We start from the raw sequence: 64,060 nt of genomic DNA, 5'->3' as shown, positions 1-64,060 counted from the left end.
GTGCCTTTTAGGAGTTTCTGGTTTGTTTTGCTGAATTACTCATGTTTGGAGTTTCCTGATTATCAGAGTGCTCACAGAGCACTCCTACGCTCTCTGTCTGTGCATGTCAGTGCCGTCTCCCATTCCCCAATGAGAAAGGCATTTTTGACAAATTGATAAGATGGAATTTTCCCATACACTCACTGTCAGGCAATCAGAGCACTGCATGGTATGTTAGAAACGAAAAAATGTGCTCTAACTTGGACTAGCCCTCCAGTTCCTGTCCCTTCCTCCTCTCAGGGTCAGAGCCAGATAGAGAAACATCTCCCAGGCTACAGCACTTTCATTACTGTAGCAAATACCAGATACAGTCATGTGCCCTGGGTTTGGTCCTTTTGCCCACCTACCTTAACTGATGGGGAGTTTCAGTGAAGCAGGAGAAACAGTAGATGAAGGAATGAAAACATAGCCATTGTATACAACACTGGCAACAAGCACACAAAACCCACATGCTGTATCTTACTTGTGTGTTGCCTCATATGCTTCGAGGAGCAATCAGTAAAGCATGATTTCCCTCATACAGACTGAAAATACCTGAAATCTGGGCTTGTAATGCAAACCACACTTACACGCTGGGGTTTGTATGGGAGGGCTTTCCTATGGGAAAGGAACAAGGGGCACAGGGGAATTTCCTGCTTGCTAACATATCATCCCATGAAACACCTAAAATGCCCAAATTGTCGAAGAGGAGATTTAGGTTTGGGCAAGCAGTATGGTCACAGAATGATTTCATGATTAACGGAGGGGTTCCTTTGTTTGACGCCAGCTGCGATGAGCTTTCAGTTCTCCTCGGTGTCAGGAGCAGCCAGGACTTTCCAAGGGCAGGCAGCAGGAGGCAGCAAGCAGCAGGTCACATCTGTCAAAAAGGTGCTGCTATGAGCAGGCAGCGTGGGCCAGCTTAAGGACCTCTCTTCCTGCCATTGTTATCCCTGCAGCCCTGGAATTTCATCCAAATGGATATGACCCCTTGCTAAACAGTCCATGCATACTTCTCTGATTAGGGTATTCCTGTTCAAGGAAAGAAGGGAGTGGCGTGGTGAAGGTGGAAGGAGAGCAGCTTTCTCCAATCCTGCCCAAGCAACAGGAGCATCCTGCCATGCACTGGGCTCCTGGATGGGCACGTGGCTCTACAGAAAAACAGCTTGTCCATTGTCCGATGGGGAGCAGGTCTGTGCACCTTGGTTGTGCCCCACAAGCAGTCACTGCTAAAGGGAGAGAAAACAACACAAAGGATGTAGTTCTTCACCCACCTTGCATTTACTTGTGAAAGAAATTTGTTGGCCATTTAGGACCCAAGCTTTAGGAAAAGTGTGTTATTACTGCAAATTTTCAAGTCTGAAATGCATTGTACTTTTCTACAGTGCAGTTATCAGTCTGCCCTAATGTCTCGCTGTCCTTGCAAATAGCTTTTATTTCTGCACATATTGTATATTGATTTGGCACAGCATTCCCCTGTGCAAGCACTGGCCTTGGTTTCTCCCTTTACAGGAGGGGGGATTATATTTTTTGAATATTTTCTATCAATAGGATGATTTTTGTAACAGTTCACTGCCACTAAACCTTTGAAGTCTCAGACAGTGCTCCAGTTCTGTACCTCAAGAATACGTCTCAGTGGTCTTTGCCTTGCAATTTGTTGTGCATAGGCACCCCAAGGATGACTGTTATTTTCATCTTTTTCTGAGCACCATACTCTTAAAAACTTTGTCTTGTTCTCAAATCTCTCCATCTGTTTTTCCCCTCATTTTTATACCAGCCTATGCGCTGCTAAATTCCCTTTCCCTTACTAGACCTCAAAATTTCATATAACACAGAATAATCACCAGTTAAGTATTACAATCTGCTTCCAGCTGTCCCACTTTGCTGTTCTACATTCTATTTCCCCAACCTTTCTACAAGTGAAACTTCATAATTTCTTCCATGACAAGGCTGCTGATGTCCAAGACAGGCCACTCACTGTTCCTACTTCAACTCTTATCACTCAACCTATATGTCTGCCCATAAATGAAAGCGTTTCTATAAGCCAAATTGGACTGCCCTTAAATAGAAGAGCACATAACCCAAAAACTACTTTTAAAACACCTGAAACTAAAAGGTCTAGACAGAACACTCCAGACTTATCAAAAGAGGATCTGGATCTTCTGGCTCCTGGCACAAGAGCCTCATTTAATTCCCTTTGTTTTTACTGAGCTTTGGATCAATGCATGCAAAAAATGTTTCCACTGGGCTTTCACTTTGGACATCCACTCAGCTATGCATTCCTGTACAGTCATGTGCTCTTATTACGGTTCTAATTATAAAGGTCACAGAGCTCTATTTATTGTCTCAGTAAAGCTTTGGCCACAAAGTTCACATGATCATACTGAGCCGAAAACTGAGGCAATCGAGTAATCAAGCTAAGCACATTTGTTGCAATTACAGCCCTTTATTCGTTTTATTCACACCCACTAACCTTCTTCTCTGCCTTCCCTTCTCCCAAGCCCTGTTGCTGCCACACCAGCTTGGAGCAGTGGTGTTGCTTTGTTGTGATCAGTGACCCTGCATCATGTAGACAGCTGAATTAAGTCCTATCGCTGCACCAATCTAAACTGACATTTTGACAGGAGTGACATAGGTGTGCCTTGGCAAAGACATGGCAGTAAATGATGTTGCAGCAAAGATATACCACTTGAACGGACAAAGCACATTGAGTTAAACCTCAAGCCAGGCTGCTTGCAGCCAGTGGATCCAACTGCTGTAATTGATTGAGGGTTCTTCCTCTGCCAAAACAATAATGAGAGATAAAAAGGGATTTGGACATTGTTCCCCTTTCACTCTCATCCAGAATCTGAAGAAACAAACATCACACATGCACACAATCAGGTATTTTGAAACAAAAGTGCACACAAAAGATTGAAATTGCGGAACAAATTCTGTTCTTAGTATCATTGGCAGTAGTAGTGTAAACTACATCAAAATTTTGGTCCCTGCAATTCAACAGAGCTTTCATCTTCTACTTATCAAAAAGTTTATGTCTGATAACTTACAAGAAGTAATTATTATCTGATACATCTCTCTATATGGCTGTTTTCTTATCTACATTTCACCCATCTTGGACTGTATGATTGAGTGAGACCATTTTACTTTTATATTCAGCCTGTCATTTTGTTTTGTTTTAGGAATTAGCATGGTAGTTGTGCTTGGATCACAGTGATGAATGCTGATATTCAAAATTTGCAATAGGTTAGCTGAAAATGGCTTATTAATCAAATTAATACCTGGGAATTATTATATGGATAGTATTCCCTGTTTAAGCCTTGCTTGGTTTAGTTTAATTACGACTCTTAGAGATTCAGGTTACTGATAAGCCTGCTTTGCCACTGCACTCTGCTCTTCACTGCCTTTAAATGCCATGTTGAAAAACTGTGACACTAAGAGTACTTCAACTGGAGTTGTTTCTGTTTGTATTCTGCCCAGCGACCCATTAAGCCCTAAGCTTTTCTCAGAAGCAAAATGAAGCCTAGAACCTCTTTTTCTGCCTTTTGTGCTCTGTTTATGAAAAATCAGAATTCGTGTCAATGAAGTGACAAAAGAGCAGTAGAGTCTAAACCAAGATGCAACCCAATTCACAGAAATAAAATTAGGGGCTTGCAACATGGCTATTGTACTCCATAAAAACAGTCTGGTACACAGCCTGTTCTCAGCTCTTATGCTTGCACTGTCAAGGATGAGTAAGCCCACATTTGACCTGAGTTTAGTGGCAGCCTAAGACTGCACACATGATGAGGAACTCAGGTGACAGAGGCCAGTTGCTAAAGTCCTTGAGCATGTCTGAGAGGGAATCAAACCAGGCGACCCAAAGGTACTACGCAGAGACCTGGTGTCTTCCTAGAAGCAACAGCCTCTTTTAAGATACCAACTTTTGTTCTTTAACTTCCCCCACTAGTTTATTCCTCAACAGCTTCTCTATATAGAGGAGCCTTAAATAACTCTCCTTGAGCTCTCTTTAGCTTGAGAGAAAAGGTTGCCAGCTATCCTCAAATATGGCAGTGATCCCTCCATCAAAACCTGTTTAAAACACCATTTATTTGTTGGCCCACAGGCCTATTGTTAGTCAAATACTTTGTGCCTGTAGTGGAGTGGTTACCTTCTTTCTCACAAATGCAACCACAGAAAAACCACATTCAGTTTAATTAAATGGTAAGATTTATCTTTTTCTCAAGAATTAAAGGTGTTTCAAATATTGTGACGAAAACAGACTTTTCTAGATCTCAAAGCAAATGAAGCCAAGTCCTTGGAGATAACTATTCTTGGAATCCCCAAAAAAGAACATTAAGGAAAAAGATGCAGGCAATTTTTCAATCAGAGGTCAGATCTGATAGAGCAAAAGGACAATTTTTGTTCTTTCTCAAAAAAATAAGGGTGACAATCTGGTCAGGATTCCTCAAAAAATTTGTGCAAGAACTAAGTTACTTTGGAACCAGAATGGTAGTTAGTATCCCTCTTTCAAATATCTGTTTTGCTTTCCCATTTTTAAGCACAGTATTGATTAGCTTTGATTTAATGTACGTTCTCTTGTGACTACCCATAACAATGAAGACATTTCCTGCCTAAATGCAAATAAGAAGCGATAACATTTTAGAGCAGTAGCTATCAAACCATATGGTGGCTTGTACCTGGAATTTAACAGTTCAGAAATTAAAAGAAAAAATATTGTTCATTCTTAATAAAACCAAGTTTAAATACTCCCTTTATTAATTCATTATTTATTTATTACTTTTTTAGTTCTCTCCCTGACTTTCACACCAATAAAGGCTGTAGCTATAATAAAGTCTGGGAAACTAACGGAGGCAAAAATTACCTTCAGAACCAAGTTACAGTAGTAAATATCAATGATATTTCATTTGACTTTGAGTAAGAGAAACACCTAGTTTGCCTTTCCCAAGCAACTTTTTGTGGGTCTTTAGGAATACAGAACAGTTCACATTTTGTTAAAACTAGTGTCACTAACGGAAAGAAACAAGAGCTACTCACCAAGCATGATTTCTAATACAATTCATCTGTCCCCACATCAAATTCATATCACAATAAAAACTGAGTGGCATAGATCAGTTTTGTCCTGGAGGCCTTTTTGCTAGCTATTTCATTCCCGTGCTCTGATTATGCTTGCAATTAAATCTGGGAAGTGCAAAAAATTACTTAACATTAGACTCGCACAGCACAGAGCTCCCGAGAAAGGCCAGAACAGCAGATACTGCCATTTCAGACTTTTGTTTCTCAAGGAACAGTAGCAAGAACACGTCATTGCACAACAACAATTTGTTTAATGAATCCAGACTCTGGTTTAGCCTGTCCTCATGTGAAGCATCCAGACATTGGAAGGCTGTGGAGCACAGAGAACAGGTGACATGGGAGGCAGGATGCTATTGCTGTACCAGCTAGTTAGTGCAAGGGCACTCTACCACCAATAAACAGTGCACATTTTGCCCCTTCTGGCAATGACCCTAGGTCCTGTTCATCTTCTGTTCAACTGATTTGCTGTTACACACTTAGAAAGCAGAAGAAAGGAACATTAATGTAAAGCTTTGGTTGGCATTTTGGAAAGGTCTTTACTTGAGTTTGTTCCCCCTCCCTCACCCAGGAATAGCATCTCTAATTCTGCCTCTGCCATTTCTCAATCTCTAATGGCATCTTTCATGTCAGACCCAGAGTAAGAAAGGAGTATAAGACAGAGAGATTTGGAAGTTCCTACAAAACACTTTTGCTAAATCTGTCTCTGCATTCCCAATTTCTATGAGTATTGTTGAGACCAACATGAGATCGAAGAGGCATCTAAAAGCCCTATGCTACTTCACAGCCTTTGGGTCAGATTTTCAATTATCTTCTTTCTTTTTGTGCAAAAAAATTAAATGAATCTAAAAGAGAATTTTTTCTTAGAAATTTTAAGAAGTACTTAAAAAAACCCAGTGGTGCAAGGACAGGAGTTAGAACTCTTTGCAAAAATGCAGCTGTACAAGAGAGAGGCAGACAATGAATTTCTACCAAATAATTATTTACTGAAATTTCCTCAGGCAATGTATCTAGGTTATCCACTGTTGCCACAGGTTCAAAGGATCATGGGCTAACCCAGGTTGGAAGCAACTTAAGGAGATATCCAGTCCAGCCTCCTGATAAAGCAGAGGCAGCTGTGAACATGTGGGTTTTAAAAAACAAAACACCCAATTATTTTTGTTTATATATTAACCACCACTTAGAATTAGAAAGCAGCCTCCTTCTCATCAAGTTATTGAAAACAATTACATGGGAATTTCTTTTTCTTCTTTAAATACAAGGGTATGCATTTTAAGTTGATGGAACATGAAGCTTTTCCATCACACAGATAACAAGGCAGGGAAAGAAAAACCTGTCTTGGTAAATAAATACATCAGCACATACAAGCAAAGATATGTGGGAACAATGGTAATGTGGACATCTGACTTGTGCCAGTTAATTCAGGGGAAAACAGGTAAAAAACACTACTGCCTTCAACATAGCTATGGCTTTGCTATATGGAATTACAGTGATGTAAGCCCAGACTAAGTTAGCTCATAATCAAGCTTTTTGATCTAGTCAAAAGTGTTGGGGAGAGGTAGTGTTAACACGTAATTGTAGTATAACTGAGACAGAATTGTGAACAAGAAGTAGCAGAAGAACTCAGAGGAAAACATTGTTCTCATTCCACAAACCTCCCACAAACCAAAATTTTTACTTTCAGGTCTGACTTCATTTGACGCTGTTGTTCATGTACCAAACTTGACTTTAAGCCCAGGACAGCCTAAGAGTTCTCAGGAAACACAGTGGCCCAACAACAGAGTAATAAAAAGCTAAGGAAGTCTGCATCATGTGCTGAGCTCTGAACCAAATTACTCAAGGAGTGAGCTAATGCACAGTGTGATGAACTAGGAAGCTGCTAATGACAGACAAGCTCCAAACTGGATTGTTTCTGGGGATTCCCAGGTGCCTATCAGATGAAAAAACAATTGCAGCAAGGAAATACAAGAAAATATTAAAAAAACCCAAACAACCATGCTTCTGGTCTATTGGATGTGCAACAGTCTCCACAGAGAAGAACATTTGCCTCATCTTGAGTCATTTTTCTAAAGCTTTGTCAAATCAATTGTAAATACACCTAAAGAAACAAAATTGCACTGGCAGTGAGAAAAATGTGGTGACCCAAAGGGTCTTTTCTATCTCTAATTACTATGACCTCAGCTGGATATGCCCAAGAACTTCTAGAGAAGAATGTGTGTTAACACTTCCATGAGGACATGGGCCCCTGGGGAGACAGAATGTGTAATTGCTCCAGCAAAGAAACATCATCTAACTAGTCAGGAATGAAAAGTTATTGTACGCTGAGCCAGTATTAGTCCAGTTGGGCAATTTCTTGCTTTTCATTTTTTCTTTATTGTCATCATCAGTCTCCCAATGTAATCCATTTCAACTAGGTTATCTATCCCAGTTAGCTATGAATCTCCCAGATTTCAAATATTTTTAAAATTCAGATGAATAGTTTAATTCATCAGTATTTTACAGATTGAGAGTACTGGAAGAGCATGTACATGGGGACATAAGTCTCTGGCTCTTGGTATCAGCTTTCTCAGTGCTGAAGACAAATATTTGAAGAGGAAAAATTTACATTTTTTTGTTTTTTTTTTTCTGGTGTTAAAACAATAAAGTAAAAAGGCCCTTCTTGGCACTCCAGTGACGTGACATTTGTTTGGTCATCAACAGCATTCAAATTGCCTTAAAGGCTATGATGGGGAAAGGCTACATTTAAAAGAAATCAGGGTATGAACTTCTACCTAATCTCTCAGGGAGGTGGTTTTGGGTTGTTTTTTTTTAATTATCATCATCATCTTTACTTTATTATTGTCTTGAGATTAGCCTTAACAACAAGAGCTATTTTTGAAACCAAAACATTGGTGAAAAATGCTTGGGTAGTGAGCCAAGGTTTTTCAGGGCACTCTTCCTTAGCTGTGTGTTTAAACATTGTAGAAAACACTTTAAAAATTAATTGTTTTTAACTTTTTTTTTTAAGTAACATACACTGTTAGTTCCAGTACAACACCCCTTGATAAGGCTGAACCACACGTGAAAGGAGATGCACATTTGCAGCTGAAGGCAGGCAGGGCATCCCCAGCTCCAGCACTGGAGCTGCACACCTTTGGCACCCTCAGAGGAGACACAGCCATGCCAGAGGCACCATGTCTCTGTGCCTCAGGACACCCTTTGTCCTCCAGGTGGGTGAAAGGGCTGTGGTCAGAGATCTATCCAATCATGCTCTTTCAGGGTCACTAACTACCTAGCAGGGCCTCTAACTCCAGATCTAGAGCCCAACTAGGACTGCAATTGGTGGAATAAATTGCTCCTTTCCTCCCTACAGACTGGCTTAGCTCTTTTAAAATGTAGCCAGGCTGTGTTTCTTAAAAATATCAAACTGGGTGGACTGCACAAGATAGATGCATATCAGCAAGGAACTTACGTGCGTACCCCACCTTTAACTCATTGAAAACAGCATGCATGCACCTGAATATGCATTTACCCATCTTGCTAAAGTAGAAACAGTACGATTTACAAGGAACTGCTACAAAATAAATCAGGAACTTATCACTCCATTTTCTCAATTGTGAATGCATTGTTAAAGTTTGGAGTGACAGTTTAATGAATGTAAGATGAAAGAAATATTCTTCTGGGTTATTATGAAAATTCTCATTGATTAGAAAAATATTACAGTTGACATTTTTTCTGAGATCATTAAGGAAAGAAGAGTTTTTCCTATTGGCAAAATGTGGGGTTTAGAGTGTCATTCCTTAGTGTCGAGGAAATAGTGGGCACCTGTTTCCAAAAATGTAGCAGTTTTACTTGTGTCCTCAGCTAAGATAATTGATCAAGTGCTTATTGGATTAAAAATGTTGTTCTAGGGGGATACTGCCAAGCCTACAAATGTTTTAACGCCTACAGTATAACAAAGATCAGTGTTTACAGAGCCATCGTACTGTCTACTCTTTTATATGGGTCCAAATCATGGGTCATTTACTGCCACCACCTGCGACTCCTAGAACACTTCCATCAACGCTGCCTCCAAACAATCCCAAACATCCGCTGGTCAGATTATGTGACTAACATGTCTGTTCTAGAGCAAGCAGCAGTTACGAGTATTGAGGCCAGGCTGCTGAGAACTCAGCTGTGTTGGGCAGGACACGTCTCAAGGATGAAGGATCACCGCCTCCCTAAGATTGTGCTCTATGGTGAACTTGCCACTGGCTGCCGCAAGAGAGGAGCCCCGAAGAAAAGATACAAGGATTCCCTGAAACAACACCTCAGCCTTGGCCATATTGCTCAACATAACTGGTCTACTCTGGCCTCCAATCGGGAGGTCTGGAGACACACCATCTATAACGCTGCTGCTTCCTTTGAGAACGCACACAGGATCACTCTCGAGGAGAAAAGACAACGTAGAAAGAACCGTGTCTTGTCAATACCACCTAAGGAGTCTTTCTACTGTGCCTTTTGCAACCAGACTTGTCTATCTTGCATTGGCCTCTTTAGCCACCAGCATACTTGTAGCAAATGCGGGTAGAGTCCTTCCCAAATCTTCGTTCACGAAGCCTGGCCATGATGATGATAACAATTTGAGAGCTGCAAGATTGTTTAGCAATGAAGCCTTAAAAAGGGATTATTTATTTTTTATCTCTCAAAACTGAATTCCTTAAAAAATACAATAAAAAGGCAGAAACACAGAGAACCTGGCATCTGCCTAACTGTATGTTGGAAATAAATTATGAATTTGCACTTTGCAAAGTGCAAAGTGCTTTGGAAGTTGGGGTTTTCTGTGTTGCCCTTGTTTGTCACTGGGCTCCTCTGCACCTGTTTTATACTGTACATATTTGGAATTTTTCTGCATTCTTTATCATTTCAAAGACAGGAACATAAACAGCTCAGCTTTTCCTGAAATGACTGGCTGTGTGTGTGTATGCATCACTGAAACTTCCTAGACTCAAATGCTGTTTTCTCTTGCCAGACACCCCTGTGTGTCTTCCTGAACAGCAGGCACTTTTTTAATAGCAACTTTGAGATACTGAGGGAGAATAGAAGGTCATTTTCTAAGACAGGATGCCAAGAGGACAGGAATTGAATGGTGCTGGCTGGCCACTAGACGCCATGCAAATCAAGAATGCAGTGTGGTCCCCAGGGATATAATTCATGAGCCTGGAGCATATGATAAACCTGTAACCAAAGCCTTCTTGGGCAAGTGCGATAACAATGTGTCACATTCCAAAAGAGTCAAAAACAAAGGTTGCAAAAGTCCTTGCAAAGCAGCACTCCCTCAGACAACTGTGCTTTCAAGGAAAAGGAAAGAATTGGCAAGTGTTGTCACTTCTGGCTATTTTCTGAATACAACACAGAACAGTTTAGGGTTAGTGTTAGTCCATCTTCAAATCTCCATGCAAGTGACAGTGGAAAATAGTTCTAAGAATCTTTAACCTTTAAGAGGCTAAAAAATTAAATATGCGTATGCACCCACAACATACTGAAAATAAAACAAATGCCACAATAAGGAGGTGGTAAACAGATATATCCACAGCACATTACAAATAGCTACCTGTTTGTATGTAGTGTTAGCCACCAGTTTGATTAAACCCATCCTTTTAACTGCTGTCTTAAGTTTTTCATTTGTACATTGTACTACTTTCATAAATAAATAGTCACTTCATTGATGCTTATAAACTGAACATAAACAGTTCAAGATATGTACTTCTTCTATTTGCCATTGTTCAGTGACTAGTCTGTGCAAACAGATCATGAAATAACTGCAGTGAGTATCTGTTATTCACAATTAATTATTGATGTTGGCTGACTGGCCAAGTCTCTTAGTCTGCAAGAAAGGGGTACAAGCAATGGAAGGCTAAACAAAGCACCCTTGCTAACATGACAGACAAAATTCTGCATGTGTGTATGAAGCACAAGATTCCACATGTGAAGCTTAACTCATGATATCCTGAGAATCAAGGAAGGAAAGATCAAGCATGCTCCAGAATTCAAAAGGTAAGTAAACTGTACTTTCATGAATCAGATCAAGCTTACTACCTCACTCTGCTTTCCACTTTGAGGTTTGCTGCTCCTCTTTCAGATCTGATGCACCCAAGAGCTCATCTGCTTCTTTGTTCCACATATTCCTGCCAATAGCAGTACAAACAACACAGATCTTTGTGGTGTTGCTTTGTAAAAATTCTTTGATATTGTCAAAGATCTCTTCTCCATATCAGAGTATCACAGGGCACCTCACAACACACCACTTCAACAGCAGGATAAAGGCCTTTGTGCCAAGATCTAGAGCAACTGATGATTAGCTGAATTGCAACAAACAACTAAGGAGAAGAAAAAAAAAAAAGGAGGAAATTTGGAAAAAAACCCCAAAAGCCCAGAACTGAAGTGCTGGAAAAACTGCCAAGACTACAGCTGAGCTGTATCAAGTCTGTATCAAGGCCATGTCTTTCACAGGGCTGCTGAGTCAGGCTAAGGTAGGCAGTGCATCCTTATTTCTCAAAAGCAGCCAGAATTTATGCATAGGTGAGTACAAAACACATATTCATATCAGAAAACAGCTACAAAGAGAGCCTCTAGAATAGGATCTGCTGTGCAAGGGTGTAACACCATACGAGGTTCAAATACAGCTGGATGTCCTGTACAATAACTTCAATTTCTGACACTGTTTCTTATAGCATATTTTTGCCTGTATTACTATTTACATAGTGCTCTGTTTCTAACTACTGTTACATGACAACCTCTCACAGCTCTCGGAAGCCCAGTTGTTTGGACCACCACATTTTAAAATATTAATTAAAGGTTTACAAGTTACTAGTCACATTCATCTTGCAAGTACCGAAAATCATCCTCAGACACTCCAACAGCTTCTAATTAAGAATAGAGAAAGTATCAATCAGATCAGAGAAAGTGCTAATAAGCAATTTAAGAAGTGCAATTTGCCTGCATAACTGTCTCCCAAAGAAAAACCAAAAGGTTGCTACTAATCTTACTTTCTGTTTTCAGAAGTGCACTTAAGACAATCAGCCCTTTGCTTCACTGGCAATCCACATACTGACAAGGCTTTCCCCTTCTCTGCCCTTATCCTGCTTCTGAGGAAACATAGAGCCATAGAAATAAAGAAAAGTTGTAATGTCACTCATTCACTTCCATAGACCTTCCCTTCCACCCAAATGATGTCTGTCAGCAGTAGTGTGCCCGCTCTGGATAGACAGAGAAAGCTGTCCCTCCGTTGGGCAGTTAAAAGCATTTAATGGTTTGGGAAGTCAGAACATTTTTTTGTTTCCATAACTAGAGAAAATTCAGCCCTTGTGAGTACTGTGTAAGAATCACAGGTCTCCCTTTCTCCATCCCATGCCTACTCCACAACTCCTGAACAGTCATCCGGTTTTCCACCACCAAAGCTCAAATCTCCAGAGAATTGTATCTCTCAGAGTCTGACACACACCAGAGATGAGTATGAATCCTGGCTGAAATATGTAGCCCGAACTTTCCCTATCATTCTGAATTGCTCACATTTACTCTTTCAGTTTAGACTCACCTGCAGGGATTAATACATTTGGGAAAAACAAGAATTGCAAATTAGAACACTGATACAAAGTCTGCAAACAAAAAATAGATCAATTTTCTATGCAAATATAACTTATAGCTTAACGTATATATTCATCACAAACCTATATAGTCCTGGTTCTTATTTTTCACTTCCTCGTACTTAAAGATCTCCTACACAATTATTTCCTATATGATTCTTTCCTTCCTACCCACCCCAGTCACTGCCCTTCCTGGTAATGCGCCAGTTTTGTTATTGTTCAAAGGTGAAAAACAAGATCTATCCCAGGAACTCACTCTGGCAAAGCTTAACCTAAAATGATTAATTTAGGAAGAGTGAAACAGCCCAGCACAGGGGCCTCCAAGCAGGGCTGGTAGCTCTGATACAGCACAGAAAACCACGTGCATTGCTCCTCTTTCCACTTGATTTACAGCGACAGAGTTGACAGTCCTGCAAGGACAGAAAGCTGATCACAGTCAAGGAGGTTAAAAGTTACACTTCAGAGTAACTTCCAGGCAAGTAATAAGGAGGCTGCCACGAGGATGCTTCGGGGTTCGAGAACAAAATGGAAGGTGAGACATTCAGTCCCGAACAGAAGCAATGCTTCCCTCCCACATAGCCTCAACACACAGCTAACAATTTTATCCATTTTTATAATTTGAGAAACAATTTGACTAGGCATCTGGGCTACCCAAGGGCAACCTACGGGTTCTGTAAAGCCATCTACAAAATGAAGCCGAATAATGAAGTTCTGACTATTTGTACCAACTGCTCCCCCAAGGATTATTGGCACTCTCTAAAAATTTCACTGTTGAAATTTCCCTTTCCAGTTTACAAGATCAATGCCCCGGTGCTTTGTTTTATTAAATCCTTTTTTTCTAAGAAAACAAGTGGACACTATATGGAAGTGAATTAGCCTTCTCTCAAAACATGTTTTGCACTTAATCTTGTTCAGTGCCAATCAGAAAACATATCGTGATCTTATTTATGAGGGCTGGATCTATTGTCCAGGTTTAATTAGCTGATTATTACACTTCCCATTTCTGTTATTGCAGATCCTTAATTCTTTTTGTAACATGATGTCCTTTAACAAGTGTTTTCCAGAGAAAGCAAAAGACATTTCTATTTGTCCTAATTGTTCAGGAAATTAAAACATGCCAATATTTTTTTAGCTAATTAGCTTGAAATACCTTGTTTATTACTCTCAGAACTGACCTGTAACATCTTTCTTGTGCTCTCTCTAAATCACCAACTGCTCATTTGCTCCCTTTCACTGTCCTACATCACTCAGCAACTTTTTCCACAGGACATTTCCTCTCATCAGTTGTTTCATTTGCCCATAAGAAAACATATCCTAATGGACACATAGAGCTTTTTCTCTCCAGATATTGACACAGCATACTGCTGTTGACAGCAGAAGTCACTTCTGCAGGAATAGAAGGTGCTGCTTCATGTAGGAGAGGGGGAGTAGGGGTGTGCAACCACTCTGCAAGCAAAGGTAGGTAGGATGCTGAACAACTACTGCTTCATTTTCACTGTATTCTTTAAATATTGTGACTGTAGGGGAAAAAGAAAAAAAGTGAAAAATGTTAGGACTTTGTCATTGCTGCATAAGACAGCAATTAATGTAATCTCTTTTTGTAAGTCATATGGGTCTTCAGACATCTCTGTCAACACCATATTAAGTCTTCCACATGCAGACCTTTGACACATCAATTTTAGAGGCCCATTTAACCACTTGTTTACACTCAATCTAGTTTAACCATTCCCATCTAACTGTGTATGTGGACCCTCTTACTTCAGAATTAACTACTTTTTCACCTTAACTTGATATTACGGAAAACACCCATTGGAAGCCAGGCCCCACACATCTTACCTTGCAAGCCTCTATGTCTTTTGAAGTGTTTGAGATTGTGCCTGTCCATATGCAATTTGTTTCTGGAGCCAATGCACCTGGCATGTCCTATCCTTCTTCAGATCCTGAACTGTTATCACAAGGATTTAAAACTAAATTGACCCCTTCTTTTGACATTGGATCAATGCCCCCATGAAATGTGCAGCAACAAAGAATTACGGGTGAAATGCAGCAGCTTTTACTGCTGCTTCAGCAAAACATGGAGTGCTTACTTACAAAGGTCAGCAGCATGAAACACCTATCCAAAGTTTTTCTATGAAAATAAATCAGAGCATGCTTAAAATAGCAGTAGTTCTCCTGAAGGGCTTACAAATATTATTCGATACTGACAGGGAACACTCTTTTACATGTAGATCAAGATGCCACAGAAAACAGCAATAGGACGACTTCATGTTCTCCTTACCTACCCCTTCAGCCCTTTTCTCATGATACCACTGCCACAGGAAAATGATGAACACTTACAGGAAGAAGACTGTTCTACTGCCAAGCCTGTTCGATACACATCATCTTTCAGATCACACTAATAGCTTGTTCTGGTAGTATTCGTAATATGAACAGTCAAAGGATGAAATCATCAATATACTTCAAGGTATATTCTGGATCTTTGAAAAGATTTGAAATGGCTTGAAAAGTTTTGAAATGGCATGAGTGTTTGGGGTTTTGGGTTTGTTTGTTTTTGTTTGGTTTGGTTTATTTTTCTTCTTTTTAAGTGTCTTTTGGCTTAGGAAAAATGTACCAGAGATTTTAGGATATGCACCTCATCAAAAGTAAATTTCAAACCCTGTATATTTGGTAACTAATCTTGTGGTAGTGTTCATCCAGGTAAGGAGTATTGTTAACTTAAGCTATTATCCTAGAACTGCTGTTTTCCAAAATAACCCCAGGTCTCAGAATAAAAGATGAAACTACACCAGTACATCTTTCCCCCTTTCTCCACTCTAGTTGCAACATAAAGTCCTCATGGCAGAAAAGCAAATGAATAACAATATCCTGTAGACACCTTTGCAAAAATCTTGCACATCTTCAGCTTGAATTTCCCTCCTGTTCCCTAGCAAATTGCCTTTCTTAGAGTAACAAGGAACAAGATTTTAGTAGTGTACACCCATATGATTCCCACCACTCCTAAAATCCCAGAATCACATTTTCTGTACTGATGACCTTTTGTCTAACATAAGTCAGTTACTGCTTTTCTCTTCTATAGCTAAAAGGAGTCATAAATACATACAGTCAAAAAGGTACTGCATGTCCTTAAAGCATCTGGAAAAAGATTCCCATGGCTAGGGAGCAAACAGTAATTTTGCTTCATAATTTTAATTCATAGTTTTCATAGATTTTAAAAAGTTATTTCTAGGCTGCATAATTTCTGTCTCAAGCTGCATGAAGGAAAAATTCTCTTTTCCATAGCCTTTTTAAGGAATCCAAACAACAGCAAATCTTGGAGAAGAGGAATATTTGACAGTAGTTGTGCATAACATCATATTTGTAATATCAACCATCCCAGGCAGCTCAAGACAAATAATTTTGGATATCCTGAGGCAACATCTATTGGAACTGGGGAAGAAGGAAAGAATTATGCAAAAGTGGCTGTAATTTCATATCAGAACATAAATTAAAACATTGAAAAGCATCATCTTAAATAACAAGTGAGAAATCAGAAAGAAACCTCCAGAAGGAATTAAAAGCTATTTGAAAGAAAATTCTGCTCACTGAAAAAGAGGCATATAGTCAGCACAGGTGCCAGCAAACCTACAGCAGGAATTTGACCTGGCAGACTACTGAAACATAGAAACCCTTAAGTGTTCTGTGAAGAGCAACTGAATAGCATTGTGTGTGTTGCAGGACTGATCAACACTGGGAATTACTCCTTCATTCCAGCTTGTGTTATTCTAAGAAATGTATGTATGTTGGAGACAGGCATGCCTAGATGATTTTTGCTCTGTATCAAAATATCTCAGCTGACTATGACAATGAAAAGAATACTTCTCATGTTTTTACTTAATCTCATACTCACTGTAAGGAGTGAGTTACAGGAGGCCAAGGGAACAAAAGGGACAGGGAACCAGTGCAGGTAAGTAATGCCTTCTAAGAGTCCTGCTCCAAAAACCATGTCAAGAACCTGTGAACAAGAAGGCAATAGAGTAGCACCTATTAGTGAATTGGAAGTATTGAGAAAAAAGCTGGCCTTAAAGATATTCACACCTGAAGCTTAGGTCAGTCTTTTAGGACACACCATCACTACCTGTGCTGTTTATACAAGAGTGGAGACTATGTAGGCACTGGGAAGATTTCACAGAATAGTCACTGCCACAGAAAGGAGCAGCCAAAGTTAACACCATGTTCAGTTTTTGTAGGGCTCTTTTCCACTATTGACTAGCAATAAATATTATGACCCTCCACCTCATCCCCCCCAAATTGTGCATGCTCCTGTATTCTTGAGCTATCAGCCTTTATTTTCATATAACCACGTGAGCCAAGCAATTCAACCATGCCCCTATTAAATTACATGTTTGTGAAACTGAACCTGGGAAGGGAAATTTCCTGGCAATTATAGTAGAGAAGCTGGAGAGATCAATTGATATAACCTGGTCATGACCCATTCAGAGGAAGTAATTGGGCAGATAGTGTTACAATCGCTAACATTTTCACACAGGTGCAGCACCATCTGCTTCAGCTCTTTTTGGCATGAGGCTATTAGATGTTCAGTTCTAAGTCCATGATTTAGGTATAAGGTGAAATTAGTAGATTGAACCTTTATGAACCAAGGGAGACCAGTGTCAAGCACTTGGAGGAAGATAGCAGGAGAGGAGACTGGAGAAGCCCAAGACTAGGCTGTATCTTGTAGAACTTTGGTTTAAGATTTGTAATAGCCATTTTATCAAACAGTAAATAGAGTTTTTAAAGCCTCAGATGCACATTTTCAGAATTGTATAGGGTTCATTGTTTAGTTAACACTGAGGCTTCACTAGAGATTGGCCCCTCTCTCGTGGACAGCCAAAGTCAGGGACAACAAGCCCTTAATCAGCCATCACTGCATATGTTCATACTGACTGCAATGCTGGTGGGTACTGGGTGTTCAGAGGGTTATGCTGGACTGCTTGGTCTCAGAAGATGGCTATCAATAATCATTCCTCCTGCACATCCAGATCTCAGTCTGACCTTTAGGTACGAGCTTGTTTTGCAATAGGTCAGACTATTTAGACTTGTTGCTGTGTTTTGTTTTTAAACGAAGGCATTACATCTTCAAAACTCACAGCTCTGCAAGTTTCAGGTTCAAAACCGGAACTCTTTGAACTTATTCTATGAATCTTCTACCACTCCTAAGTTAGTGTTTTGACATGGAACAATGGTCCATCATGCAATCTATGGCATCTAATACTTGCTTTACTCTTTCCGTTTAATTACTGGAGTAATAAATCTCTCCCTCAGTTTATTTAAAGTACCTTTCAAGCACATGATCCACACACTGCATTTTTTGTGCTTAGAGGCCCCTCAGCAAAAGCAAGAACTCTCAACTATTGCATTGTAAACGTACTAGAAAACTCACTCTTCAGACCTATGGTAAAAGGCAGAATATTGCTGTAATTGGCATTGTTGAAAGTTTACAACAGGGACTCACCATTTATTTTTTCAACTGGAAGTTTCCACAGGATATCTAAAAGATGTTTATAGCATAAATTTAACAGATTTCACCCTGTTGAAAGATTAGCTGGATGACTTCGGTTAGCAGAAGCACTCCAAAGATTGTTTAACCTAGTTCAAAACATAAAAAAAAAAAAAGGAAACCCCCCAAAACTCAATTTAAAGTCTTCTTTCTGTTATAAATCTACCTAAAATTTGTACTCAGAAGCTGACAAAGTTAAACACAAAGAGGTATTTTACTGATCCAAAAACGGGTTAATTTTAAATTGAAAGGATCACCAAAGGATGAAGTCCTTCCTTTCCCCTGATTGGTTTCAGGATAATACACTATTATAAAATTTTTTAAAAATAGCATGAACAAACTTGTCTGCTGTGTTTGTTAATTTTATACCATAGCATACTTCTCAGTCAAGATGTAAACTATCAGATACAGAAGGCAATGTAAGTGCTGTTATTTCTATTATGATAGCAACAAAAAGTTTCTATAAATATTGGGATTCCACATTAAAAATTGTTTGAAGAAAAGCCCTGTCTTCATTCAGTCGCCTAGCATTCATCTTTCTGCTCCAAAATAGGTTTGAGATTTGGTTTTGATTTTGTTTGTTTGGGTTTCTTATGTATATCTAAAGAAAATATATTCTACAATCTACAAAAGGAAGTGCATCCTCAAATCACTATGTTTGTCTAAAAGCAATTGGCCAAATGGATCACTCAGTTTGGAAAATACTGATCCAAATACTTGGATCATGAATTCCCACTCACACTAACTGAATGATTCCAGTATCTATTTTTAAGAGGTCTTCTGGGAGGTGGGGTCAGGCTTGAAGTCATAAATCTTCAGTATGAAAATGAGTGGCTCAGCTCTGGGCATATGTAATCACTGTGATTATGTGACTGTTTGGGCAGATAAGTGAAAGTATGTGGGTTTTAATGTTTATATGAAGAATTTCAGGCACTTTCCCTCTCCACTGTAACAGCTAGTAGAGTTGAAGCTCACTACAGAACTGTTTGGAATCTTTCCCACGGGACATAAGTCCTTCAAAATAGCTTTACTTCCAGTGGGAACTGGTAAGTTTCTCTTGCAGTTGACTGAGATTTTAATGTAACTTTGACTGATATGGCTGCTTTCAGGCTGATCTTCCTCAGACATGCCAGTCAAGGCATTAGTTGACCAAATTCTCCCTGTCTGCAAAGAAATTAGTCTGACTGCCAAACACATGGGTAGTGCTTTGCATAGATTTACATGTAAGACCCTGTCTTGGCACTGAAGTCCTTCTTCCTCAAATATCCCAATCAACACACTACCACTCTGTTCCTTTATTTGAAAAAAAAAAAAATTATATTCATTTCTTTTTCTAGTCAGGTAACGAGTAATTTAAAATTTAAGTGTTCCAGCTCTGGATTTTCTCATCCTCTCCTTTAGTTTTTATTTTGAATTTTTTTCACATTATATAGCACATATTAAGTATGCTACCAGTCATAAATTTTAAATAATGCCTTGAGTACAGGACATCATAAGAAAAGATAAAGACGAGAGGAAGAAGATGAGGACGAACAGTTTCAGTCTGTTCTACGCCTTTAAATGCTAAGACTCTTTACCTTTGTAGACATAATATTCTGAACCAGCATTAAAACAGGCTTATTGCTTTGGTCATTATCTGGAAGTGCAGAGTGCGAGGAAAGGGGAGAGGATGGAGGAAGAAGAGAAAGAATGGACAGTCCAAGATCACCACCTAGTGACAGAACTTCTGCTTTGCAGATGGTTTACTTAAATATTAGACAAACTACTGTGCCGGAGAAACAAACCATCCAATACTTTTATAATAACAATCCTCTAAAGTAAGAATTATATATTGCTTCAGGATAACAAAAAAATTCAGGGCATACAATCTGGTGCAGTGAAGCACTTAGTACTTGGCTGGTTCTTTTGTTTGCTTGTTTTAAAAACAATCAAGAAAAATACTTTCTCATATTTGTGGAATGTTAATTTGGCAAAGCACCTGTTCTAATATTCCCCAAACTAACAATTCAGATAACAATAAGTTAAATACTATTTGAACTGAACAGTTTTAAAATTAATTATTTTGGCATTAGTCAATAGAGGCAGGAGTTTTCCAAACTGGTGGGACCACAAAAAATGTAGAATAAGAACTACATGAAAGAGGAAGTATTCCTCCTATATGAGGGTAACAGCCCTGAATGAATGCCTTTGTGCAGCACCTGACTCTGAAGTAGCGCTGGGTGAAGTAGGAATATTGTCTAGAATCTGTCTTTAATTCTTCCAGCAGAATACATTATTCTTATCTTTCATAACTCACTGTTTTATTTCCCTTCCTGTATACGGCACTGCCATAATTAAAAATGGTAAACTTGAGGCATGATCTTTGATGTGGATATCTACATTTTTATATTCAGAATAATAAATCTCTCCCAGTCTTCTAGATGAAGCTCATGCTGTTTACCTTCTTGTTATTGCAGCATTTTTTTCCCCAGTTTTGAGAAATACACCTTTCCTTGCTCCCTTTCACACACTACAAAATCCTTACCGTAATCCAGTGAATCTTAATCTTAGTCACCCTGTCTCTTGCTCTGCTTCTCCGTGCTATCTAAGTTCTATGCTTTTGTTTCAAGGTATTCCATAGTTTGTGCCACTCAAGCCACATCTTACCCACTATCAGGGCATTTTTATCTACATCCAGTGGGTCTGTCATGTCACTATCCAGCAGTGATTGACTTCTCGAGCACTGTTATGCTTTATCCCTAATCACTCAAGTCATTTAGCTGTGCGATAACAGGCTTAATTATGACTTTTAAAAAAATAATTACCTAAACACTATCATTTTAGCACGCCAAACAATGCTATTGCCTCATACTTCCCATCCTGTCTTTAGATTACTGTTTTCTACGGTCTTACACTCAGCCATAGCCTATTTAGGGTAGGTCCTGTGTATGCATGCTAGCACAAGAGGGGAACAGAGAGGTACTAAAGCTCTAGGCTATCCAGTCCTAGAAGCAGGGCTGCACATCTCTCCCAGGATAGTTAGTGAACAACAAATAACATCTAAATCCTGCACTGAGGGAGGGTACTTGCATTGTACTACAAGCGGAAGCTACACACAGCATGCTTTTGAAATAGAGAGGCATGCATTAGCTGAAACTGCTACAACACCAAACAAAGAACAAATGGTGCAGGCATTAGAAACATTCTAAGGCACCATTATATAATTAATTTTTTAACAGCACCAGGGATGGTCTAGGCAGCTCTAAAGTAAAATGCAACCACTGTGCAAAGGTGCCGCTCAGCTGACAGTCAGGCACTGTGCAAAGGGATGGCTTTGTCTGGTTTTGGAACAGTTGTGTTGAAATACAGTCCATGTTAAATAGGAAGCTATATGCTCAGACAACTGATTACTCTGGCTCCCCTTCTACTGATAAAATTTCAAGCTGCTATTCTACAATAATATTTTCAGTCAGCTTTTAACAATTTTAAAAACCCCTGATAGTGCCAATATCTATCATTCCTGGAATGCCAGTAATCTGTGTTGTTCTATTATCCATCAACACAGTTGGGCTGACACATGCCATAATTTATTTGGACAAAAGGAACATACTTGAAATAAAATTGGGTCTTCATGCTCTCTGAATAATTAAAACATGTATCCTATTTTACAGTTGAATAAGCTCCACCTACACTAGTATTCTGTGCCAAAGCTTACTAGGAATATTTAAAAGAGAAAAATAAGAGATATTACTTCTAAAAGAAAGGGTAGACCCCACAATTATTTACACAAGTACATATGGACATACATAAAAAATCTGTATTACACATCTCTGTATTTACATATACGTTTGTAGATACGTTATATATTTTATAATATGTAGAACTATAAATGTAGAGTTTTATTCTGGTAGCATCCACCTCACCAGGCTAATTACTTTTGGTATTTTAAAGATGACACTATTTCTCTTGAGCATCAGGAAGAGTAAACCGATTTAAAAGCCCTTCTGTGAAGCAACACAAGATGCAATGGCTTAACACCATTCCCTGAAACTAAGCTTTTCAGAAAGCAAGAAAGTCTGTTCTTCAGAAGAACATATGTCTTAAAAACAAGCACATCTTATTTTTTAAGAAGGAAAAAAATTACTAAATTAGTTCTGAATGAGCCATTGCAGCATACTGGAAATGACATTTGGACATCGTTCTTCCCAGAGAGAGGGCTCCAGTTTTGTTACAAGATGACTTACCTTGGAGCAGTTCCAGAGCTTTCAGGTGCTGCTGTCCCACCCGGTTCCTGCTGCAGACACAGCTCAGTTTTCACAAATGTTCCTGCAGTGGTTCAGGGCAGGCAGCCAGGGAGCTGGTGAGGCATCCCTGCTGCGGTCAGAGCCAGATCCCAAAGGTACCCAGCTGTTCTGCAGAGGCAGGTACCCCACACAGGGAACAAAATCAAAGTAGCTGCTTGCTTCTGGCAGTTACTCTGAAAGCTTATACTTTTGCACAGTATTGCATTGTTCCTTACACAAGTTCCTCCACAGTTTATAACGGGAAGATTCAGGTATTTTGAATCCTTTCCTCCAGATCGATTTCCCTTCTTGTGCCTCCATCACTCACACTAAAAGCTCATCTTGAAAGCAACTTTAATTTACAAATCAACAAACAAACAAACGAAACCCAAAACCCACAAATGCATTCAACAAAAAAAAACAAAAGAAAACAAAAATCAACCAACCAAACGAAAAACCAACCCAAAACTTCTTTGAGACATTGTAACCTGGTTTTATACTCTCTAAAGCCCCTTAAGCTCTTCATAAGTCAGCTCCTGTGATGCCATCTCTAAGAGCAGCACTTTCAGTTTGCATGGAAGAGACACAGATTTACTAGTGAATGCTCTCATGCACTGCTTTAAGAAAATATAAGGCAAATAAAACTTTATTTTTTATTTAAAATAAGCAATAAAAAGTTTACATCATAGTCTGTCAAAATGGCATCTCCAAGAGGGAGTGACTAATACACTTACAGCGAATTAGATTTCCTTAAAAATGAAGTACATGTGACAAAAGCAGGAACAAATGGCATCTATGTATCTCAGTAGATCAGCAACCACAAAAAACCTAAAAACATTTACATTATGGTGACTAAGCGTATTTTTCCCCAAACAGCATTCCAGTGTGAGCTGGCTTAACCTCATAAACTCTATCAATCTGGTTTTCATTTCTGCAACTAATTTGTTTTCTAAACTACACATATCCAGTTCCATAAGCAAATCCTTATTATAACCACAAAAAGCAGCTGCCTCACTTTCTGTTGTAACTAGCCATTTATAGATTTTTCATTTGCTTAGGCATTTTTTCCCACATGCTAACGGTTAACAATCAGAAACAGAGGTTATAAAACAATAGGTGAAAAATAATGGAGAAATCAAAGTCTAGCCCACAACACACTTTGGTGTGGTGCTAACACAGGTCCCACTAAAGGTTTTTTTCTGTCTATAAATCACAATTAGGATGATTGCTGGAGCACACCACTATAGTCTAGAAGAAAGTACATCGCTTAATTACCAATTTTAGCTTTATTTTATGTGTACATTTGTACATTTCTATCAGGTTCACAAAATGTAAAACTTGTGTTACCAGAGTATTTCATACAGAGGTTGACACACAGCTTCATGATTACTTGGAAGAACATGCAATAAGCTATGGAAAGTTTATGAAAATATTTTAATAGAAATTTTTAATCAAATCAATTAGCACAAGAAATTGTGTTTGACTTCTAAATTCTGTATATAAGCTACTACAAAACATTTCCTACCATGAAAAGAAAAAAAAAGATAAAGCTGCTTTAAATCTTACAATTGGACAAGTGTTCCACTATAACTCCATTCTAAACCACGGAAGAGGAAATCGTGCAGGAAAATGTTTTACTTTAAGGAATTGCCCAACTGTTATTGCTGTTCTTAAAAGAACCTGAAACCATACAATGAAAACTTCGAACTAAATAGGCAAATGGCCATATTTAGATCATTAATGGAATTAAAATGCAAAAGTTAACTACAAAAGTTTCTCAAAATGTTGTGTTTTCTTATATGTACATAGAGAACTGTACACAAACAGGGAAATAAAAAAGTTGCTTAAAAAAAGAAAGATAATAGTATACAGTATTTACAGCTTAAATGTCACGCTTTTTTTAATTGAAGCTAAACTATTAGATGAGCATGCAGTACATCCACAACTCAGAACAAATATCTTTTGTACAGTGTAATATAATCCTGTACAAAGCATAGATCAACTACATGTTAAATCACTCTTCTCCATCACTGTTCTTGCTATCTTTGAACTTCATAACAATGCATAGGTCACAACCCTTCAGCTTAGGTAACTTCATAAAATGAAGATACGAACATTCACTTCTAATACAAATATGAAGAATGCATTCTATCCACAAGACACTTTATGGGGCGATACCATGCTGCATTGTGTATGATCTGTTGTTTAAGTCACGCTTGATGAAAAACCACACTGAAGGAGCACAATTTTGTCAGCGGACTAATGGATATTTTTACCTTTTTTGTGTTTAAACTTTTTCAAATTCCTGTTTTCCTCTTCTCCTTATTTGCTCAGCCAAATGCAAAAGGTTAGAATGCCGATTGGATTTGTAAAGCTTATAGTACAACTGTTAAAGTTATCAATACAGATGCTAAATACTGTAGTCTTTTTCTAACTGTAAAATAGGTACCTATTCTTAGTGGTTTCTGTAAGCATTTCTGAAGAATTATGTGCTATTCTATATATTGTCACAGTCAAAAGTTTAGTTACATAGATACCTGATTATCCCTTAAAACCCCAAAAATATTAAGGACCTTCAGAACTTCATTATCTGTATAAAAATTAGGCACATTTCAAACAAGTAAAACCTCCAGCCAAGTAATTTTAAAAGCTTTTAGATTTTTAGCTCCCATGGCTTCATCAATATACCTTATATTGATGGATAATCCAGAAACAGATTTTACAATGGTGATACTAAATACCAAATATCTCAAGTAAACTTAGAAAGTTAGATCTCAAATCAAAATCAATGCCATTTGTATCAACCAAGTATTGTTTATTTTATTGAAAATATCTCTTCAGTATTTACTTTGCCTTATACTTGTTGTTTTTTTTCAGTTCACACAAGACGCACAAAAGGACATGCTATCCATTCCTTTTAACAACTGACAAATTCTGTCAAATTCAGGTAGTAACTTCCTGAAGTCTTCAGTAAATACAAGATGAACAATTAGCAGTGCAAAAACTGTGTGTTCCTGAAAGAAAATACTTCTTTAGATCATTGCTTTAGAGTATAATTGTTTTTACACCTGCTACACTGGGAGAATAAGCAGTAATACATCTCTAGGGGCTTTAACATATCTTTGTGATTAGATTTTAAATTAATGCACAAAGTGATTTCAAGTGCAACTTCAGGCACAACTGTGGCTAGCATTGTGCTGTCAGTACATAATCTTTCACACTCACAAGATATCAAACATATGTACTCAAGTTGAATCCTACCTTCCATGATAACTTAATTTTCCCCAAAAGGATGTGCAGTTAAATATACAAACTAATGCAGCCCAGCTAAAGACTTCACTCCTGGGACAAAGTACAGAATGCTTTTCCCACTGACCTTTTTCAGCTCTGTTAAATTCACCTGTACACAAAGAACACTTATGCCTTCTGAAGAAACAGCTGATGATTTAAACAGTCTTTTTACCTTAGGCTGCTCCCAATTTAGAGGTTAAAAAAAAAAAAAAGTAATAATTGAAAAGGTATCCCATCAATATGCTGATGTAGCTTTATGTTAAAATCTGCTAACTTTGAAATAAAGTTATGCTCTAGCATTTATATGTATGCAGTACTCCACCATAATTTATGAACAAAATTCAGAATTTCATTTTAACTAAAATCGCTTGGAATTGGATTATGTTGCAGTTGCCATCTAACAACCAATCTCTACATTTTCCCCCTTAACAGAAATACACATACGATGAAAAAGCCTATTTCTAGAAATCAAAAAAGCAACTAAAAAAATGTTCATGTTTACAATTGCATTTTTAAGCCTTATTAGCGTCACATAATTTTTCTGGGAGGGGGGCCCTAACTGATTCATCCACACTTCGTTGCACCTAGGAATACTATTGAGTCTGCTTATCTGGAATTACACAGGTGTGATGTGGAATGGCTGTGTACAAAACCATACAGTTTAATGTGCTCATGATAAAATATTTAGATTTAATGCAGGAAAGGCATTATTAGAATATGCCTAGTGCATGAAATACATAAATTAAAACAGAAAATAACAATTACATCAGTTCTTATAGCCCCACACAACAGCATTCAACTACAGATTGTAAGCAAAATAAATATCAAATAATAAAATGCAATATGTTGTGGAGGAATACTATTTCCCTTAGCATAATAAAAACATTGTACTTCAAAAATAGAAAGCTATTTTAGACAAAATCAGGACTACTCTCTTTGGTCCATGTCAAATGTTCAAAACTGGTTAAATTATTATTTTTTTCAAAAAAAAGTTAACAGCAAACATCAAATCATCGCTACTCAAGTACTGAGATTAGTTTAATAATGTCAAAATTACCACAAGATGAATGACAATAATTACTTGGAAGATTTTTTTCCTACAACAGAGCTGCAGTTTTTGAGTCAAAACAAAATTTTTTGATCTCGGCAATAGGTCAGGCCAATCAGAGCAGCGACAAATATTCCTTAGCTGATTCCCAAGATGAGAACCAGAAGACTAACCACCTCAAGTTGTATGTATACCAATATGCATGGTAATTGTGGAAGCTTTATGGAATGCCTCTGAGTCAAGATCAGAGAGGTTGTCCCCGATTCTTACTGAAGGCATCTGCTACTGACCTCCAAACCAAGACAATAAGGCCAACAAAGCAATATTTGGGTCACTTAGGCAAGCTTTGGGTCACCAGAATCTGGTTCTTATGAGTGATACCCAGAGACTTGTTGGAAGAACAATACAGCAGCTCACATGTTACCCATCAAGTGCCTGGAATACATAGAGCACATATTTGGAATACAAATATTAGATGAGCCAACCAAGAATGAGACACTGCTGGACTTGCTACTTATAAACCAAAAAAACCTGCTTTGTAATATTCCACTAAGTGATACCCTTGGCTGCCACAATCAAAGTATTGTGGAGTTTGGGATCCTGCTGAGCACGCTGAAGACATACATTTTAGATTAAGAAGAGCAAACTTCAGCATGCTCAGACCTCAGCTGAGAGGGATGCCATGGTCAGCACGGAGGATAAAGGGGCCAGTGAGTGCTGGGAGTTTTTCAACAACAGTCTCCTGGAAACTCTCCAGTTCAACCCCTTTAAGGTCAGGAAAGCAGGCAGAGCAAGAGACCACCTTGGGTTAACTGCGAACCTCTGAATCTGCTCACAGCCTGAAGAGAAGCATACCAGAGATAGAAAAGCAAATATCCATGGAGAACTATAAGGACATTGACAGGGTGTGAAGAGATACAGTTAGAAAAGCAAAAGTTCATCTTGAATTGAACTTGGCCAGAGATGTCAAAAACTCCAAGAAAGGGTTCTTCAGGTATGTAAATGAAAGCAGAAAGAAAACATCAGCACCCTGTTAAAACAGGAGAGTTGAACAGTCACCAACAACACTGAAAAGGCAGAGATTTTCTCAACACTTCCTTCCTTCCCCTCCATCTTTATCAGCACTGCCAGGCCCCCAGCCCTGGGACACAGAAATCAAAGTTGATGCAAACACAGACCACACTCTAAAACAGTGAAGGAAGAGTTGGTGTGCAACTTGTCACAGGAGCTTGAGCCCCATCTACAATAAGGGCTTAAAGGAGGATTGAGGAAATTATAGGCCCATCAGTCTTTACTAGAGTCCCTAAGAAAGTTATGGAATGAATCCTCTGGGGGGCTACCACAGGTCAGATGAATCACATGATTGGGAAGAGCCAGTAGGGATTCACCAAGGGCAAATCGTGCTCGATGAATCTGACTGCCTTCCATGACAAAGTAACCTGCTCAGTGGACATAGCACCAGTGATGGACATTGTCTACCTAGACTTCCCCAAGGCTTTTGATGTGGTTTCCTACAGCATCCTCCTAGAGAAACTGATGTGTGACGGTCCAGATGAGAGGCCTGTGCAGTGGGTGAGGAACCGTCCAACAGGCTGCACCCTGAGGGTGGTGGCAAGTAGTTCCCTTTCCAACTGGCAACCTGTCACATGTGGGGCCCTCCAGGGACTGATACTGGGCCCAACACTTCAATGTCTTCATAAGTGATCTGGACCACGGGATCAAGCATATCCTGTCAAAGTTTGCTGATGATATCAAACTGAGTGGGGAAGTGGACATTTTAGAAGCAAGAGTCACCCTGCAGAAAGATGTACGTAGGCCAGAAGAATGGGCAAACAAGAACCCTATGAAGTTCAACAAGGATAAGTGTAAGGTCTCGCACCTGGAAAAACATAATCCAGAAGTGCAGCACAGGCTGGGATCAATAGGGCTGAGCAGCAGCTCTATGGAAAGGGACATGGGCGTCCTGGTGGACAAGCAGGTCAATATGAGTGAGCAGTGTGCTGTTCAGCAAAGAAAGCTAGTGGGATGATGGACTGTATCAACAATGGCATCACCAACAGAGATAAAATCATTATCCCACTTTAGTCAGGCTGCTTGTCAGGCCACACCTGGAATACTGTGTTCAGTTTTGGTCTCTGCTACACAAAAAGCCTACATGGACAGGCTGCAAAGGGTCCAGAGAAGGGCCACAGGGATGGATAATCGATGCCTGGGAAGCCTGAGATATGAGAAAAGACAGAGAAGTGGGTTGGTTCAGCCTTGAGAAAAGAAGGCTTAGGGAGGAACTTACCACCATATTCCAATTTTTGAAGCATAGTTATGTTTTCACAAGGAGTCACATGGAAAAGATGAGGGGTCACGGGTACAAGTTACCCTGTGAGATTCCAGTAGGAGACTGGAATAATTCTATTGGAACAATCTCCCCAGGGAAGTGTTGGATTCCCCAACATTGACTGGCCATTTTTAAGATTTGGCTGGACAGGGTGTTGGGCTATCTCGTCTAGACCATGCTATTGACAAGAAAGGTTGGACCAGATCATCTTTGAGGTCCCTTTCAACCTGATATTCTATGATCATACTGATAAACTAGAAGTGTGTGGAATGTTTAAATCTTTAACAGTAGCTTCTAACAAAGCAGTAGAAGCTTTCTGACATTAAATATTATATTCAGTACTCCCACCTCTTCCAAAGACTAAATTGTGTTGATGCATTATTTGTTCTGCACAAAGCAGAATGTGCCTAGTGATACAACGCAGAGACAGGCAGGGCTATTTGAAGATAGTGCTAAAACAGCCCATATGGACATCTGCACAACGCTGTATTGTCCAAAGGGAACCAGAGTACCGTCAGTGCCATTCACACACAAGATATCTTCGCAGAATAATGAAGCGAGGCAGGGGGAGGGGAAGGTTATCTAAAGTAATTTTATGTTTCTTGGAAAAGTTATTTCAGTTGTTAGTATGTGTCAGGTATAAAACACTGCAAAGCCGCCATTCATATATATATATATATATATATATATGTATACACACATGCACACATATATCCATAAACTGCACTGACTAAAGCACCTTAGGCTTAACAATGGTCTTTCCAGGGATGTGGAATGAAACTTAGAAGTTTTGCAGACATAAGGCCACTTATACTTCCTTTCACTGTTGGAGTTATTATGCAGTACGCTTATGTTATGATCAAAGAATACTTCATGGACAAACTATTTGTCCTCATAAATTCCTCACAAGAAACAGCTGAAAACAAACTTCTGTCAAATAAAGCTTTGTCTCTGTTAAGCCATTTAAGCATTATATTATCTGCCTGTCCCTTGTTGCCAGGCAATAATGACAAACAATGCAGAGACAACTAAGCACACAGGTTTTTAAAAGTGATTATAACAATCTAAGAAATAAAAATTACTTGGAGAAAGGTAACTTAAAACCTCCAAATATGCCTCCTGCAAAAAAAGGAAAATTACAATGGCAACAATTTCATTGGCACTGTAATTAAAATGAAGAATGAAGTTCATCAATAAAAGTATATGTCTCTCATCAGTTAGTAGTAGTCTGCTGCAGTTTAACCTAGTGAAAGACAGCAAGTCGTTGATCATTGGCAGCATAACAGCCTCTAGAAAAAATACGAGTTGAGATGTTCAAGGAAATTTGGAACCTGGGAAGACTTTTCATTGTGAGTTAATGTGGAGACAACCTAAACTACAGAATACAGTCCTTCATTATATGGTTGGTTTTGATTCAGACAAGCATTTCCAGGTTGTCAAACAAAATGTTTGATGTCTGTTGAATAAGACATTGTATCAAGTAACCAAATGAAATTGAAATAACCAAAACAGAACAAGAATGAAGATGTAACAGGTTTTTTTTAATCCTCTCCCCTAAATATATATGTAACAAGGCACATTAGGAGAAATATCTTCAATTATTTTATTATTCAATTTGACTTAAATACCTGAAACCAGTTTTCTCACAATTTAAGACAATGGGGAGAAGTTTCAATTGCTTTTTACAGTTGTAATAATTTTATTGTCTACTAAAGTGCAATGGTTGTTTGCCAAAAAGTATAAGCAGAATGTAAAAGCCACAAGACAAAAAAACAAACTACAAAAATAAGGTTTTGAAGACACTCAAAACAATGAGAGTATATGTATTCAGCCACATTTTTAAAGCAATTCAAAGTCAAAAATATAACACTGAAAATGTTTAAAAACCTATATTTTAACTTGTCCCCTGCAAAGCCCACAACTGTACATTTTCCAAACAAGACTTAAATACAGAAAACAAATAATACTTATAAAAAAAACAAATAATATTAGCTTTCTTAGTACTTAAAAAAAAATATGTGGAGTAAGATAAAGGCAGACAGGTTAATTTGTTATTTTTGAAGCACTAAGCAATGACTGGATTGTAAGCTATATTTTAACCATATTGTTTTATCTGTGCAGTAGGTGCCCACTGTTTTCAACAGCCTGGAAAATCTTTTCGACATCATAACAGCAAAACCTTTGAGCAATTTACTCTCCCTTTCAGTATTCAGAGCCAACTGCTGAAAAGCATTCAGATGAGGAAAGATGTAAAAGATTCCTTATTCCTCATAGAACTTTATGTCTTTTAAATTTTGTATTTCATAAATAGTCATTAGACCTAAAATTTCTATTTACTCCAAAACACATTTAAGACATTCCACATGCACAACACTACTGTCCCTTTTAAACTAGAAAAGCACAAACTACTGGAAGCTAAGTATTTGAAAGTTCCAGGTATCTTACTCTTTCCAAAGTTATGAAGTGTTCAGAAACAAGGTAGTAAATACATCAGTGCTGCCCCACTTCCAAATTTTTGGAGTATAGCAACTATTTTATTAAACTTAATATTTTTGTTCAGTAGAAAAATGGTATATCATGTTTTTACCTCTCTCCATTTTCCTCATAGGTGTATTGTCTGAGAGTCTGTTATATTTGTGTGTTCTTTACAGAATACATGTAGGGTTAAGTGTCCCATCACTGCTTAAATAAATACAGGGAGCTTATTTGCAACAAATATCCTTTCTGAGGTTTGCAGAATGGCTGATAACCATCTGTATGTTTAAGAAAAAATAATTTCAAGGAAAACATCAATTTAAGGTTTGTTTGTGCATACACAAGAGATTGTACTTAGTAACCTTCATACAGTCTCCTTAAACTCCTGATTTCTGACAGGCTAAAATCACGAAGAAATGTGCTAAGCTTCAGAAAACTGCCATAAGCCATTCTTCACATAGTGCTAATTATATCAGGGTTGTTAAAGCTGTGGTTCTTAAGCCCCATCAAAATTCATCTACATTTTGAAACAGATCTAACAGTTGTTTTGAATGCTGAACAAGAACATTCAGCATTGAAACAGTTCTGCTAATACAAAAGTCAGTTATCTTACTATTTCACTAGAGCTCAAAGAGAATTGTGTGTGTTCACAGCACTCTGCCATATTTCAAAACTTACCCAGCCACCTGCTCAGAATTAAACTCCAAGTTTGGCACATACAGCAATATTCAGGACCACTCCTTAAAACTTTATTACATGTTAAGAACAATGATTCCATCACCAAGCATTAACCTGACTGGCAGCTGTTCAAGGTGCTTCATCTCCACTCCGCACACCAGGATTGCACCTTGCCTGTGACTGAGGCACGTGAGGTGCAGTGCAGAAGTACAACAGTTCCAACACTAGAGGACAGTCTGTTCATTTGACTGAGCCTCTAGATTTGTAGTGCACTTTCCACATAGCTTCCTTTCTCTTGCACAAGAATTCAAGTTCATAAGCTGATGAATCCACTTCCAGGAAGCTTCTCTGCTTATTAAAGATTTCCTTAAGACTAGTTGATTTTCCCCCCTTCTACATAAGTCTCAAAGCGTTGCAAGAATTCTTGAAAATGAGATAATTAATGTCAGTACTGTCTGTCCAACACCAAAGACAAGAGCTTCTAGGGGAGCCATATTCTTCCCTGCTACTCTGTAAATTCCAGCTACTGCAGCACCTAAGAATCACAAGAAAAACAATTATCAAATCACAGAAAAAGCCAAGGTTGAAATATGACAAATTATTTACTGTCTCTATGCATCAGCTATTTATAAAACGTTACCAAACACTTTATTACTTCATGGCATTACACAATTATCAGCCTTGCTTGTGTTTTTCTAGTTATGTATGTCCTTCAGGAATGATTTTCCCAACTGAACCAGAATAACTTTTCCTCATCAGTCTGATTTAAGAAAATTGAATTAGTTGTTTCCTTGTAAACATATTCAAATGTTTCTTTTTACATTTTTGCCTTGTGCCAGTCTGAAAAGTAGCAAAACAATCCTCTAAAAATTGATCAAGTCCAAAGTGTGATTTAATACTGCTTGTATAGGCAGGGAGAAGACAACAACAATACAGTTGTTAGCATTTACAAAATAATTGTAAACACACATTTATCAGCTTCATTTAATATTTCAGTTGACTAACCTGGTCATATTACCTCAGTTTAGTTTTGTCTTAAAGACTCAACTGTTAACAACTGTTTAGCAAATCAAGCAAAACACGAAAAAGATCAAAGTACTGCAGTGTTATCCATGAAGTGTATGAGAGGAAATTTCTAACCAATACAATTAGATTTTGAGCTATAACACACTAAAAAGCAAGAGACGGTATTTTTGTAGAGTTCTGTACAAATTCACATTTAAAGTATAATACCAAACGGCCAGGATCAATCAAAAACAAAGCCAGATGCTACTAACACTGTAAACAAAGTCAGATGTTATTAACTCCCCTCTACTGTCTTTCACATACCAAAACTATCATGTGCGTTTGAAGAACAAAAGTCACAGAGCAAAGGGATGTCACACAGCAAGTGGCTGAGAAAGATGAGTCCTTGTATCAATTAAAAAAAAAAACACAACAAAAAATGCTAATGATAAGTGATATTTTCTGCTCAAATTTCTGAGTCTTTTAAGGATGGTAAAATGTTTACTAAAAAAAAAAATACTCGCTTGTATATAGCTGTGTCCATAGGTAAAATAATATACTCAATCCAAACCTCAGAAGTTTATCTAGAATTAAGCTTTCATTTAATACTTTCTGAACTAATATTGTCTATACAGTGCTTGTTTTCTTCTCTGAGGGTCAAACATTACTATCTTTTATTTCAGAATTAATAACTTTTTCCTGAAAACCAAACCCAAAACTTAGTTGTAGGCCTTCAGTGTGCATGTTATCAGATGCTATCTAGTCATAACTACATGCTTTCAGAGATCATAGAGGCTTTTTAAGGCTCAAAGAAAACTGAAAAGCCAATACAATTTTTTACAATAATAGACAAGAAACAAAACAAATTGAATTTGTTTTTTGTTCTGCACAGTCACTAACAGGAATAGTCTGCTGAAGTGATCAAAAACCCAGTAGTATCATAGAAATATTCTGAGTTCCAACAGATTTTCTGAAAGTACAAGCTGTATCTGCATCATCTGACGTCTTCAAAAAGGAACACCTCATTTTTACAAAATTTTTAGGAAGAGCAGAATTCACTAATAATTGTGGCCATAACAGTACTTACAAACACTATTAATGAGACTGTTAGGTAAGTTTTGGGTTAATTTATTTTTTATTGTTGTTTTTTAAAAAACTCAAACATATTCTATAAAGTACATTTTGTCAGAAATATCTCACCAGAAAGCCTGCCTTATGGTATTTCACTCAACTGCCTTGCATAAGCTTTTTCATTTGTTCCTTGGCTAGCTGCTGTCAAAAAACAAAAGAGATCCTTTAGACTATTGACACGAAAATTATTTTTGTGGTTGAATTCTCAAAGTGAATTCAAATTGGCCAAATGTGCATACTAGAATTTGGCACTATTAGTTAATCAATAACAGAGATGTTGGGCTTCTTGAGAAAACACTGAGATATTCTGGAAAATATCCATAATAAAACAATAAAAAAACCTGGTAGTTTGCTAATTATGTATTATTACTCAAATAACAGTGTGTAATACAACCTGTAATGCATAACCCAGCACCAGCCCAGTTGGTGTAGTGCCAAAGTACGCTACAATAGGCTGCCAATAAGCAAAATTAGAATACGTCACCAAAAAGGACTGTGCTGGGGGAGAGGAAGAAGAACAAACGCTTCTGGATGGCATACAGCTAAAATCCTTGCCTTAAGCTGCCTGATATTATCTGTTCTTAGTTGGCTTGGGAAGAGTTTTTGGTTGTTGTGGGTTTTTTCATTTTTTTCCTTGGTTTTGTTGAGTTTTGTGGTGGGTTTTCTTGATTGGAGGTTGGTTTTTAATGTATCTCCTGCTATTTAGTAAATTTTTAATACCTTTTTTAATAACCATCAAATTCCATGATTTTTTTAAAACTTAGAAATGAGTTTCCTGCTTTTCTGTATGCTGGTAAAGAGACCCCCAGAAGACCCCAGAAAGTTGGAAAGATCTACCTGAGCAAAATTAAACTTGCATTATTTAATAATCTATATTGCCTTCATTCACCTACATGAACAACACAGAAGACTGGAAATACAAAGTAGAAGTTGATGTCAGTTTGCTATTTCAATTTCTTAAGCCTTGTTTGGACAAGGCATATCCAAACAACTAATACTTCAACTTGCATCTCAGAGTTTGCAACACAATAGCTATGAAAAATCCTCCTTAGTATTTGATCACCATAATTTGTTTTCACAGAAGCTCTCCAAAGAATTTCTTCCAGAATGAAACAACCCTATTTTGGCCAGAAACCAGAAATACCTGAGAGTAAAAGTATTTGGCTAACCAAGCTGCAGTGCTCCATGCAAAACCTTTGGGAATAGTACAACAAGTCTACAGTCTAAGCTTAGAGAAATTCTCAGATGCATTTGCATGGAAACAGGACTGCTTACTTGCTAAATGTTTTGACCTGAGAAACTGGATGCCAAAAATACAACTCTGTTGCTCCTCTTTTTATGCATAGATAAAAGACGCAAAGTGCTTCCATTTGAGAAACACTGATCCTGAACCTTCCCCACCACAGAAAGCTGCGAAAGTCTCAGCTTGGATATTCTAACATCATGTTTCCTAATTTCAGTTCTCCAGAAATGCCCATGTGTGGCTGACCCTGTAACAGGCCACTGCCACTTTAATCATAAGACAAAAATCAGCATAATGTATAATGCAAGGCACTCACCTAGTTCCACCTCATCCTAGCAAAAAAAAAAAAACAAAACAAAAATGTAGAGTTATGCTGAACTATACTATGTTGAAGGGCAGAAATTCTAGGCTGAGAAATATATAGCAATTAAAACAACCCTTTGAGGAAAGTCTTAATGAAGCTTCTTAGGAAATTTGCATTTTTAGTTAACCTTAAAAACCAACAGGCAAGAAGGATTTTCAGTAGCAATAAGAAATAATCTGTCACAAATTATCCATGAATCTGTCCAAAGCTGAAGTGATAGCACTATTCAGATGACCTGGCCAATACATCGGGAAATAGGAATGAAAGGCAGGAAGGCTTGCCTACAGAGTAAATGATGTTTGCTAGATTTACAGTTCCTTACCCCCAAAGGCCTTTCAAGTTAGGCCATCTGGTCAACAACACTGAAGATCTTTGGGCAAAAACTATTGCTCAGTAAACATAGGCACCATTCAATACATTGATTTGAATGTTGAAACCTTACCAGCATTGTTTCACACAATGAAGCACGTGCTTCTTTCCTGCAAAAAATAATATTCACTATTTCCCCTGCAACAGAAAACTCACCACGCTCCCAGTTGCTTGGGAAAGCTACTGTAGTCTATAAGTTAGATAAACGTAGCAAGATATGATAAAGCCAAAGACTGAATAAAGTGTCCTAAGGGTTTTATGGCAGTACTGACACAGACAACAGCATTTCTTAGGAAAAATGGAAAAGCGGCATCTGATACCAATAACTCTAGATTAAAACAGCTAAAACCAGCATTTCCTCAAAACATTCTTGGCAACATTGGTCATGCGTCACATTCGGTCAGGTGTGACGCTTCTGCACTTTACTACATAAAATACTCCCACTTTCTGCAGTGTTCTAATCATGAATATAGTTTTTAATAGCTTTAACAGAAAAAGGGTCGCATCTTATCTGTGGATACAATACCAAGAAAAAAAAAAATGTATCTTGAGTGGTAGGCATTAGGCTAACACCATAAGAAACTCTGTAACAGATGGCCTGGCAAACATCATTTTACCTAGAACATCAGCACAGACTAATTTTTTCTGGGGGGGACGGGGAGGAAATCCTTAATAAACAATTAGTAATTCACTTAAAAAACCATTTTTTTCTTTTTAGAAGTTATATGCAAAATAAGAAAGAAAAAAGAACCCAACAAAAAAGCCCAAACAAAGCAAAAGGCAGACTTACTGGTTATCATGGCTCCAGTTACAGAACCCAGAAATCCAATGCTGACCACAATGACAGAGATCAGCCTCCCCTGCCTATGCCTCTGCAGCATCACAAACATTAATACTCCCACAGCACCATGGACAAAGAGAGAGGAGAAGAGAGCCCAGAGGAAAACCCAGTACCACATCTCTGAAAGAAAGCAGTCAATAAAGGGTTAATATTTTTTAAACAAGAACTTTATAAGCAAGAAACTTTAAAACATCGCATACAATCAACAATAAGAGAAAAGCAATACTGGTTTCCATCTTAAAAGTAATACATGTGACACCATCAGCACACGCTCAAGACACTTTCCCACTTTTAGCAGTCTACCATAAAGGAATAACTACTATGATAAAAATTATAAAAAGGATTCTGGCAAAAATGTTAATTCAGATGTATTTTTACAGGAAGTCATAATTCCTTTAATGGTTTCTTTAAACAGTGTTAATTGCAATTTCTTAACACGTATTGTAACTACTGCTGCAGAATGAAATATTCCCCGACAAAAAGACTGAATGAGGAAAAAGTCAAGAATGTTTTGGGGGTTTGGGTTTGTTTTGATGGTGAATTTATATTTTGGTGGGTTTTTTTTTTGTTGTTGCCCCTCTCCCCCTAACTCCATCAATAAGAGACAGCATCAGGTAACATCAAATGGGAAAACTGAGATTAAATACTTCAGTTTATCTACCCAGGAGTTGTAATAGAGCATTCCATCAAATTAGCTTCAAAGGCGTAAATAAAAACACCACGATTTTAAAAAGAAATTCTAACACATCTAACTCCTTGTTTCCAATTGCTTAGCACAGAACTTCAGAGAGAGGTAGGCACTACTATTTAAATTCCTAAACAAGGACAAGAGATGTGAGAATGTGTGGAGTACAAACATTTCTTTGAAGAATGGCAGACATGATGATCACCTTCAAAGAAAAGAGCTAGAACCATCAATGAAGTTATACAATAATTAAAGAACTTTTCTCACTTAGTGGCAATTTTCTAAAAACTTTCACTATAAATCAAAAGGGTGGGTAAATAAAAGAAAAAAATCCCTTTTAAGTCAACTACAGTAGGTATATATCATCACAGAATTCAGCAAATTGGGGTACATATTCCCGATGGACATAACACCAAGACATTGTCATTAGTTCAGAGTTTCTGCTGCAGTTCCCCCTCATAAAAAGAACAAAGACCAGCTTCCTTACAACAGCAGAATACTTATCGTTTATGAGGTGAGTCTGTAATAAAGCAGCTTGACTCACATCAGCTATTCAAGTAAAAATACAAACCAACTAGTTAACAAAAATCCTGAGCAGCACAAAACATACCATGAAAAGACGCTGAGAGAGAATGGTTGCTACACAACCACAGTCCTATGAGTCCAATGTCAGTAGTGTACGTATATCCATAGCACAAATACAGAGTTTAAGCTTTTTCATTTAGCAGTTCTTTGAGAATAGACTCAACCCTTCTCCTTTCACACAGGCACGAAAGGCAAAACTATGCCCAAAGATGTACAACTCCTCTGAACTGTGGTAACCAAAAGGCTCTTTTAAGAGAGCAGCAAGGAAAGTGGGTGTTAAATCTTCATTCAATTAAAACTTCAGCTATAGTTCCAGGTGTAACTTCTCTTTTTGAGTGCCTAGATACATGCGCGCATATACTGAGAGTGGCTCGAAGCAGCTCTCCTCAGAACCTCCACCCCCCTTCACCCCTGGCCCCAAGCTGGGTCTCAAAAATCTTTGCAAAAGGGTAAAGACTATGGTACTGTTCTACTAAATGTCTCATTACTCTCAGAAGCTACTGTGACAAGTGGCAAGAATGTCAAGTAGTCATTCCACAGATGACAAACCCCCTCACTAACATTAAGATAGATTGACTGCTGATCTAATCTGCTGTGGTCACGGATAGTTTGGGAAGCAAATTTCCCCTGCAGTCCTAACAGGCCTTGTCCATTACTAGCACAGCTTGGGTGTTCCCACTGTTTTATTCTAGTGGAAGCACATAAGCAAGAAGATTAGCCAAAGAATCTACCAATACAGAACCCAGCAGCCCTGCCAGGGGGGGAAATAAACCTTAGAACCAAACTAAACCAGACCGAGAAAGTCTATTTGAATCTGACTCTACCACAAACACTGTCATACCCTGTAATTTTCACAGGGTTTGCTAGGCACTGCATCACCTTTTAGGAAATCAGCATTTGTGGTCATTGTCAAGCCTCACCAGGTAGAAAAAAACAAATTATTTCCAGTCTTAGGAAGACTTACTAGGATGACGGTATTTTTAGAAGAAAATGAAAGCTTATGGGAAGGCTAACTACTCTCCTGTAGCTAAGAAACCAAAAATATTTACAAACCCTTACACAACAAAATAGCTCCATAATGAGCAACTATCTTTGGTCTTATTTACATTCCAAATAAGGCTCTAGGAAAATTAGCATCAGCCCTCACTTATATTTAGGGCAGAAGGCATGAGAACAGAACCAGCACCAAACGTCCTGTTGGCTAAAGGAATACAAAATTGAGTTCTTTGGTACACACTTTCTTCTCCTACTACTTAAAAGCGACACACGTACTGAATGCATTGAAAAGGAAATTAGAGCATATCCAAAAATATTCCTTGTTTGACAAAAATGCAGCTGCAGCTTTGTTAAATATGACCTTCCTTCATTAAAATATCACCTATGTCTTAGGAGCTGAAACAAGACAAATAGCTTTTGAGCACCATCCCTGGGAAAGGCAGGAAGAATTATCCTTTCTTATTCTCCTTTATTTACTCTTTTTATGCCTGCTACTTCAACACACTCATTTACTTCAGCTCATTAATTGAGCGAGTGATGAAGCCAACTGAGTAAGTTGTTTAACATGGATGAACAAAGTAAGGGGAAAGCCAATCTTTTAAACAAACTAGAGGAGACTTCGAGATCCGTAAATCTAGAGGACAACGTAGACATTCTTATCCTGACACGTTGAGGGCAGAGAATTATATATTTCATGTTCTATAATCATGCAACCCCTGAATCATGACGAGAGATGACTCTCAAAAGAAGTGTGTTAGAGTAACACTGAAAGACACAAAGAATGGGTTGGGGGTAACATCCAGAGATGCCACTATAAGGCAGAGAAACAGAATGCGGACCTCTGAACACAAATGGTCAAGACTTCACTTGTTCAAAATAACTGAGTAGTTTAACTGTTGAATTGATTTGCAGTATCTACAGGGAAGAGGGAATGAGACTGAAGTGTCTTAAGAACATGCTGGTACATTTATTTATGTCCTATATACTGACTGATACTTTAAGCAGCATAAACTTATGTAGACAATCATCTTTGTTACCTTGTAAAAAGAAAGCACAGTTGAATTTCAGTCTTTGTGTAGCTATACTAGTTTGCTCTTTTGACAACATGAGCTGCACATATAGAGTACTTTGCTGTTGTGGTGGTAATGATTTAGCTGTATCTGGCAGAGAGCTTCAAATACTAACCTACCCTCAGCTTATTTAGTCGGGCTCTCACAGAGCTTCCTTAAAGAGACATGAAAAGTATTAAATTTTAAAAAAATTTCAAAACTTCCTTTGCTTAACCCTAGAAAAGTTTCGGAGCTTACTTTCAGTGTATCCAAATTGCTTTAAGTCACCAAAACTTGTCATACGTGTATCAAAACTCCACAGTTCCTAAAGAAATACAGGGAAGTAGAAAATGCCCAGTACTTACAAGCTCACAAGCATAGTGACATTCAATCTATTGCACAGATGTCACAGCTTTTCTAAGAAAACAGCTGAGATCTGTTTTTCAGGTTTACTTAAATTTCTTAGCATTTAAACACTACCTTAAATCTTGTTTTCAGTTTATATTCCTTTCTGCTGGTTTGCCTTTGGTGGGGACTTTTTTTCTACCAGAAAAGCTGCAAGACTCAAATAACTTGCAATTGATGTCCAATCACAGCAATTTTAGAGTACTACTTTGTTAATTTCGACATGTATACATATCAGATGCCTATCATACATACATTATGCTTATGCTCTATAGATACACATTATACATATATTAGTGTAGGCATACACAGTCTTAAACTTTAGAAAAAGAGTCTTTAAAGTATGTTACTGTTTAGGATAATATTCATATCACTTTCAATTTATCAACACTTGAAGTTACGTTCCATCAACAGCTTCAACTTACACAAATAAAAATGCAAAGTCAACTCAAAATAGATAAATGCTAGCATTTTCAAATATTATCTATATGAACACGCTGTCCTACTGCTACTCAGCTTCAGTAAACACAGAGTACCTCCTCAGTCCTTCATCTTCAGTGCTTTTCCTCTAGTTCTTAGCTTGTTTTGCCAGATGAATAATGATTGCCTATAACATTTCATAAATCAAAAGTGATTACTCCAAAACAAAGTATCTCTCAATTCTAAGCCACGTACCCAGCCTATTATGATTAGCTACAGAGTTAAGTCAAGCAATAAATATCTGTGCTATGAATAAAAACATACAAATTTAAGTCAATAAGGTAGTGCATGTTACATTTTGAATTAAAAAAACAATAATGTTATATTCCTGTAGACTTATTAATTCAAAGCACTCAGTTGAAGTGATAGTATATTATATCTGCAACAGTAACTCAGCTCTTTCCGTGCTACATTTTTTTCTTCAGCACCAAGTTCTCTACTTAATTAGTGCATTAACTGGTAATTTCAAAGTTAACAGAACTATACAGTCAGTTGTTGTTTGGAGATGCTAATGCTTTTGCTGCTTTAAGTGGAAGAGGAGCACTTTGCTGAAGAGCATTTAAATCTTAAATTACAGGCTAGTTCTCTCAAGTAACAGGATATGGGACAAAGACAATCCAGAGAATTGGGGACAAATGAGTACAGGATGGAACTTAGCAGCTTCTATCAGAAATATTGCCATGTTCTTGGTTACAGAAGTAGCATTTAAAAAATTTATTTTACTGGATACTCAAAGGAGGATTTTCTTTTTTTTTTTTTTCAGTTCAAATTCAGCTACTAACTTGAATTCAGCTACTATCTAACTTGATCTAGTAAACCCTGATCTACCACTAACTCTAAAACACAACCAGTTCATATAAAGGAGGTGTTCTTGGGATGTACTGGAGAAAGTAACACAGAATGAGGTAAAAGCAACCTCTCCCATGGTTACTCCTCCCAAGACAGGGCACGAAGATAGGAAGCAAGTGCATTATGGTGGTGGGTCCAGGCTCAAGGAACAATGTTCACAGCTTCAGCTGTCACAGGGTGTGATGTATAATGTGTATGTGGCAGGAATGAAATTGCCTGTGGTCTCCTGGGTATTTGAGGCCTTATATGAAAGACAGGATTTCTTTTTTTCTATGTTGAACTTAAATTAGATATGTGGTATAAAAATAATCTTTCAGCTTCTAACTAAGGGGAAAAAGAGCCTACCAAAATCAAACTGTTAGGGTTTGAAGCATTCCTGGACTTCATATCAGGTCCCTATTGAAATTTTCAGAAAATATTTTTAAGAAGGATGCTGATAAAATTTTGCGACTTGTTTGCACAAACATGATCAACGTGGTTTATCTACAGAAGATAAGTTTTTACTTGTGCAATTTAAAAAGCCCAGTCCAGACCACAACTTTAAGTCCAAAAGTAAACACAAGGCAGTCTTGAATATTCCTGAAACATTGTATATTAATGAATTTCTTTTTCCAGTACTCTGGAGAAGTTTCTTCTTATACTTTACAGAGATGCAAAAGGGAATGAATTAAGTAGTCAAATAAGACAAACTCATTCACACACCTATTTTTTTAGCAGGGAAAACAGCAGAATTTCTGATTTTAAACAAAGTTTACTTTGATAAGTAGTTAGGAAGGGTTTATATAAGTTATTCAGCTTTCTGCTAATATAAATTATTAAATCAATATATATTCTATGTTATATAGAAGATTTTAAATCCAGTGAAAGTCACGGACTGTTGACAGTGCATAAGAACATTCAGGTCAATAGGTTATGGCTAGAAGAAGAACCTGCATTTAAGCACCAATTCCAAATCTGTAGTGCAACTTCAGATGACAGTGACATATTCTCCAACAATACTATGACGGATAAAAATTATTTTTTATATTCTTTAAATAAACAGAAAAAATATTCCACATTAAATACATCTTATGCAACCCCTCATTATATTGCAAAAGCACTGAGAAACAAGCCATTTTGCTTTTTTAACTCTCAGCACTGAATTTTGTAGTAACGCCCATGTTGCATAATGGTCTAATAGGAAAAACTTTATCAAGGATGTCTGGCACAAAGAAAAGTTAAATCCATTGTGAAATTTTTCCTTTAAGAGTACAAGATATATTTTTAGAGCAGGTATGCAAAAATAACTACTCAGAAAGTGAGTTGTATTAGTGTGTTGCCACACTAATCCCTGGACACTTTAATCATCAAACACACGTTAAAAAGTTCACAGATCAAATAAATAAAAAAAGCATTCTGAAAGTTAAAAGAACAAAAAAGATAATAAACCCTTAAATGATCATTTTCTGTTTGCTACAGCTTCAACTTCAGCTACACCTCTATTTTCATCATAGTTCTTCCACCTTTAATAGATAAAGAAAAAAGAAGAATAAATCTATCCATCATTACTACACAGTGCAAAAAAGATGACACAACACTCATAAATATGAGAATATTTTCATAAATATTTAAAACATAGACCCTTTACTCAAAATTTTCCACTACTCTCTCACCACTTAACATACCCCTATACCAAGCAGAAAGAATTTACTCAGTTATGTCTCTGCTATTGATACCAAATCCCTGCTTATTCAGAGCTGGAAGCTTATGCTTTTCTTTACACCTAGACAGAATAAAAAATCAGAAGATACTACTCTCCACTGTATGCCTTGGCTCTCACAGTAGTGCACACACATTTTGCAGCAAGAGATTGAGCAGAAAAAAATCCAGTTCTTGCCAAAGCCAGCTAAATCTCCCCTCTCCTAACAGAAGATGAGGGCCTGACTCTACTTTGGTTCACAGAATTTTTTTTTAACAGGTAAGTCTTTAAGAACCCTTGATGCTTAAGATTATGTTTATTTGTCAGAAAATATCTGCCACCTCATTCACTCCCACAGCCCTCATTGTCCACAGGTATATCCAAGGTGTGTGGAGGTGGGGGAAGTCTCTGATTTCTTCACATTCATTTTTATGAGTTTTTTGGTTGTTTTTTATAGCTTTCTGTCAAATGCCAATGAGCATATATCCACAAGGAAAAAAAAAACCCAACCACCCCCACAAACATACTCTAGACTTCCATACATATTTGTAGACTCACACACTTTCTACAAGCCTTCACTCACGCACAGGTACCCATCGATTCACTCGCATACACACACCCTATATCATTAGCCTTCTTTGATTACATACACGCTCATCTCCTTTACTCATGCAGGCATACCAGACACCGGGCACACTCACCGGTCTTCCCTACACCTAACACACGCAGATTCCTCTCGCTTCTCTGGGCGCACACCAACCCCTCGCCCAAGCAGACACGCACACACACGCTGTATACCTGCTCACAGAGCACACACGAAGGCACGACACGCAGGGACTCGGGAACACAAACACCAGCCCTCCCCTGATGCAGCACACAGGGAGACCACCGCCACCGCCAGCCCCACGCCCTCCATTGTGCACCAGCCCCGGAGCGGCCACCACGCCGGCGGCGCCGCTCGCCCACCCGCCCGCCCGCCCAACGCACCCTTGCACCCGCACTGCCCCGGTACCCGTCAGGTTGCGGAGGACGGTGCCGTGAGCCCACAGGCTCAGCACTTGCTGCACCGACAGGTTGATCATGGAGTTGTCCCCCGCTTCCACCTTCATGGTGCCGCCGCCGGGCGGGGTCCGGCAGCCGCCGGACCGCGGGGCGGGAGGGATGCGGCGGCCAGGAGCGAGAGGGCGGGGAGGCGGCGAAGGGGTCTCCGCGCCGCGGAGGAGACATCGAGGACGGAGAGGGGGAGACGGTGGCCGGGGGGGAGCCGAGCGATCCTGGAGGATGGGGGGAGCCGGCCGCTGGCGCTTCCCCACCGCTCAGGGGCAGGGCAGGGCGGCTGAACCCATCGCCCCCACCGCCGCCGCCTCCTTCTCCTCCATCAGCAGCGGCCGCCGTCGCCTCGCCGGCGGCATCGTCACCCTGGTCACCGGCATCACCTGGAGAGAGGGCGGGGCGGGGCGGGGCGGCTCTCAGGCGGGCGGCTCCATGCAGCAGCGGCAGCGCGGAGGATCCCGGTGCCAGACGCCAACGGCGGCCGGAGGGAAGGGGGAAGGAGCGGAGGAAGCGGGAGCGGGAGTTGAGGCTCGGGAGCGGAGGCAGCGGGAGGGCGGCCCCGCGCAGGCGCGGCGGGAGGGGCCGGGGGGGCGCGCGCTCCTCCCACCAAAGGGAGAACCAGGATTCGGAGTCGTAATTTGACTCAAGGAGAGCGGGAAAGCCTGGGGCTGTTGTCGACGCTCAAGGAAACTTGCGTTGGCAAGAAGTATGTTAAATAAAATCTATATTCATTCAGATACATATACATAAATATATATATATATATCGAAAGGGAAAAATAAAATGATAACGCTACCCGGTATTAAAGTTGGTATTAAAGTTTATGCCCTTGCGTGTGTTTAAACATCGGAGAAGAGTACAATGAAGGATCTGAATTCTGAAAACAGAAGTGTTCTCACCTTGCAGCACACAGCATTGGCACACGGAGCTCCAGAGAGCGCGGACGAGAGCACCTCCGCGGCTGGCTCGGCGGGATCTGAGGATACAGTCCCACTGGGGCAGAACGGGACAGGACTAAGAAAGCGGTGCACGCAGGATGAATGTTGCTCGGGAAGGCCGGAGCTGCCGGAGCTGAGGTGACAGCACGGGTTGCAGCGGAGAAGCTGTCATCCAGATGCAACATCCAGGCAACGCTGCGTAACCTTCCTGCCTGTCCCTTCGAACCTTGGAGTTCCACAATCAGCGTGGCTGCAAATCAAAGCCATCAAAAGTTAGAAAACGTCAGAAATCATGAGCGAATCTTGATTCTGTAACCATGCTTTAGTCTGTTCCTTTGCTTTATATAATAAGAGAACACAGTCTTTCATCTGGACGCGGCTTCTCTCGAAGCACGGGAGGCACGGTGCTTACCCATGTAAAAGCCAGCAATCTTCCCTCCCATCCATTCTTAAATATGCGTCCCTAGGCCATATTTAGAGTGCATACTTCTTCGCTGGCCTTTCTTCAGCAGTGCTTGCTATAGTACTTCAAAACATCATTTTATGTCACCATCCTTGATGAAAGGGGCTGGAGGGTAACGTAACTAATTTATAGGCGCAATTTATATCTATATAAAATATATATTTATATATATAAAATATACAATATCTATATATATTTTATATTTTTTCTATATCTAAATATATATATTTGCAATTTATATGTATCTTGTATAGATGCAATTTATAGATGAAGAGCCACAAGAGATAAATCAACTAATATCCTGCTTGATACCAATGACTGGATTTTTTTTTTTTTTCCAGATAGACTATTGGCAGGATATCTGGTTCAGCAGTGCTCCCAAAGCCCTTTGTTTGCAGCTGACAATGCTTGGCATTTCTGCAATTAGGTATCAAGCCAGACAATGAGAAACTCACAGGGACCAGCTCCCTAGAGGGCTCTGGGTTTGACTGATTAAGCACGGAATCACTGTGTTGGAGAAAGAACTCAGCTGTCAGGCCAGGACCCTGTTCAACGATCAGGGTCCTCTCTCTCCCTCTTCTTGTAATCCCACCACCTTACAGTTGTATCATTCAGGCCTTACAGAAAATAGTTCCCTTTCTTATGCAGTAGTCATTAATTTTTACGGCAGAATTATTCCATACTTTAAGTCGGGCTCAGTGAGAAAATAGCATATTATTTAGATTTGAATGTGAAACATACAATGAAATATTTAGAAACAGTTATTATGGTTTATTCTTTTTAACTTCAGCATGCTGAACTTTGAGAAAACAAACATTTTTAAATGTCCTTAAAAAAATCCCCAACCCTAAGTTTGTTTGTATTGTAGACCAATGACCCAAGAACAAGCATATTCTGCAGGACACTGTGGTGTAGTCAAACTTACAGATAAAAGGAAAACTAACATTTGGTGACCATTTTAGTTCATAGGTCCTATGGTAACCTACTGAGAGATGTCAGCAAGACAATTTGATAGGCCAGAGGCATGTATGGAAACATGCATATATCTGTATATAATGTTGCATTGGTGCCTGGTGCATATTGATGATTTTTTTTATTCCGTACAAGGAAGAATGCATTGGAAATACTGGCTTTGAATCACTTGTGTCCAGAACTTTCTAAAACACCTTTCACAACGTTTTACCATCGAGGTACAGAAAACTCATTCACTTAGAGGTCAAGTGAGTAATGCTGTAGCCTGCAGACTCTTGCAATATTTGCTGGGGAGCATCCTTCAAGGTTGTGCAGATGCTCTCTCCCTAGAGACAGAGACTTTGGAAATCTCTTGAGCCTCCCCCAGGGAGGGCTGATCATTCTGCAGCAGTGCAGAGGCTGCAGGAACACAGAGCTTCCAAAGTCCTAGGATAACAAACCGGCTTCCTTCCCAAGAGAGATCCACCAAAACTGCAAGGCAGCTTCCACTGCAACTCCACCTAAGAGGCTAAAAAGGGTTGTCAAACCTCAGTCATACAACATTTAAATGAATTGAACATTTTCTGATCAAACACCACCAACACACTTGGACAAGCTCTGTTGACAGTGTAGAAGTGATAAACAGGCAGAGACTCATCTTACAGGGGGCCATAATTCATCTCATTTATTCAACTTAGTCCTCATTCCATCATCTAGTGGGTGAGCTGAATACAAATTTGAATACACATTTGTCATGTGAAAACAAGGCTAATTGTATCATTGAGGAAGATATTGTTAAAGGATTGACTTTAAAAAAAAAAAAGGGTGGTACATGGCAGTGACATTTCGCAGTAGCTCAGTACTGGGAGGAAATCATGCTGGAGGAATAGAGTGCCTTTAATGAAGCAGCAGAAAGAACAGAAATTAAATCCTCCAAACTGTAGCTTCATACGAGCAGGGAATTGAAGCCAACTCTTTGTTCTCAGCAAAGACCTCTCACTTGGGAGGTGTTACCACAGAAGTCCTGAGCTTATTAGCTCTCTGCAGGGATTATTATGAGCTCTGTAGGCAGTAATGTACAGAGCAACAGCAATGATGTCAAGGGATCCCCAGCAAGGCTAAGGTTGCCGCTGAAACTGCGAACTACAGGGGGAGTAAAATAAGGATGCTTGAGCAAGGCAAGCAAAGGCAGTGAGGGCTGGAAAGATCTCAGGGAGGAGAAATCACAAGAGGCAGCACTGCCCTGGTGATTAAAGCAGGGGAAATAAGACAGAAAAAAAATAAAGGAAAAAAAAGAATATGATCCTAATATTTCATCAGATAAGGTAGTCCCTTAAATATTAAAGGTTAAAAAAAGAGAAGTAGCTCTTTTGTAAGGGCCTGGTGAGACCACTTCATACCCCTGTGATGCCTTGAAGTGGGGGAGGACAGGCATAGCAGAGAATGTGGAGACACATCAGGGAGGGCGGCGGAGAGGGCTTGGAGGGCTTACTGGTAGGGTGGCAGAGGGAGGACTGGCAGGCTGGGGGTATGACCAGCTCTGATAACACTCCACTCCACAGAATAGGGATTAAGAGAGGACTTGTAACTGCAGGGAAAACAGGGGAGAGGGGAAACAGCCCCACAAATAAACCTTCACCATTTGTGTACAGACAAACCCCATGTTTCCACTTCTGTGTGGTATTTCAGGAGCAGCCCACACAATTCACATGGTCTGCCTGACAGCCAGCCCTGAGCTATCACTAACAGCTTAGAGATTCCAGGCAGCCTTTACATGTACGAACCTGCTGGTGAAAGGGTCCACAAGGAACACCTGAAAATTTACACATGGACTGATCTTTATCCCAGATGAGCTCACTTTCCTTCCAGTGTAACTCCTTCTCCCCTTTTCCCTCACAGCAGCTGCAAAGCAGTGCAAGGAGCCAGCTGTAAACCTTGACTTCGGTCAAAGGAAATTAGTTTTACAGGTGGAAAAGTAGGGTCAGTTTAGTTTCTCTGCACTGCGAAAGATTAGAATATGTCTACATAAGCTGCTATTAACTTCAGGTATTGCTTTCAGAAGCTGAAGAAATAATGATAAATTTCATTGGAAAGTCCTTGGCTGAATTATTTTCCACTTGGAAATGTAATACTGTTCAAAATGAAATGATTTCTTAAGTCTTTTCAGAGAAACAGACAACACTGAGTATGCTCCATTGTCATGTTCTGAAACAAATATTTAATTTTTGCATAATGAATACAGCTTTTTGTCATAGTAAAATGTCCAAATAACAACATCTTTTGGTCCCCTGAAGAAAAGAATTCCCACTCAAGTTTTTCTAACCAGCACTGGCAATGTGGATTGACTGGCACTGCAATTAAAGATCTATTTTAACTGAATGGATAACTCCAACACTGCTCATATATGCAGACATTTTTTCCCCCCAATTCAAAGGGTTTTTCTTGGCCTTTGATTCAAATCAGTGACGAGACATTACAAATGCAGATAGTAAATCAATACCCCAGACATTAGCAATAGATTCTGCATACTTGCCCCTCTTCTAGACCATGAATTTACACACACAAGTTACTACTCAATCAGAAGAATTGGCAGTCACAGCTAGTTGTGGTTTGAGAAGTGGGTCATTCAGAGATCCTTGGCCTCATAATCTCAGCTCTTAAAGGGCTGAAATGTGATCTCAGCCCCTAACCTCAGTGATGGATGAAGATGCCATGACAGCAATGTAGGAGAGGAAGGAAGGAAGTAAGGTGATACTACAGGATAAATATCCCAACTCTCCCCAGCATGAAAGCAGCCTCACAAGTTGATCTAAGTCACCAAAAATCATCTGGAGAGGGCTTCCAGGGCGGCAGAGGGAGGCAGAGGTGCACTGGAGACTTTTCCCAAGTACCGGTAGATGGAGCGCTGTGGTACCGAAGACATCCTCTACTCAGCCGGCTGCACCCTGCCAACAGGACTTCTGCACCACGGATACTACCTCCGGAGCGCTGCCAGAGCTTTACTGGCAGTGTTATTGCAACAAAATACCTGTGGATACTTGGAATCCGCAATTAGAATATATTTTTTTAATTATTTTTTTTTAATTTAATTAAAACTGGGGGGGGGGGGGGGGGGGAAAGCGTCTGCTTAGTCTGCTTAGAGAATATTTCTCTGCAAAAGACATTGACCTTTAGCCAACAGTTTGCATGTATTAAAATACCTGAAAGATTGCACTACTCATGAAATAGAAAAGTCCCACTGGCTACTCACATATCTGTTTTAAACAATACCATTACTCAGAAAAATAAAGCTTTCTTCTACTCTCTTTGCACATCCTCACAAACACATGCATGTACACACACACATGCGCGTTCAGACACGTGCAGCAGTTTTAAGTAAGTACTGCTGTTAATATCGATTATGCTATTACTTATAAAAAGATTTTTATTTTTTTACTCTTTGTGAACTCCTTTAAAGGAATCTTTTCTCATGAATAAGAATGTTATTAGTGTTCACAGGAAGTCTAAATTATCATTTGTCTTTCACCATATAAGTTGATTGAAAGCAGGCAATTACTTGTTAAAATTGTCATTAGGGAACATTGGGAATAGTCTAACAGGATTGACCATTTTCAAGACATGGATTAAACTAGTTTCACTGTTCCCTCAGCAGTTTATAAAGTAAAAGTGGGGAACAACCTTTGGTCCTTGTTCTCTTCAGTGTCACGTTCAAAAAGGTTGTTTGGCTAAAATGCAAAAAATTTGCTTCCTGCAAGACTTATTTCTTTCAGCCTAGTCCTCTCTCCCCCAATTATTTTTTAAATAACATACCAGAATCTCACAATCCATGTCAACAACTTGATGCATGATAGCCACATCAGGTTTCTCGTATGCTTAGGTCATTAGCTAGCAAGGACATTGTCAAGCTATTAGTTTTGAAGTATCCTATTTTTAGATTGTCTGAGAATTGCTGGAAGTTTGCTAGAGAAATCTGTTCCTTTATTAAACTAATTTTTATTTAACCCTCACATATGCATGTCACAGTCCAGACAGTATATAGGCATTTATACATAGTTTCTTCACACAGCTGTAAACAATGGGATATCTGATTTGCAATACATTTGCATTTCTTTTCTGATTCAGAATTCAAGGAAATTCAGCTTCAAAATATCTGAGTTTTGTTGAAATATCAGTAACTTCAACCTTCACAGTTAAAGGGATATCTGCACATGTGTATCTATGATCTGTGGCACCCTTACACTGAGCTCCACCTTTTGTTTCCTTCTCAATCAATGCATTCTTGAGCAGACAGGAGGTGTCACATCAGCATCACAAAGCAGGACATATCCTCAAAAATTCTAGTTTCCCCCCATAGCAGCTGTGCTACACAATGTGCTTTGCAATACCACAAACCTGCAAACCCACAAGCACCTCGGTTCCTAAGCAGGTCCTCCCACTGCTGACCCAGCATCCATTAAAGTCACCTGGAAATACCTGATTGATTTCAGTGGACTTCACGTTCAGTTCTGAATGGCAGAACTATCTGATCTTATCATATTTTCTTTTAACCTGAAAACTATGATTATGTTTAGTAGAACTGATACAGGTGTCTCTAGAGATTCAATTGTCTTAGGGAAGGAACAGTTCCATTCCGCGAGTAAGGGCCACTAGCATGTATTTTTGTTCCTCTATAGTATAGGCCAATTTTATCTAATCTTACCCATTTTTTGATTATTATAACATGTTTGCAGCACTGATTTATTTAACCTAATTGGCCATTTTATCCATACAGTCTACTTCAGATAATATCTTTGAGGGCATCTCTTCTCATTTTGTAAAAAAGGGATGACAACCTGTGTTGTCATCATTAGTTTATGTCCACTGGTTCCTTGACCCCTACCATTTCACGGACAATTCCATGACAGTCAAAATCTGACTCCTGATTTTAGTTTACTGGTTAATTTGAAATTTTTGGCAGCACCACAAGCATACATGAATTCAGACCATTGTGAGATTCCCATTTGAATTCCTGGAATTGTCAAACTATTTTACCAAGTCTTTGAATTCCTGTCATCCCCTTTACATTTTCCTCTCCTAGTTCATAGTTCAAGTTGATCATATAAATATACCACAGAACTATGCTTTCCAAAAGTATCTACCTCTGCAGTGTGGAGCAAAAGGAATCAAGGTAGACAAAAAGAGAAAAAAAAGTCAGTTCATCCCTACAGCAAGGGGATTCCCCTGTTGTGAGGAAAAGAAAACTAAAGTCACACAGAACTGCAGGTAGTTTTAACAGTTTGGAATCAGCCTTTGATACTTCATAAAATTCTGCATGTATGATGCAACATGACACCAAAGTTTTTCTTCTGAGTGCTTGTTTGTATTGCCTTCAATATTGTCTGACTCTTCAGTAACACTACTTCTAAAGAAAGGAAAGAGTCAGCAGCATCACCAAGGTGCACGACCAAGAATCAGGAGACATGGCATCTCTTTCTAGACTAACCTCATGCTGACAGGTGAATCGCATGGCCAGGTTTACATCAGACAGTATCATGCTCTGTGAATAGCCCTCTTGTTGCCAGTGGATCCCAGGGTTTCGGTAGTGCTCAAAACACAAAGAAGTCTCCTAATTCTATCTGCAACCCCTTTGGTTTTTGGTTTCTCCAGCTGGAAAAGTGAGATAACCTTACTTGCGAGATTTAGTTCATGGACAGTTTAAAATGCACTGAAAGATTCAGACACACAGAAATCAGGAGTATAAAGTATTGCCAGAGATAAATACTTTCAAAGTGGCTTTGTTGTTGTTCTGGCTACTTGCCCACAGTGCTTTGCATGCAATTTAATAGGTAGGAGAAATATTTGATTTAATAGATTTGTAAACTCTAAGGGGAAAAAAAGAAGAGAAAAAGAATGGTGAAGTACTTGACTGAGCCAGTATTTAACACTCTTCCAGAGGCACTCTTCTAGTTCCTTTCAGCTGGGCTGTCATGATACTCAGTGGTCTTAAGAATGGGGAAAAACAGTCAGGTGAGGATGGGAAGTGTGCTTTCTCACTCAGAGGATGAACTTAGTCACTATGTCTGGGCTCCACTGTCCTCTTTCATCTACTGTAAGAAATCTCCTTCTTTCAGGAGGGGAAAATTTTGCCTTTTGGCACATAACTGATAGAGACTTGAATTGAGAGGGTCACAGTGCAACACTCTCTTGCCACCCTGGGTCTGGAAGCAGCATTGCATGGGGCTGTGCCCAACAGGAGGAGCTCTGCCTTCTGCATTTCATTTTCCTTCACTGCCATTTCAGGGATTAGTTCAGGCTGGACTGCATGAAAGTAATGTGCACCTGCTTGCATGGAAATGCCTTAGGTCAGGCAGGTTTTGCAAACAAATGTACTCAATACAGGCCAGGCTCCCTGTCCAAAGCCCTAATTAGAGGTGTAGATCACAATTGGTGTAAGGATGCCTAAGGCTGCAGTGACCCTGAAAATGATCATCCTCCCACTCTTCCCTCAGTTCCTACTCCAAGACAGCACTGACAAAGCTATGCAGAGATTATTCCGAGACTAGAATAACAAACGGAGTGGTCTGAAAACAAATACACCCGTAGGAAAGTGAGCAAATGAGTTGTTAAGGTGGCATTCTTAAAACATTTTTAGATGGAACTGTACATAAGTATGTCCTAAGTCCTTGCTTTATGTGGAGATAGTGGAAGAAAAAGAAGATAAAACAAACTTACTACTGCTAGGAAAGGCAGATCTGACCCACAGTGTCACTGAATGTAATGTTAATACTCCTGATATACAATATTAACTTTTGACTGCACCAGCTTCTATGAACCCGCTCTAAAATTCAAGTCCTAATAAAATATAAAGATCTTCTCACAAACATTTTCCTCACCTTATGCTGGCTTGGTAAGGATCAGAATCAGTACAGTAGAATTTGTGCATGCAGGTAGCAGTCATCATAGAAAAAATAGCATAAGATGAATGCATAAGGTGAACAAACTTCCTGAAGGCATCAGAATTGAAATATGTTTTCTTGTAATATGCACTGAATAATGAACCCACTTTTAAACAATCAATAACTCAAGGAAAACAATCCACAAAATTAGAAAAAGTCTTACAAAAGGGAAAGGGTCACTGCTAATTTAGAAGTTGTTTTCTACAGATATTTTTCCTGTCCCTAATCTGACATCAGGAAAAAATTTGACTGGTTTCAGGTAGACATTAGCTGTCCTGTCCTTAGATAATCTTTGAGAGCTGAGAGAGCAGGAAACAATGTATACAAATACAGCACACTTGAAAAATATTAACTAAAGCTGGGAATAAACTATTCTCTAATGGAGGTTTCAGACCTGATTAACAAAGAGAAAAAACTGAAGCAGATACTTTCCAAGGGAAATGTATACAACAGAACTATTCCAGGCTTTTATGACTTGATCTTTAAGAATGGCCAAGAAAAGATTTAATTCTGTTTACTTAAACGGCTTACAAAAGAAAAATGTCTCACTGCTCTACTCCTTTTTCAGACAGATTCCAGAGCAGAGGATTAGTTAACAGTGTGGTCTTACAGTGTGTACACATGTACTACCTCACATCTGAAAGAGGAGCTTGGTCAGTTTGCAAAATGAGGAGAAATGCATGTTGGTCCAAGTTCTCTGTTTCTGTCAGCCTCTCTGGGTAAAGCAGCACAGTGGGTGAGGATGTGAGGGAAAAGGTTTTAAGCATTGGTTTCCACTTCTCACTGCAAAAAAAAAAAAAAATTACCCTTTCTGCTTCTACTCGTTCATGTAGGAGCAAACAAATACAGCTTCTGTAAAAACCATGACAGTACCGTAAGTACTAATAGCATCAGTATTACAAATGCATTAGTAACTAAATCCTCCTAACTGGGGGCTGAACCCCTGAGACAGCATGAACCCTGGCACACAGCCTTCCAGACAGACTGTCTGTCTGGGGAGGAAGTTGGAGTGAGTGGCTGCAACCTTCTTGCAGCCAGAGCTACCAAAGGAGACCAGCGCTGCTCAGAATCCCAGTGGTGCAAGCTGAGGAGAGCTGTGCCACCAGGGTGCAATGAGTCAACACTGTCTACCAGCAGCTACTTCTGCCAGAGTTCTTCTGGAGGACTGCCCAAGACTCATAGCTGCCCTCCCTTCACCCACCCTCCTTTCCAGTCTGCACGGCACTGTACTGGACACTTGGCCACTGCAAGGCTTGCGCAGGGTAAGGTGCACACTTAAGGTTGCTGCTTGCCTTCCTTTTGGATGGAATCCTCCCTGCAATTCCTCTCTCACCTTCAGCTCTTCTGCTTCACATGTTCAGAGGCATCCCACTCTGTCCAGCTTCATCTAAAAGCATGCAGAGGATCTTAGAGCCTAGAGTAAAAACATCTTTCAGTTGAAAATTCCCAGTCTTTTCCTAAAGCTTTATAGTGGAAGGTGCTTTGGTCATTGTGTCTTTTTGGCTGTATTATTCTTATTTTGACCAATGCAAAGTACAATCTGCTTTTTATGCCAGGGGCTTGCTGATTATATTAAATTTTGATTTTGCAGTTTTGAAAGGACTTTTAAGAAAAAATCACCCTATATGAAGAGATCACTGAGGTCACTTAGTCTGTTCAGCCTGAAGGAGACTGAGGGGAGACCTCATCACAGTCTGCAACTTCCTTTTGAGGGGAGGAAGAGGGACAGGCACTGATCTCTTCTCTGTGGTCACCAATGACAGGACCTGAGAGAATGGCCTGAAGTTGTGTCAGGGAAGGTTTAGGCTGGGTATTAGAAAAAGGTTCTTCACCCAGAGGGTACTGGAACAGGCTCCCCAGAGAAGCACCAAGACTGACAGTGTTCAAGAAGTGTTAGAATGATACTCTCAGGCCCATGGTGTGACTCTTGGGGATGGTCCTGTGCAGGGTTAAGAGCTGGACTCGATGATCCTTGTGGCTCCTCTCCAACTCAGCATATTCTGTGATTCTATGAAAATTAGAACAGGACTAATTTCCAGACTGAGCTGAGATCTCATTGGTGAATGGTGAATAAGCAAGACCAGATGCCTCACAGTGGTGAATTGCACCTAATTCCCTTTTGTAACATGCCACAGTGTGGCAAAAGCTAATCATATTCAGACTCGGTAAGAATAAAATGTTGAATAGGTCATAAAAGACCCAAAAAAGAGAGACAGGTAAAGGTAAACAAGCAGACCCTCAGCTGGTGTGCATTTTGTTATGTTTCATCTTTCACTACAGACCTTACAGTTTCTACAAGGTCTTGGGAGATGTTTTGTAGCCTCTGGTGCATGAGATGAACTTGGTTTGGTCAGGCTGTTGCAGGGATGTGATTTAGCAGAGCAGATAATCCTTTCAGTTCTAGTCCTCCATGAGGGTCTTTTTACTAACCATGACATTATGCTGATGGTTTGCAATGTCACTGTTACCTCTGATCACTCTGATCTTCACAGGCTGAACCATAAATACAAATAAGAATCCAAAAGAAATGTCAAATATGTGTAGTGGAAGGCCAGGCTCTGGCACCCAAATTACTTTACTCTTTTACAGGCTCCAGTATTGACAGTGATGTCATTTGTGAAATACAAAATTGTCCAACAGAGATTCCCCTGCCAAGGCATTAAATAGGAGATACTGACCCTCAGTGCTTAAACGTGTTTCAATGCAAACTTTTCGTTCTAAGATGCTAATTGGAAAAGACCAACAACAAGAAAACCTAACATAATGTCATGGGCTGTTGTACAACCACCTGAGCAAATAAGTTACAGTAGCTGTGCTTGTTTTCTGCAGAACACGGCTAGATTTGATCTTTTTTTTTCAGGTAGATGGTACTAAAATTTTACATAAAAGTGTCAGCAGCTTTAAATGTAGCCAGGTAAGAAATACAAAGAGATCAGCTTCAGGGAGGCATATTTGGAGAGTGTAGTCATATTCAGACTCAGTTTTTACCAGGTGCTGCAATGAAGCATGATAATATAAACTGAAAGGATGAAATTCCACACCAGAGTGAATAGTCCAAAAACACACTGCTCTGATAGTGTTCCAAATAAGTCAAAGCTTAGACGGTCTGTAAGTATTGCCTAGGCTTTAGTCAGGTTATCCACATAAGGCTGAAATGTCATTCTTCATGAAAACAGAAACAACAATCAAAAAGTACATTTCTGAAATGACTCCATTTACCATACTGCTTCCCATTACAGAGCCTACTGGGTTTTACACCAACCAGGCTTTGTTTCAATAAGCTCAGCATCATGGAGATATCGGTAGCAAGTTAAAAAGTTACCTTTGAGATAACACTAGATGTGCATCAAGTGTAAACAGTGAGCTCTCTGAACAATTAACATTACAATTATTATCACTAATACATTGTCCATAGTCCAAAACATGTCTTCATGTTACTCACACAATAATACTAGAAGCCTAGCAAAAGTCTGTTAGTGACTATAACCTCCTATTTTCAATGTTTTGATGCCAATCTCCTGAACTTACTCTAATTTCCCTTCTGTTTCTTATAGTATATCACTGGGCACAATCATTTGCTCCCTTTACTCCAAACCTCCATATCATTCAGCTGCAACTCATTTTGACTCCTCTGCTGACTCAACCAAAGACTGAACTGGAAGAAAAGGTCAAATTTCAAGGCATGCTATATATAGAGAGAGATAAATAGATAGATAGATATAGATATGTATCTATCTTTGAGCTGAGGGAGTAGAACAAATCCAGAAACACACATGCATTCTTTATTATTACTAGTCAGAAAGAAGAGATCCTCCATATACCATTGTAGACTTTGGCTGAAAGAAAATTTTATTTTGCTTTTTGATTTAGTTAGTAAAGACAACAAGGGTATTGAGCTCATGGGAATCTCTTCTACTAGAGTAAACAAACACTGATAGAAATGCGAGTAATTCAGCATTGGCTTTGTGGCCAGAATAGCAAATGACATTGGAGAATTAATGTTTCATTGCCCAAGAGCCCACCTATAAATGCAGCTGGAATTAACAACTGCATGCTGGGATGCCTAGCAGTAGTGATGAGGGAGGTGTAATATGCATTTAGTGCTGTTTGGTTTTCAAAGCAGTATTTTAGCTGGGAATGTTACTCACATTATAAGTTCCTTGGGAGCCAGCAGTTGAATCTGATTTCACAGACAAGCAACATGAGAGCCTAGAAACATTTGATCTACCGGATATTGCTGGCACTGCTTACTGCTGCCTTCTAAGAACACAGACTTCTGTCACGTACTTTCCTTAGGGCACAAATCGCTTTCTGCCTTGCTCAGGAGGAGACGGTTACTGTAATGAAAATGCAAGTATACCTTATATTATCCAAGAGACATCAAAGACTTCATATATCCTTTGACAGTTATGTAAGATATGATCTGCAATGCTCCCCACTCCCAATTTATACTTCAGAACAATTAGAATATTTATTAGCAAACAGATGTTGATTAATCAACACAGTAACTGCGGCAAGGGCATTGAAGCTGCAAAAGACTAGTCTGCACAGAAACTAGGAATTGAGGACAGTCAGGCAGGTTTTCTTCCTGCAGGGCAATCAAATTTTGCTGAATATTTACATGTCTAAATTTCCTTTCACATCTGCAGCTTCTATCTCTTGAAAAACGGAAAGAGAACTGACAAACATGATTCATAGAGATATTATTGGGAAGGCAGGAAGCAGAGACATTAAATATCCCAATCTGCTATTTTTCACTTCTGAAAATGTGGTAAGAAGGATTATTAATAACCCATCTGTAAGCAGAAATCAGAGGTCCATGCCCTCCTAATGGCTTCTACTCCAAGTTCACTTTCTTTGAATGGCCTATCTGCAATATCAGCTACTGGTTTTGTGTGTCTATATCCAGAAAAACCAGTCAAGTTCTGCAATATATCATCTGCTGCTGCACACGGGGGTGGTCAGTGGCCTTCCACATGCTCTGGCAGGGGAAAATATTCAGCATGCAGCACCACAGATGGTTGCACTGATGGCTGGCATGTGGCAGCACAGTCACAGGAGCTAGAGGTCAGTAGTCTCCTTAGATGAGACTTGCTAATACAGTAAATTTTTCTTTAGGTTCAAGGAAAGACTCCATGTTCAGATGTCTAGACTCTTTTCTTTAGACCTCCTCTTCCTTTCCCCTTGTCCTGTAAAGCACTCTCCACCTCACAGATGATTAGGAACCTCTCGTATGCTGCCTAGCAGAAAAATAAAAAAGTTTTAGAATTACTTCATTAACTGTTTTCTTAACCAGCATTTCAGTTATGCTCTGTGCTGTACCAGCATAATTGCTGGGTTTTGAGGAGGTTATTGGGCATATCAGCATGTTTCTTCTACACTATAATTGTCGCAGATCATCATACTCCTGGCAAAAAATTTGAATTATTTGTGCACTGCTTTAATCCAGCTGAATTCAAAGGAGCCTGACAGAGCAAAGAGGACTCCGTTACATGTTCATGAGAAGAAGTAGTTTATTGGCTTGTATTCACACACACCCACACACACCCCTTTTTTGACTAAGTCACTGTTAAAATATGAACGAGATGCATGTTGACACACTTACACCAGACACAGGAGACCTTGCTTCTGTCATATATATCTTTGTTCCAAGCACTGCCTTGCTATGTGCTCATTGTCAATTAATGCCTGAACTGCACTGGAGCTACTTTGAAAACAAGATTTAAGGTGAGTGGTGCAACTTATGGTGTCTGGTCCAGAGGAGGAATCTAAGGAAGCACATCTGAAATATCCAGCCAAAAAATAAGCTTATGTGAGGATAAAGCAAAAGAGCATCGAATGACTGTTTTTAGTTTTCCTAGTCTTTGCTTCTGATAGATGAATGTTTATAGCTGCAGTTTTCAACTCTGTTTTAGGTCGATGCAAGACCTAACCTAAGGAATAGCTAAAAGACATAAATCATATTTAAAGCTACATCACACTTCCTTAGTCTAGGCCATCAGCACCTGCCACATTTTATAATAAAAGAGGCAAAAGAACCTAACTAAGCTAGCCATAAACCATGGGTGGAGGTGAGAGGGAGGGTCTGTTAAATAGAGGTGAGAGGGAGGGAGTGTTAAACCAGCCTACATCTGTGATTTCCATCATGGGCAACGTCACTCAACATGGACAGGGAAAAGAAAGCAGGAATGTGACCAGGCCACCATGAAATCTGAAGAACTTCAGAATGCAGCAGGCTGGCCGAGAAAAGTCGTCTCCTCCATCCTTACTCCCTGTTTTTACTCCTGCCATCAAACTGTAAATGTGCATCCAAAAGCATTCACATAGAGGAGATTAGTGAAAGAAATGGGGCTAGCAGAAAGCAGTACAAACAAATACAAAGCACATTTGATGGTGGAGGTGGCACATCACACATACTCTTCTTGGGATGGTGAAAAATGAAGATCCTAACCCTCCCTCAGGCATTTACTTTCAAACTGTCCTTTGCACTCACTTATTTTCTTACAAATCCTGTGCAGATTGTTTGGCTGACAAATGCTAACCTGGAAAAGCATTAGCTCTCACCTTTCTTATAGCAGCATAAAGTCCTTTCTGCTGCCTTATCCTTAGATCCTTAATCAGTTATCATTCTTACCATCCCGAGACTGTTACTGATGTCAAGTAACCCCAAGTTCATGGCTATAACGTTGCTATTCTATTACTTTTTTTTTAGTAGTTTGTTGTATGGACTCCATTGTAACATTATGTTCTTTAAAATTAGCCCTGCTGGAGAATTCTAATCAGAGAAGTGAGTGTATTCTCCATTATATTTCCAGACTGTAAAGACCAAGTAAGAGAATGATGCATGGCACAATGGACTCTCATCAAGGGTTAGAGAAAGACGCCAAATGAAGACTACAGAGAAGTGAAAGACTAGTTTTGTTTTGCAGATGTCAGTGCATTACCCAAGATCTTCTCTTGCATTCTTTAAGCAGTAAGGTTTGTGGGGGTTTATGCTGGTTTTGAGAAAATGGGAAAGGAAATTTTTTTTTAATTACCTGCTGATTGTGAGGGGTTTCAATCCAGCTAGAAGGTTTTGTTCAAGAATTAGCTGTTGCATGTGAGGCTGTGCATGTAGGCATAACAGTTTGCACCAGCAGAACCCAACTCTACTGGGAGCGTGAGTTCAGAAGATTACAGCTTTGAAGTGCAAAGCCTCAACCAAGGCCACTTCTGCAAATGTAACCCCTGATTTAAGAAATGGCAGTAAACATTCTTCCCCCCTTTATAGGTAGCAACTTTTATTATACAGTGTACTATTTAACATCTTCTTGATCAAACTATCTCTGAATTTTGTAACTGTTACTGCCTTGGAATTACATAATACATGCTGATATTGGGTAACACTGTAATCCACCTTCCCCCAATTTTTTAAGTAACCAGAAATATATAAGAAAGCTTACAGATTTTTTAAGATATGTGCCAACATAGCAAAGAAATTATCCAGCTTTTCAGGAAGTCTGCTTTGTACGGCAGTGTTTCAACTCCTTTTGACATTCTTAGTAATTTACTATATTCCTACTACTGCTACCTTTCTGTCTGTTTCCTCCACCTCCAGATCCAATTGCTGAAATCAAAGCATTATGTCAGAACCACAGTAGGCATCCCCCTTCCCTAACTCCCCTCAAGGCAGAGTGTAAAGACCTTGCACACCAAAATGTGATGGAACCAGTCAGATTCAACAAGTAAAACTTTTTCTTGGAGGCACAACATTTTCATGGTGAAGGATCTCCATTTTAACTTAGTGAGACTACAGTGGAGAAAACTTCCAAGGCAGGATTTTCCTGAGGCTTCCTTTCCTTAAGGGAGGAAAAAGCCAATTCAGTTAAAATATATATATATATATATTTGTATTTATATATATGTATTTGTATATATATATATTTGTATTTATATATATGTATTTGTATATATATATTTGTATTTTTATATATGTATTTGTATATATATATATATATACACAAAAAATACAAATATTTTACCGGAGCAGTTCATAGAACATGAATATCAAAAGCTTTGTTATTTCATGATTCAGGTTTATCCCACACTGGACCAGAGATAAGACCTCCATGAAGCGTGCAGGAATTTCTACTGCAGGCTTAGGTGTCTTCTGCAGCATCTAATGCTGGATACACAGAAACTCTATCAGAAGAACAAAAATTAAGAAATCAGTGTCTTAGGAAACACAGTAACAAGAATAATTACCCTGCTGATATTATTGAATTTGTACAATATAAGCATTCCCTAACCACTGGGAGCCATCCAAAATTGCTTTGCAAAAGAAAGTTTCATTAACCTTTACCCACATTTTCCCCATACTTACAAAGCTCTGTTAGTTGCAGTAGCTTGTGAATTTTTTTGGAAGTAAAACCAGAGGCTTTTAAGGCACTTTTAAGTCCCTTTTAAGGCACTCTACCAGTAGCCTTAGGGCATCATCAAACATTGTCTCTCCAGGAGGAAAGAGTCCAGCGTTGGGTAGCTCTAACCGAACACCAATAGCAAAAAAAGGGTCAAATCCAAGCATTGCTGTGGGAAAAAAGCACAGAGCATGGTCCTGTTTCCCAGTCAAGGCAATTGTTTGCCACCCTAAAGAACACTATCTCACCCCCTATAAAATGGCATAATCTGACACAAGACCACATGCCCCCTCCTCACAGAAAGTAGCACTACAGTGTCAGAATTGTAACTGGCTCCCCTTACAAAGTCATCCTCTGTTCTGCTGAGAGGGACTGATGCAAGTGAATTGATCTGGAAAGTGTCCTACTTACTTTGAAAGCAAGGGAGAGGATTTCTGTAAATCATGATGTTTTTTTACTTCAGTCCAGTCTTGACTTACAAGTCGTTAAAAATTACCTTGATTTGAAGCAGGAATTTTTCCAATGTTTTTTATTTCCTCCCTCAAAAGCCTGTTCTGTTCCTTCAGGCTTACACATAGCCTCAGAGGGCCTTCTGTTTCCAGCAGGGTTCATATTGGCTGAGCACATGAAAAGCAGCCTTGATGGTGGGTGGCTTTCTGCTGTGAAGTGTGACACCGACCTCCGCCTTCCCCTGACACTCACACCTGCTCCATATAATTCACATCACGCTCTTAAAAACGAGTTCAGAAAACCCTTTGATACAAGTTCATCAAGGTCTTACTCAGCCAGAGGGATACATATGATTTACCCACAATGAACCTGCCAAGAGGCCAGTCTGCTTAGTACAATAGGCTGCAGTTTTGCACCAGTGGGTTTCAGCTGAGAACCAAACAGGTGTAACAAATTGGGCACAGTGTGCCCACCACATCAAACACAGACAACTCCTGAGTAATAAACAGGTCATGGGAACCTTATAAAGCTCTCTTTTTGCATCTTAATGAACGCAAGAGATACATATTCACAGCCTGTGGTTGTGTTTTGGCCAAAAACAAACACAAACCAAAATAAAAAACCTAAACAAACAAAACAAAAAAAAACCACCACAACAACAAAACAACAACAAACACAAAAAGAAGAGAGACAGGCTCTGGACTGATCCTTCTTCCAATAAACTCAGTGGGAGTTTTGCTGTGTGCATCAAAACAGTTTGGTCCCTACTTTCACAGATGAGTTTCCTTTCCCCCACATCGCCTGCTCAAAATATCAGTAAGAGACAGCAGGTCAGTTTGAGTAGAAAGGGGAAAGAAGATTTGCCAAAATGAAAAGAGAGAAA

The 64,060-nt window shown here is 39.1% G+C and overlaps 1 protein-coding gene across 1 annotated transcript; it reads right to left on the bottom strand.

The window, feature by feature from the left end:
• Window positions 1–23,117: 23,117 nt before the first annotated feature.
• TMEM170B (transmembrane protein 170B) lies at window positions 23,118–45,675 on the bottom strand. The gene is made up of 3 exons (XM_064664366.1): window positions 45,004–45,675; window positions 37,214–37,384; window positions 23,118–32,846 (listed from the first exon to the last, which is right to left on the bottom strand). Exons 1-3 carry the CDS (start codon window positions 45,098–45,100, stop codon window positions 32,716–32,718), a joined length of 399 nt encoding a protein of 132 aa, XP_064520436.1. The 5' UTR covers window positions 45,101–45,675; the 3' UTR covers window positions 23,118–32,715.
• Window positions 45,676–64,060: the final 18,385 nt, after the last annotated feature.

Source organism: Pseudopipra pipra, chromosome 1, assembly GCF_036250125.1.
Source record: "Pseudopipra pipra isolate bDixPip1 chromosome 1, bDixPip1.hap1, whole genome shotgun sequence".
Classification (NCBI taxonomy): Eukaryota; Metazoa; Chordata; class Aves; order Passeriformes; family Pipridae; genus Pseudopipra; species Pseudopipra pipra.
This window is presented reverse-complemented; position numbering and strand designations above follow the sequence as displayed.

Coding starts and splice junctions, on each gene's coding strand:
- TMEM170B (XM_064664366.1), bottom strand. CDS start 45,100: ATGAAGGTGGAAGCGGGGGACAACTCCATGATCAACCTGTCGGTGCAG. Junction 37,385..45,003: donor CGTCCTCCGCAACCTGACGG/GTACCGGGGCAG, acceptor GCTTTCTTTCAG/AGATGTGGTACTGGGTTTTC. Junction 32,847..37,213: donor AACTGGAGCCATGATAACCA/GTAAGTCTGCCT, acceptor TGTGATTCTTAG/GTGCTGCAGTAGCTGGAATT.